The 70,564-nt window shown below is 48.9% G+C and overlaps 1 non-coding gene across 1 annotated transcript; it reads left to right on the forward strand.

Moving 5' to 3' along the window:
• The first annotated feature begins 36,274 nt into the window (after nucleotides 1-36,274).
• On the forward strand, nucleotides 36,275-36,357 carry TRNAL-CAG. The gene has a single exon. It is a non-coding gene; the product is annotated as a tRNA-Leu (tRNA).
• Nucleotides 36,358-70,564: the final 34,207 nt, after the last annotated feature.

Consider the following 70,564-nt stretch of genomic DNA (forward strand, 5'->3'; position numbering starts at 1 on the left):
TTAATGCTGATCTTTAATCACAGTCTGCCTAACACAGAGGCAGGAGTAAATGGAGGCAGGCATGGACATTTTCCAGGATGGTTGTTGAAGTGTCCCGGTCCCCTGGACTTTGGCTCTGGACTGGGGAGAGGAATTTCTTCTTCTCCCTGAGATGCTCTGATTTCTTAATCCAGGTAGCAGAGGTCCAAAGGCTGATTTGACTCTTCCTTTTCAAGACAGAAGTCTGCAGCATACAAACATTTAATTGTAAAGGGATTTCATCCAACAGGAATTTCTTCCATCATCTTGAGCTTTCCACTTGCCACCAGTTTTGTTCTTCTCTCACTCTGGCTTTTAGTCATCCAGAGAAGAAGACATTCACCCTTCACTGCTCAGAGATGAGGAGTTTGGCAGAGGGGCTCTGTAAAAAACCCTGTCAGTCCTCTTGGACAAGTTATTGTTGGGAATTAGCTGATGCTGGGATAAACAAACAGCCTGGATACTTCGGAATGGTGTAAAGAGCAATATGAACATGCCTGTTTCTGTCCCTCTGAAGGAAAAATGAACATTTCTCCTCCTCCATGTGCACACTGGAGCAGATGCCTGATCCTTTGAAGCACTGCAGAAGCCTCAGTGGAGTCACTGCATCACCTCCTGGATGGGATAGTTTGGGAACAGAGAATGGGTGAAGTTTTGCCAGCTCCTTCAATGCCCAGGTTGATTTCAGGCAGTGCCCACACATTTCCACGTGTGTATCCCTGAAAGCAAAGGGAAAACAGCAAATGTGTTTTGATTACTGAATAACTCAGTGGGATGTGCCTTCAAATATGGAATCAAATTATTTTGTTCTGCATTCAGGTTTCAAGCTGAGAGAAAAAAAGCACCTTTTTCGTTCTAAACTGGCTTTTAAGTGCATTGAAATGGAAGCTTAAAGTGTGAACTTTTCCTTCCCTCTCTTTCATACTGCGAAGCAAACTGCTTCTGACACACCCCGTGGCTGCTGCTGATCACTGATGAATGGTACTCAGGCCATCCATTAATTTCAATTCCTTCAGGTTGTACCCTATATCAGAGGGGTCAAGTGATACTGAACATGTGTTAAAATGACTGGCAATACCAGCGTTCAATTCATTATAAACTGATTTTAAAAGGTATTTGGCCTTTCTGATGCCACTGTCAACAGAAGCTGGCATTCAGTGCCAAGCACCAGAAAGGCCAGAAGGGCAGGGAAGACACCAGGAACTGGTTACCTTTTCTCCTGTCACAGCCTTGACTCAGGGAATAGGATTAAACCTGGAAAGGCTCAGGCACGTTACTGACCTCCTGCTGCCTAAGGAAGGAAAGAGAAATACAGATAATTTGTCCATTTTTGTGTTCTCCAGTTCAGAAGAGACACTGAGTCAACCAAGAAGGTTGGGAAGGCTGGAAATACAAGGATTTACAAGGGGAAGCTGGGAGTAGATGTGCCCATCCTCAAGGTGAAGGGAAATCCCGTTGTTGTATGAAACTCCCTAAGGAAAGGATTCCTTAAGGGAAGATGGATCCCACCTCTTGGAGATACTAAAATTTTGACTGGAAATTGGATGACCTGAACTGCTTGGCCCTATTTGGAACAGGTTTTTGGACTGATTACTTCAAAAGAGGCTATCCAACCTAAATTGTTCTGATATTTATGTAAAGGGTTCTGTCTGAGCTGAGTCACCAAAATCTTCCTCCGGAGCTGGTGGATGTGGAATTTTGGGTATAAAATCCAGCAGCTTCACTGAATATTCCTCCGTTTTTTAGAACTTTAAATATTTACTTCAATCAGAAGAAGACAGGCTCCAGAGTAGACACCAAATGTTAAAAAAATCAATAATTCTCTTTTTTCCCTCTTTCTCCAGTCTCCATACTTTTTCTCTACTATCCTTCATTTCCCTAGGAATTTGTCAGTATCCTCTGTCTCCTTTTTCTGTCTGACACACCTTTAAACTTTAAAAACTTTAAACAGCCACGTTTAAAGTCTCCCTGTCCTGGTGTTAACACGTGTCTTGGGTTTAGGTGTCCCAGGACATGCACTCCTGAAGATTACAAATTACTTTGTGCTGTTCCTGCTGTCTCCTGGAATGATTTCACCCCAGCCACAGCTGGAACAGTTCATGTAAAAACATTTATTATCCATTTAACACTGTCACTCTGCTCTTGACATGACTCTTTTCTTCATCTTTACGGATGGAGAAAACGTGTTCTCTCCGAGGGGGAAGAAGGGAATAAAAACTCTGCTCTGGAACTCCATCCAGAATGTGCATATGAGGAGGAAAAAATGCCTTAAATATGTTTTTATCTGTCTGATCTTAGCCAGACCTGGTGTCTTCCCCCAACTAGTCATTTCAATCCATGAAGACATAACAGAGGAATATTGACCTCATTTTCTCTACCGTTGAATATGTTGATATTTTTATTTAGCCTTACAAGATAAGAAAGTGGCATTAATTAAATTCTTCCTGTGGAGAATCTGAGGCACAGGAGAAGACTGGGATTCATCTGCCTAATTTGGGGTGTCTGTAACTTATCTGTCTTAATTTAATTATCTTAACTCTCATTACAATTAAAGACAATCCAATCAACAAACTGAATAGAGTTTAGAGTGTGAATAAGCTGACAAAATGCACCTCTGGTTTAGGATGAGATAAATCACAAAATGGGTTGGGTTGGAAAAAACCCTCAAGATCATCCAGTTCTCTACAGCCTGAGTGTGATTCGGCTGCCTTGGCACTGAATTTATTGAAACTTTAGTCAAATGCAAATCTATGCATTTACATATTGCTGGTCAACAGAAAGAGAGCCAAGAGGAGCCCCATTCCCTCCTACAGCCCGTTAGACACTGTGGGACACCTAAAATAGGTCCAGGAACCAAAGTCCAGGCCAGCATGGTGACTCCACACAGCACTTCTGCAGCTGGGGTGGAGGAACCTGAGACATCACCCAAATCATGCTAAGGTTGGAAAAGTGCTCTAAGTTTATCCAGTCCAGCTGGCAATACCATTAAACCCTGTCCTCATCCAGACCCTCCTTGAACACTTCCAGGGATGGGGACTCCACCGCTTCTCTGGGAAGTCTGTTCCAATGCTTGACAATGTAAATTAAAATTCCCAGATTTTAGTGCCCAGGATAATGTTCCAAGGTTAACTCTGGTGCTAAAAGATACTGAAATCACATCATCCATCACTGGGGGTAACATGCTGTTCACTGTCCCCTGGGATACTTGATGGGGCTCTGGAAAGATGGGAAAACAGCTGGAAAAGGAATTGTCCAGCCCTTGGTCACTCATTGCAGTAATGGCTTGAGGAAGACCTTAAAAAGGAGAAAATGAGACTCAGGGGAGACCCTACTGCTCTCTACAACCACTGAAAGGAGGTTGAGTGAGGTGAGGGTTAGTTCCTTCTCCCAGGAAAGAATAGCACAAGGGGAAAGGGCCTCAAACCATGACACAGCAGGTCCAGGTTGGATATTATGAAAAATTTCTTCACTGAAAGGAGGGTTAAACATTGGAATGGACTGCCCAGAGAAATGGTGGAGATATCATCCCTCAAGTGTTCAAAAATGAGTAGGCATTGCACTTGGTTTGGTGAATGTGGTGGAATTCAGTCAAAAATTGGACCAGATGATCTTGAAGGTCTTTTCCAACCTGAAGGATTCCAGAAAAACAGAACTGCCCCAGAACCTCCAGCTCCCTGGCAGGCTGTGACTCTGTGTGTGGCTGTCTGGGCTGCGAGCACAAGGCGTTGGATGTCTGTTTATTTGTATTATTTATTAAGCAAATTATTTCTGTGCCCAGCATCTGGAAACACGCCATAAATAAAACACAGAAGAGTCTTAAATTTTGCTGCTATTCACAGGCAAATGTCCCTCAGCCCTCCCTGCACTGTCACAAAAAAAACTCTGTAAATAACATCCCCAGCCTGCTGTCAGTGCCAAAAGACATTGCAGAGCAAATCCAGCCTCTGCCATCTTCTGGAGGAGATTTGGCAGGAGTCATCAACAGCAAAAAGGCAGCTCTGCACCTCCAGGAGAAACTGCCTAATGAGATGAGTGGAGCACAGGAAGAACAGATCCTTTTATATTTGGGGGTTGCCACATGACCTCTAATGACAATTCCATCTCCAGCTATCTTCCAAATGGCTTTGAGCAAGGCTCTAAGAGGGATTTTTTTAGATAGGGGAGTTTTACTAGGGAGCAAAAATCTGTCATGACCTGCAGCACAAAACACAAATCCACAGACTGGGTCAGGCTAGGTTCCAGGTTCAGCATAAAGTTCAGACACTTCCACTCTGCACCAGCACTGAAGATGCAATGAGAGATGCCTTTCCGTGAATTAAGGTGCTAAGGAGATCATCTACAAAAGGCAAAACTAGGGATTTTATTTTACAATAAATGTGGGCAGAGAGATTGAAACTGATAGGAGAGTGAGAATGAAAAGGGGGAAAAGCAAAGGTTAGGCTGGGGTGAGGAAGTGATCAAACAGAGAAAAGTCCAAGATGCTTGTCTCCAGCAGGGCCCATTTGTCCTTTGTCACCCTGCACGTCGCTGTGCTGGGGTCCCGGTGGTTCTTGTGGAGGTGAGGATCCCAGGTCTTTCAAATGGGGTGAACAACATTCTCCACTTTCTTTTGAGGGCATCCAGAGAGGCATTTCCACATTGCCCTGTGAAAGGAGGATGAGTTTACCTTCCTTTATCTGCAATGCTGAGGCCCAAGGAACATTTCTGAGCTACTCAACCCCTCTCCCTGGGGGAGGGAGGGGATGCAAACCCACAATGCAGCCCAGGCATCCAGTCAACTTCTGAGGAATTATATAATGGAGCGCTGTCATCCTTCCTCAGCCCGCTCTCTCTGACCAGGCTGCTGCCATGGGCTGAGGGGCTGGAGCTGGCAGCAGGACCTACCTTTGTCAAAAGGTTGCCTTGGCCGCCATCCACCCATCCATCCATCCATCCCGTCTTTTCATCTCCCTGCTGCCATTCTCCCTGGGACCTGCCGCTGCCCCTGGGAGCTGGGCCTCCTCAGGGTGAGCCGGCAACATTGCACATCGTCCTGCTGCTGGCCCCGGGCTCACTCCTCTGGCTGCCCCCTGAGGCAGCTGAAGGAGAAAAGGCGGCGCAGAGCCCGCCGGGTCATCTTGGCCATGGAGCGCCATGGCCGTGGGGCCGGGGGCTGCGGGATGGCTGCGCTGCCAGCGGGGCAAGCAGGAACGCTGCGTGCCAGGGGCTGGGCAGGCACTGGGCAAGCTCCTGCCGGCGACTCATCCCCACAATGCTTTTCCTGGGGAGAGGCGGCCTGGGCACGGCCAGCCTCCATGCCCGCTGCGTCGGTCTCCTCTACGGCATTGGCAGGCGAGGCCCAAACTGCAAACGCCTTTGCCTCTTGGGTCAATGCCGTGGGGAGAGGCTCGCTATACCCCTGGTCACTGAAGTCACTGTCTGGAGAAGAAGGCGCTGGCTCCAATTTTTCATCTCGCAGCAGGATGGACAACAGACTCTCTACCTCCCTGTCCCTCTCTCCTGACACTTCTTCTTGCTCCCACTTCTCCAGGAGCTCATTCAGAAGCCTTTCCAGGGATGCTGAGTCCTCAGAGTCAGACCCCAAGTCTGCCAACAGCTCAGGAGACACAAGCTCTGAGGAGCTTTGTGTCTCTGCTGTGGCGTCTTCGGTCACACTGCAAGAGCTGTGTGGCACCGAGGAGTCTGTAGCGGGCTCCAGGCTGACACTTGATGGAACCCTCAGGTCACAGCTGGACGTCATGGAGCTTTCATCACTGCTCATGGAGGAGAAGATGCCAACAAAGAGCTCTGCATACACTGTCTCTTCCTCCTCCAGCTTCTCCAGCTCCTCTCTCTTTTCCCCCATCATTTCTAGCAAATCATCAGGCCGCATGCACAGCTGCTGCCGGTGAAGTGCAGCATGCTTGGCTGCCCAACGAGTTGCCCTCGCCTCACAGGGGCCTCCAGGCAAAGGAGAAGCTGAGAAGCCTGAGCTTTCCTCAGGCTCTGGTGTGAGGAAGAGCTTGCTGTGGCCCTCGTCCCAGGGATCTCCAGCCAGGGCACAAGCTTCTTCCTTTACCTCATCCGCTTTCAACATGGAAAGCAACATATTCTGCAGGTCTTGGTCCCACTCTCTCACACACTGTGCATCTGGGAGCTCTTCCTCCTCCCAGTTTTCAGCCACCTCCTTTACAGAAGTGTCCCAGAGCTGCAAGTTTACATTGGCAGAGCTCTTCTTCGCCAACTGGGCAGGGCACTGGGGCTCCGAGCACTTTGCTGCATCTTCTGTGGAGCCATTGGTTGAGCTGCAAGCACTGGGCACCTCCTGGTGCTCTACATCCACCTCTTGGTTGGCATTTGACTGCTGGAGGGGGCAGGGAGATACGCTGGACCTGTCTTCTAACAGCTATGGGCCCAGACCTCCATAAGGGTCTATGTAGGTGTTCTCCCCATGCCCTGCCTGCACCTCAATCAGCCCCTCCATCTCGCAGCGTCCCAGGTGCTCCCAGCCTGGCTGGGCCCCTGTGCAGAGCGGCACGCCGCGTGCAGGTGTCACGGGTGGCAGGTGATGGCCCTGCCTTGACACAGACCCCTGCCTGAGCCCTTCCATTTTGCTCTCCAGTGCAGGTGTTCCCTGAGCTCTGCCCGCAGGCAGTGTGCCCCATGGAGGAGGTGGCACACGCTCTGGCTGGCCCCTGGCCATGGGGCCCACAGCCCATGCTATGCCTCTGGAAGATAACCCAGAGGCAGCTGCTGCTGGTGCAGCAGGCAGAGGGGGCAGATTGACACTGTCCCAGGCTGCTCCCACAGCACATACTCTGCCTCTGCAAGAGGATCCAGAGGCTGCTACAGCTCGCAGAGGGGGCAGCTTAACACAGTCTGTGGATGCTCTTGACCTTCCACCACTGAGCTGGCGTGGAGGTGCCAGTGTCAAGTGAGGGCCAGGCAGAGGTGGCAAGTCCAACACGGACAATCTCTGTGGCCCTGTGACACGGCTGTGGGGCACTGAGTGCCCGCCCTCCTGGCTGCCCCTGCGTGTGCAGGACATGGTGGGGCTTCGTGACCGGATAGGGAAGAGAGTGGGCCTGTCCCCAGGGATGGGTGTGATGGTTGTCCAGGTGACCGGAGGTGCCTCCTGTGGCTGCCTGTGGGTCACCTGTGGGAAGCAGGAGGAGGCAAGGGATGGAGGCAGCGCTGTGAGCACAGTGTCCCCCACGTGCCTGCAAGCCCGGGCCTGGCCCCAAGGCAGGTGCTGGCCACAGCAGCCAGGCTGGGCCGGGTTCCCAGCTGGGCTCACTGCCTCTGGGCCATTGCTGTGCCTGGGCCATCCCCGTGCTGGGCCCTCCGCAGAGCATGGCCTGGTGCCAGGCCTGGCTGTCTCTGCCCCAGGGCTTCTCCCACGTCCCACTGCAGGCTGTCCCTCCTTCCTCGGCCCTCACCTGTGGCCGCTGCCGGTACAGCAGTGGCTGCCCCTCACGGGGCAGGCCATGAGCATTCGCCTCCTGCTTTTTCCACATTGTGGCAGTGCTCTGATGTACACTGGCCACAATCACCCAGGTGAGCTGCTGCCTCCAGAGAAGCTGCTGCCTCCTCAGAGAGCTGCTCTCCTGGCAGTGGCCACTGCAGGGTATTTATAGCCCCAAGGCTCATGACATGCACCTGCATCACAATGGCCTCTGGCCATGATGTCACTGTGCCTCACAAAGGCCTGGTGGGCATGGCCATCCTTTCTCCCAGAGGCCCTGGGCATTCCATGCTGATATCCCTGGACACAAAGGCCTCCTCTCTCTCCATGTCCTGCAGTCTCTCTTGTCCCATCTTGTGTCCCTCCCTTAAACATCCCCAAGGAAGCCCTGTGCCAAAGTGCCAAAGTGCTTTTCCCACCCACATCACCCTCTGTGCCAGCCCTCGGCGCCGACCTCAGGTAGAGAGATCATCAGAAAGGCAAAAGCTCCATTTGGACTATATCTAGTCACTACTGTGAAAGATTATAAGCAGTGTATTTTTTTAAAAGAATTCCAACAATACAAAGACAAGGGAAATTTCCATTCTTTACTTACTGTGGGGCGGGGTAGAATTTTCGTCTAGAATATGCCAGTGGCATCCTGCTATTCTGTGTCAGCAATAGTGTGGCCAGATGTACCAGGGCATTTATTATTTTTTGTCCTTCTGTTTTGGGCACTGCTGTGGCTGCACCTCGAGTGCAGTGTGCAGAAATGTGCCCCCATCAAGGTGTGATTAGTTAGAGATGCCTCTGTGTGAATTTAGGTGCTCAGGAGATCATCTACCAAAATCAACAGCAGGGATTTTATTTAACAATTAATGTGGGGTAGAGAGATAGGGGTAGGAAAAAGAAAGTGAGAAGGAAAGAGGGAGAAAAACAGGGATGGGGCAGGGAGAGGAAGAGTGGAGTTGGAGGGCTATGGGGACGAGCAGGGCTGTTGTGGGGAGGTGAAGATGTCTGACAGAGGACAGTCCAAGATGCTGGTTGCAAGCAGTGTCCCGCCAGTCCTTCCCCTCCCTGCGCTTCTCTGCACTGGGGTCCCGGTGCTTCTTGTGGAGTCAAGGACACCCGATCAATCATCTGCAGTTAACACCTTTGTCCAGCCCATGTTGCAGGTAGCCAGGGAGGTGTTTTCCTAGTAGCCATGTGAAAGGAGGATGGGTTTGCCTTTATTTAGCCGCAAAGCTGAGCCCCAAGGAGCATTTCTCAGTTCCAAATTTGGCCTTGGAGCAGGGTGGGCATGCACACCCACAATGCAGCCTGGGCCTGAGCCAGCTACTGTGGCATTATACAATGGAGCGCTGCCATCCTTCCTCAGCCCGCTCTCTCTGACCAGGCTGCCTTACTGCTGCCATGGGCTGGGACCTACCTTTGGCAAGCAGTTTCCATGGCCACCATCCACCCATCCATTGGTGTGCACCCAGGGCTTGTCTCCTGTTGGTGCCATTCTCTCTGGCACCTGCCACTGCCCCTGGGAGCTGGGCATCCTCAGGCTGAGCTGGCAGCATTGGCCATCGTCCTGCTGCTGGCCCCGGGCTCACTCCTCTGGCTGCCCCCTGAGGCAGCTGAAGGAGAAAAGGTGACGCAGAGCCCGCCAGGCCCTCTTGGCCATGGAGCGCCATGGCCGTGGGGCCGGGGGCTGCGGGACGGCTGCGCTGCCAGCGGGGCAAGCAGGAACGCTGCGTGCCAGGGGCTGGGCAGGCACCGGGCAAGCTCCTGCTGGCGGCTCATCCCCGCAGGGCTTTTCCTGGGGAGAGGCGGCCTGGGCACGGCCAGCCTCCATGCCTGCTGCGTCGGCCTCCTCCACGGCATTGGCAGGCGAGGCCCAAACTGCAAACGCCTTTGCCTCTTGGGGCAGTGCCGTGGGGAGAGGCTCGCTGTGGCCCTGCTCGCTGAGGTCGCTGTCTGGAGGACTAGACCCTTGCTCCAATTTTTCATCTCGCAGCAGGATGGACAACAGACTCTCTACCTCCCTGTCCCTCTCTCCTGACGCTTCTTCTTGCTCCCACTTTTCCAGGAGCTCATTCAGAAGCGTTTCCAGGGACGTTGAGTCCTCAGAGTCAGACCCCAAGTCTGCCAACAGCTCAGGAGACACAAGCTCTGAGGAGCTTTGTGTCTCTGCTGTGGCGTCTTCGGTCACACTGCAAGAGCTGTGTGGCACCGAGGAGTCTGCAGCGGGCTCCAAGCTGACACTTGATGGAACCCTGAGATCACAGCTGGACGTCATGGAGCTTTCTTCACTGCTCATGGAGGAGAAGATGCCTCCAAAGAGCTCTGCATACACTGTCTCTTCCTCCTCCAGCTTCTCCAGCTCCTCTCTCTTTTCCCCCATCATTTCTAGCAAATCATCAGGCCCCATGCACAGCTGCTGCTGGTGAAGTGCAGCGTGCTTGGCTGCCCAACGAGTTGCCCTCGCCTCACAGGGGCCTCCAGGCAAAGGAGAAGCTGAGAAGCCTGTGCTTCCCACAGGCTCTGGTGTCAGGAAGAGCTTGCTGTGGCCCTCGTCCCGGGGATCTCCAGCCAGGGCACAAGCTTCTTCCTTTACCTCGTCCTCTTTCAACAAGGAAAGCAACATGTTCTGCAGGTCTTGGTCCCACTCTCTCGCACACTGTGCATCAATGAGCTCATCCTCCTCCCACTTTTCAGCCACCTCCTTTACAGAAGTGTTCCAGACCTTCAAGTTTACAGGGGAAGAGCTCTTCTCCGCCAACTGGGCAGGGCACAGGAGCTCGGAGCATTTTGCTGCCTCTTCTGTGCAGCCATTGGTTGAGCTGCAAGCACTGGGCAGCTCCTGGTGCTCTACATCCACCTCTTGGTTGGCATTTGACTGCTGGAGGTAGCAGGGAGATACGCTGGACCTGTCTTCTAACAGGTATGGGCCCAGACCTCCATAAGGGTCTTGGAAGGTGTTGCCACCATGCCCTGCCTGCACCTCAATCAGCCCCTCCGTTTCGGAGCATCCCAGGTGCTCCCAACCTAGCTGGGACCCAGTGCAGAGCGGCACGCCACGTGCAGGATTCACGGGTGGCAGGTGATGGCCCTGCCTTGACAATGACCCCTGCCTGAGCCCTTCTATGTTGCTCCCCAGGGAAGGTGTTCCCTGAGCTCTGCCCGCAGGCAGTGTGCCCCATGGAGGAGGTGGCACACGCTCTGGCTGGCCCCTGGCCATGGGGCCCACAGCCCATGCTCTGCCTCTGGAAGATAACCCAGAGGCGGCTGCTGCTGGTGCTGCTGGCAGAGGGGGCAGCTTGACACTGTCCCAGGCTGCTCCTGCAGCACGTACTCTGCCTCTGGGAGAGGATCCAGAGGCTGCTGCAGCTGGCAGAGGTGGCAGCTTAACACAGTCAGTGGATGCTCTTGACCTTCCACCACTGAGCTGGCGTGGAGGTGCCATTGTCAAGTGAGGGCCATGCAGAGGCGGCAAGTCCGACACGGACAATCTCTGTGGCCCTGTGACACGGCTGCTGGGCACTGAGTGCCCGCCCTCCCGGCTGCCCCTGCGTGTGCAGGACATGGTGGGGCTCTGTGACCGGATAGGGAAGAAAGTGGGCCTGTCCCCAGGGATGGGTTTGATGCTTGCCCAGGTGACCTGAGGTGCCTCCTGGGACTGCCTGTGGGTCACCTGTGGGAAGCAGGAGGAGGCAAGGGATGGAGGCAGCGCAGTGAGCACAGTGTCCCCCATGTGCCTGCAAGCCCGGGCCTGGCCCCAAGGCAGGTGCTGGCCACAGCAGCCAGGCTGGGCCGGGTTCCCAGCTGGGCTCGCTGCCTCTGGGCCATTGCTGTGCCTGGGCCATCCCAGTGCTGGGCCCTCCGCAGAGCATGGCCTGGTGCCAGGCCTGGCTGTCTCTGCCCAAGGGCTATCCCAGGTCCCACTGCAGGCTGTCCCTCCTTCCTCAGCCCTCACCTGTGGCCGCAGCCGGTACAGCAGTGGCTGCCCCTCACGGGGCAGGCCATGAGCATTCGCCTCCTGCTTTTTCCACATTGTGGCAGTGCTCAGATGAACACTGGCCACAATCTCCCAAGTGAGCTGCTGCCTCCAGAGAAGCTGCTGCCTCCTCAGAGAGCTGCTCTCCTGGCAGTGGCCACTGCAGGATATTTATAGCCCCAAGGCTCATGACATGCACCTGCATCACAATGGCCTCTGGGCATGATGTCACTGTGCATCACAAAGGCCTGGTGGACATGGCTGCCCTTTCTCCCAGAGGCCCTAGGCTTTCCATGCTGATATCCCCGGACACAAAGGCCTCCTCTCTCTCCATGTCCTGCAGTCTCTCTTGTCCCATCTTGTGTCCCTCCCTTAAACATCCCCATGGAAGTCCCATGCCAAAGTGCCAAAGTGCTTTTCCCACCCAGCCCACAACGTGTCCCTTAACCCTCGGCCCTGACCTCTTGTGGAAAGATCATCGGGAAGACAAAAGCTCCATTTGAACTTCATCTGGTGGTTACTGCGAAAGACTATAACAAGTGTGATTTTTTAAAAGATTAATAAGAAAGGAGGGCCAAGGAAAATGTCCACTCAATATTCATAAAGAGGTGCTGGGGATGGTGGAATTCCGGTCAGGGATATGCCAGGGGCATCATGGTATTCTGTGTCAGCCATAGTGTAGCCAGCAGCACCAAGGTGGTGATTATCCCTCTCTGCTGGGCATTGGTGTGCTCACACCTCCAGTGCTGTGTGCACTGGTGTGCCCCTGTTACGATTTGATTAGTGAGAGATTTCTGCCTGAATTAAGGTGCCAAGGAGATCATCTACCTAAGTCAACAACAGGGATTTTATTTTACAATAAATGTGGGGTAAAGAGATTGAAATGGATAGGAAACAGGAGAGTGAGAAGGAAATTGGGGAAAAAGAGTGTGTGGGGTGGGGCTGTTGTGGGGAAGAGATCAAACAGAGGACAGTCCAGGATGCTTGTCTCCAGCAGTGTCCCATTGGTCCTTCTTCATCCTCCGATTGTCTGTACAGGTGTACCGATGGTTCTTGTGGAGGTGAAGATGTCTGGCTCGTTCATCTGGAGATAACGCCCTTCCAAACTCTATTTAAAGGGTATCCAGGGTATCCAGGGAGGCATTTCCACGTTGTCCTGTGAAAGGAGGATGGGTTTTCCTTTATTTAGCTGCAATGCTGAGCCCCAAGGAGCATTTCTCAACTCCAAATATGGCCTTGGAGCAGGGTGGGGATGCACCTCCACAACGCAGCCTGGACCTGAGTCAACTTCTGTGGCATTATACAATGGAGCGCTGTCATCCTTCCTCAGCCAGCTCTCCCTGACCAGGCTGCCTTGCTGCTGCCATGGGCTGAGGGGATGGGACTTACCTCTGGCAAGTGGTTGACTTGGCCACCATCCACCCATCCATCCATCCATCCATCCATCCATCCATCCATCCATCCATCCAGTCTTTTCATCTCCCTGCTGCTGTTCCCTCTGGGACCTGCCACTGCCCCTGAGAGCTGGGCCTCCTCAGGGTGAGCCGACAGCTTTGCACATCGTCCTGCTGCTGACCCCATGCTCACTCCTCTGGCTGCCCCCTGAGGCAGCTGAAGGAGAAAAGGCGGCGCAGAGCCCGCCGGGCCCTCTTGGCCATGGAGCGCCATGGCCGTGGTGCTGAGGGCTGCGGGACGGCTGCGCTACCAGCGGGGCAAGCAGGAACGCTGCATGCCAGGGGCTGGGCAGGCACCGGGCAAGCTCCTGCCGGCGGCTCATCCCCGCAGGGCTTTTCCTGGGGAGAGGCGGCCTGGGCACAGCCAGCCTCCATGCCTGCTGCTTTGGCCTCTTCCTCGGCATTGGCAGGCAAGGCCCAAACTGCAAACGCCTTTGCTTCTTGGGGCAGTGCCGTGGGGAGAGGCTCGCTGTGGCCCTGCTCGCTGAGGTCGCTGTCTGGAGGATCAGGCACGATGGCTCGAATCCCTCATCCAGTTGCAGGATGGACAACAGACTCTCTACCTCCCTGTCCCTCTCTCCTGACGCTTTTTCTTGCTCCCACTTCTACAGGAGCTCATTCAGAAGGCTTTCAAGGCACGTTGAGTCCTCAGAGTCAGCCCCCAAGTCTGCAAACAGCTCAGGAGACACAAGCTCTGAGGAGCTTTGTGTCTCTGCTGTGGTGTTTTTGGTCATGCTGCAAGCACCGAGTGGTAGCGAGGGGTCTACAGCGGGCTCCAGGCTGACACTTGATAGATCCCTGAGGTCACAGCTGGATGTCATGGAGCTTTCTTCACTGCTCATGGAGGAGAAGATGTCCACAAAGAGCTCTGCATACACTGTCTCTTCCTCCTCCAGCTTCTCCAGCTCCTCTCTCTTCTCCCCCATCATTTCCAGCAAATCATCAGGCCCCATGCACAGCTGCTGCTGGTGAAGTGCAGCGTGCTTGGCTGCCCAACGAGTTGACCTCGCCTCACAGGGGCCTCCAGGCAAAGGAGAAGCTGAGAAGCCTGAGCTTTCCGCAGGCTCTGATGTCAGGAAAAGCTTGCTGTGGCCCTCGTCCCAGGGATCTCCAGCCAGGGCACAAGCTTCTTCCTCTACCTCGTCCTCTTTCAACATGGAAAGCAACATGTTCTGCAGGTCTTGATCCCACTCTCCTGCAGCCCACGTTTCTGCGAGCTCTTCCTCCTCCCGCTTTTCCTCCGGCTCCTTTACAGAATTGTCCCTGGGATCTGAGTTTCTAGAGGCAGGGCTCTGTTCTGCCACCTGGGCAGGGGACATGACTTCAGAGCACTTTGCGGTCCCTTCTGTGCAGCCATTGCTTGAGCTGCAAGCACTGGGCAGCTCCTGGTGCTCTACATCCACCTCTTGGTTGGCATTTTACTGCTGGAGGTGGCAGGGAGATACGCTGGACCTGTCTTCTAACAGGTATGGGCCCAGACCTCCATAAGGGTCTTGGAATATGTTCTCACCATGCCCTGCCTGCACCTCAGTCAGCCCCTCCATCTCGCAGCGTCCCAGGTGCTCCCAACCTAGCTGGGCCCCAGTGCAGAGTGGCACGCTGTGTGCAGGATTCACAGGTGGCAGGTGATGGCCTGGCCTTGACACTGACCCCTGCCTGAGCCCTTCCATTTTGCTCCCTAGGGAAGGTGCTTCCTCGGTTTTGCCCGCAGCCAGCATGCCCCATGGAGGAGGTGATACACGCTCTGGCTGGCCCCTGGCCATGGGGCCCACAGCATGTGCTGTGTCTCTGGAAGATGACCCAGAGGTGGCTGCTGCTGGTGCTGCTGGCAGAGGTTATAGCTTGACATTGTCCAATGCTTCTCCCACAGCACATGCTCTGCCTCTGGGAGAGGATCCAGAGGCTGCTGCTGCTGGCGTTGCTGGCAGAGACGGCAGCTTGACAGTATCTGAGGCTGCTCCTGCAGCATGTGCTCTGCCTCTGGGAGAGGATCCACAGGCTGCTACTGCTGGCAGAGGGGGCATCTTCATGCAGTCAGTGGAACCTCTTGACCTTTCAGCACTGAGCTGGTGTGGAGGTGCCAGTGTCAAGTGAGGGCCATGCAGAGGCGGCAAGTCCGACACGGACAATCTCTGTGGCCCTGTGACACGGCTGCTGGGCACTGAGTGCCCGCCCTCCTGGCTGCCCCTGCGTGTGCAGGACATGGTGGGGCTCCGTGACCGGATGGGGAACAGGGAGGGCTTGTCCCCAGGGATGGGTGTGATGGTTGTCCAGGTGACCTGAGGTGCCTCCCGTGGCTGCATGTGGGTCTGGGAAGCCGGAGGAGGCAAGGGATGGAGGCAGCGCTGTGAGCACAGTGTCCCCCACGTGCCTGCAAGCCCGGGCCTGGCCCCAAGGCAGGTGCTGGGCAGCTGCTGTCTCCAGAGAAGCTGCTGCCTCCTCAGAGAGCTGCTCTCCTGGGAGTGGCCACTGCAGGGTATTTATAGCCCCAAGGCTCATGACATGCACCTGCGTCACAATGGCCTCTGGCCATGATGCCACTGTGCATCACAAAGGCCTGGTGGGCATGGCCATCCTTTCTCCCACAGGCCTGGCTCTTTCTATACTTATGCCCCTGGAGGCAAAGGCCTTTCTAAAGCCTTTTCCCCTCAACTTTTTCTATGCTTGTTCCTTTCCCAGCGACCTGCAGCTCTCTCTTGTTCCACTTTGTGCTCCTCCCCTAAACATGCCCAAGGAAGCCCTGTGCCAAAGTGCCAAAGTGCTTTTCCCACCCACATCAGCATCTGGGCCAGCCCTCGGCGCCGACCTCAGGTAGAGAGATCATCAGAAAGGCAAAAGCTCCATTTGGACTATATCTAGTCACTACTGTGAAAGATTAGAAGCAGTGTATTTTTTGAAAAGAATTCCAACGATACAAAGACAAGGGAAATTTCCATTCTTTACTTACTTTGGGTTGGGTAGAATTTTCATCTAGAATATGCCAGTGGCATCCTGCTATTCTGTGTCAGCAATAGTGTGGCCAGATGTACCAGGGCATTTATTATTTTTTGTCTTTTGTGTTGGGCACTGCTGTGGCTGCACCTCGAGTGCAGTGTGCAGAAGTGTGCCCCCATCAAGGTGTGATTAGTCAGAGATGCCTCTGTGTGAATTTAGGTGCTCAGGAGAGTATCTACCAAAATCAACAGCAGGGATTTTATTTAACAATTAATGTGGGGTAGAGAGATAGGGGTAGGAAAAAGAAAGTGAGAAGGAAAGAGGGAGAAAAACAGGGATGGGGCAGGGAGAGGAAGAGTGGAGTTGGAGGGCTATGGGGACGAGCAGGGCTGTTGTGGGGAGGTGAAGATGTCTGACAGAGGACAGTCCAAGATGCTGGTTGCAAGCAGTGTCCCGCCAGTCCTTCCCCTCCCTGCGCTTCTCTGCACAGGGGTCCCGGCGCTTCTTGTGGAGTCAAGGACACCCGATCAATCATCTGCAGTTAACACCTTTGTCCAGCCCATGTTGCAGGTAGCCAGGGAGGTGTTTTCCTAGTAGCCATGTGAAAGGAGGATGGGTTTGCCTTTATTTAGCCGCAAAGCTGAGCCCCAAGGAGCATTTCTCAGTTCCAAATTTGGCCTTGGAGCAGGGTGGGCATGCACACCCACAATGCAGCCTGGGCCTGAGCCAGCTACTGTGGCATTATACAATGGAGCGCTGTCATCCTTCCTCAGCCCGCTCTCTCTGACCAGGCTGCCTTGCTGCTGCCATGGGCTGGGACCTACCCTTGGCAAGCAGTTGCCATGGCCACCATCCACCCATCCATTGGTGTGCACCCAGGGCTTGTCTCCTCTTGGTGCCATTCTCTCTGGCACCTGCCACTGCCCCTGGGAGCTGGGCATCCTCAGGCTGAGCCGGCAGCTTTGCCCATCGTCCTGCTGCTGGCCCCGGGCTCACTCCTCTGGCTGCCCCCTGAGGCAGCTGAAGGAGAAAAGGTGACGCAGAGCCCGCCGGGCCCTCTTGGCCATGGAGCGCCATGGCCGTGGGGCCGGGGGCTGCGGGACGGCTGCGCTGCCAGTGGGGCAAGCAGGAACGCTGCGTGCCAGGGGCTAGGCAGGCACCGGGCAAGCTCCTGCTGGCGGCTCATCCCCACAGGGCTTTTCCTGGGGAGAGGCGGCCTGGGCACGGCCAGCCTCCATGCCTGCTGCGTCGGCCTCTTCCTAGGCATTGGCAGGCAAGGCCCAAACTGCAAACCCCTTTGCTTCGTGGGGCAGTACCATGGGGAGAGGCTCGCTGTGCCCCTGCTCGCTGAGGTCGCTGTCTGGAGGACTAGGCGCTGGCTCCAATTTTTCATCTCGCAGCAGGACGGATAACAGACTCTCTACCTCCCTGTCCCTCTCTCCTGACGCTTCTTCTTGCTCCCACTTTTCCAGGAGCTCATTCAGAAGCGTTTCCAGGGATGCTGATTCCTCAGAGTCAGACCCCAAGTCTGCCAACAGCTCAGGAGACACAAGCTCTGAGGAGCTTTGTGTCTCTGCTGTGGCGTCTTCGGTCACACTGCAAGAGCTGTGTGGCACCGAGGAGTCTGCAGCGGGCTCCAGGCTGACACTTGATGGAACCCTCAGGTCACAGCTGGACGTCATGGAGCTTTCATCACTGCTCATGGAGGAGAAGATGCCTCCAAAGAGCTCTGCATACACTGTCTCTTCCTCCTCCAGCTTATCCAGCTCCTCTCTCTTTTCCCCCACCATTTCTAGTAAATCATCAGGCCTCCAGGCACAGCTGCTGCCGGTGAAGTGCAGCATGCTTGGCTGCCCAACGAGTTGCCCTCTCCTCACAGTGGCCTCCAGGCAAAGGAGAAGCTGAGAAGCCTGAGCTTTCCACAAGCTCTGGTGTGAGGAAGAGCTTGCTGTGGCCCTCGTCCCAGGGATCTCCAGCCAGGGCACAAGCTTCTTCCTTTACCTCGTCCTCTTTCAACAAGGAAAGCAACATGTTCTGCAGGTCTTAGTCCCACTCTCTCGCACACTGTGCATCAATGAGCTCTTCCTCCTCCCGCTTTTCCTCTGGCTCCTTTACAGAAGTGTCCCAGACCTTCAAGTTTACAGGGGAAGAGCTCTTCTCCGCCAACTGGGCAGGGCACAGGAGCTCAGACCATTTTGCTGCCCCTTCTGTGGAGCCATTGGTTGAGCTGCAAGCACTGGGCAGCTCCTGGTGCTCTACATCCACCTCTTGGTTGGCATTTGACTGCTGGAGGTGGCAGGGAGATACGATGGACCTGTCTTCTAACAGGTATGGGCCCAGACCTCCATAAGGGTCGATGAAGGTGTTGCCAGCATGCCCTGCCTGCACCTCAATCAGCCCCTCCATCTCGCAGCGTCCCAGGTGCTCCCAGCCTGGCTGGGCCCCTGTGCAGAGCAGCACACTGCGTGCAGGTGTCACGGGTGGCAGGTGATGGCACTGCCTTTACAATGACCCCTGCCTGAGCCCTTCCATTTTGCTCCCCAGGGAAGGTGTTCCCTGAGCTCTGCCCGCAGGCAGTGTGCCCCATGGAGGAGGTTGCACTCGCTGTGGCTGGCCCCTGGCTATGGGGCCCACAGCCCATGCTGTGCCTCTGGAAGATAACCCAGAGGCGGCTGCTGCTGCTGGCAGAGGGGGCAGCTTGACACTGTCCCAGGCTGCTCCTGCAGCACGTGCTCTGCCTCTGGGAGAGGATGCAGAGGCTGCTACTGCTGGAAGAGAGGGCAGCTTGATGCAGTCAGTGGATCCTCTTGATCTCTCAGCACTGAGCTCGTGTGGAGGTGCCAGTGTCAAGTGAGGGCCAGGCAGAGGCAGCAAGTCCGACACGGACAATCTCTGTGGCCCTGTGACACGGCTGCTGGGCACTGAGTGCCCGCCCTCCTGGCTGCCCCTGCGTGTGCAGGACATGGTGGGGCTCCGTGACCGGATGGGCAACAGGGAGGGCTTGTCCCTAGGGATGGCTCTGATGGTTGTCCAGGTGACCTGAGGTGCCTCCCGTGGCTGCATGTGGGTCACCTTTGGGAAGCAGGAGGAGGCAAGGGATGGAGGCAGCGCTGTGAGCACAGTGTCCCCCACGTGCCTGCAAGCCCGGGCCTGGCCCCAAGGCAGGTGCTGGGCAGCTGCTGTCTCCAGAGAAGCTGCTGCCTCCTCAGAGAGCTGCTCTCCTGGGAGTGGCCACTGCAGGGTATTTATAGCCCCAAGGCTCATGACATGCACCTGCGTCACAATGGCCTCTGGGCATGATGTCACTGTGCATCACAAAGGCCTGGTGGGCATGGCCATCCTTTCTCCCACAGGCCTGGCTCTTTTCATACTTATGCCCCTGGAGGCAAAGGCCTTTCTAAAGCCTTTTCCCCTCAACTTTTTCTATGCTTGTTCCTTTCCCAGCGACCTGCAGCTCTCTCTTGTTCCACTTTGTGCTCCTCCCCTAAACATGCCCAAGGAAGCCCTGTGCCAAAGTGCCAAAGTGCTTTTCCCACCCACATCAGAATCTGTGCCAGCCCTCGGTGCCGACCTCAGGTAGAGAGATCATCAGAAAGGCAAAAGCTCCATTTGAACTACATCTAGTCACTACTGTGAAAGATTAGAAACAGTGTGTTTTTTGAAAAGAATTCCAACGATACAAAGACAAGGGAAATTTCCATTCTTTACTTACTGTGGGGCTGGGTAGAATTTTCGTCTAGAATATGCCAGTGGCATCCTGCTATTCTGTGTCAGCAATAGTGTGGCCAGATGTACCAGGGCATTTATTGTCCTTCTGTGTTGGGCACTGCTGTGGCCGCACCTCGAGTGCAGTGTGCAGAAATGTGCCCCTATCAAGGTGTGATTAGTCAGAGATGCCTCTGTGTGAATTTAGGTGCTCAGGAGATCATCTACCAAAATAACAGCGGGGATTTTATTTAACAATTAATGTGGGGTAGAGAGATAGGGGTAGGAAAAAGAAAGTGAGAAGGAAAGAGGGAGAAAAACAGGGATGACGCAGGGAGAGGAAGAGTGGAGTTGGAGGGCTATGGGGACGAGCAGGGCTGTTGTGGGGAGGTGAAGATGTCTGACAGAGGACAGTCCAAGATGCTGGTTGCAAGCAGTGTCCCGCCAGTCCTTCCCCTCCCTGCGCTTCTCTGACCTGGGGTCCCGGTGCTTCTTGTGGAGTCAAGTACACCCGATCAATCATCTGCAGTTAACACCTTTGTCCAGCCCATGTTGCAGGTAGCCAGGGAGGTGTTTTCCTAGTAGCCATGTGAAAGGAGGATGGGTTTGCCTTTATTTAGCTACAATGCTGAGCCCCAAGGAGCATTTCTCAGTTCCAAATTTGGCCTTGGAGCAGGGTGGGCATGCACACCCACAATGCAGCCTGGGCCTGAGCCAGCTACTGTGGCATTATACAATGGAGCGCTGTCATCCTTCCTCAGCCAGCTCTCTCTGACCAGGCTGCCTTGCTGCTGCCATAGGCTGGGACCTACCCTTGGCAACCAGTTGCCATGGCCACCATCCACCCATCCATTGGTGTGCACCCAGGGCTTGTCTCCTCTTGGTGCCATTCTCTCTGGGACCTGCCACTGCCCCTGGGAGCTGGGCATCCTCAGGCTGAGCCGGCAGCATTGGCCATCGTCCTGCTGCTGGCCCCGGGCTCACTCCTATGGCTGCCCCCTGAGGCAGCTGAAGGAGAAAAGGCGGCGCAGAGCCCGCCGGGCCCTCTTGGCCATGGAGCGCCATGGCCGTGGTGCCGTGAGCTGCGGGACGGCTGCGCTGCCAGTGGGGCTAGCAGGAACGCTGCGTGCCAGGGGCTGGGCAGGCACCGGGCAAGCTTCTGCTGGCGGCTCATCCCCGCAGGGCTTTTCCTGGGGAGAGGCGGCCTGGGCACGGCCAGCCTCCATCCCGCTGCGTCGGCCTCCTCCACGGCATTACCAGGCGAGGCCCAAACTGCAAACCCCTTTGCCTCTTGGGGCAGTGCCGTGGGGAGAGGCTCGCTGTGGCCCTGCTCGCTAAGGTCGCTGTCTGGAGGACTAGGCGCTGGCTCCAATTTTTCATCTCGCAGCAGGATGGACAACAGACTCTCTACCTCCCTGTCCCTCTCTTCTGACACTTCTTCTTGCTCCCACTTTTGCAGGAGCTCATTCAGAAGCGTTTCCAGGGATGCTGAGTCCTCAGAGTCAGACCCCAAGTCTGCCAAAAGCTCAGGAGACACAAGCTCTGAGGAGCTTTGTGTCTCTGCTGTGGCGTCTTCGGTCACACTGCAAGAGCTGTGTGGCACCGAGGAGTCTGCAGCGGGCTCCAGGCTGACACTTGATGGAACCCTCAGGTCACAGCTGGACGTCATGGAGCTTTCTTCACTGCTCATGGAGGAGAAGATGCCTCCAAAGAGCTCTGCATACACTGTCTCTTCCTCCTCCAGCTTCTCCAGCTCCTCTCTCTTCTTCCCTGTAATTTCTAGCAAATCATCAGGCCCCATGCACAGCTGCTGCCGGTGAAGTGCAGCATGCTTGGCTGCCCAACGAGTTGCCCTCTCCTCACAGTGGCCTCCAGGCAAAGGAGAAGCTGAGAAGCCTGAGCTTTCCACAAGCTCTGGTGTGAGGAAGAGCTTGCTGTGGCCCTTGTCCCAGGGATCTCCAGCCAGGGCACAAGCTTCTTCCTTTACCTCGTCCTCTTTCAACAAGGAAAGCAACATGTTCTGCAGGTCTTAGTCCCACTCTCTTGCACACTGTGCATCGGGGAGCTCTTCCTCGTCCCGCTTTTCCTCCGGCTCCTTTACAGAAGTGTCCCAGACCTTCAAGTTTACAGGGGAAGAGCTCTTCTCCGCCAACTGGGCAGGGCACAGGAGCTCAGACCATTTTGCTGCCCCTTCTGTGGAGCCATTGGTTGAGCTGCAAGCACTGGGCAGCTCCTGGTGCTCTACATCCACCTCTTGGTTGGCATTTGACTGCTGGAGGTGGCAGGGAGATACGCTGGACCTGTCTTTTAACAGGTACGGGCCCAGACCACCATAAGGGTCGTTGAAGGTGTTGCCAGCATGCCCTGCCTGCACCTCAATCAGCCCTTCCATCTCGCAGCGTCCCAGGTGCTCCCAGCCTGGCTGGGCCCCAGTGCAGAGCAGCACACTGCGTGCAGGTGTCACGGGTGGCAGGTGATGGCCCTGCCTTGACACTGACCCCTGCCTGAGCCCTTCCATTTTGCTCCCCAGGGAAGGTGTTCCCTGAGCTCTGCCCGTAGGCAGTGTGCCCCATGGAGGAGGTTGCACTCGCTCTGGCTGGCCCCTGGCTATGGGGCCCACAGTCCATGCTGTGCCTCTGGAAGATAACCCAGAGGCGGCTGCTGCTGCTGGCAGAGGGGGCAGCTTGACACTGTCTCAGGCTGCTCATGCAGCACGTACTCTGCCTCTGGGAGAGGATGCAGAGGCTGCTACTGCTGGAAGAGAGGGCAGCTTGATGCAGTCAGTGGATCCTCTTGACCTCTCAGCACTGAGCTGGTGTGGAGGTGCCAGTGTCAAGTGAGGGCCATGCAGAGGCGGCAAGTCCGACACGGACAATCTCTGTGGCCCTGTGACACAGCTGCTGGGCACTGAGTGCCCGCCCTCCTGGCTGCCCCTGCGTGTGCAGGACATGGTGGGGCTCCGTGACCGGATGGGGAACAGGGAGGGCTTGTCCCCAGGGATGGGTGTGATGGTTGTCCAGGTGACCTGAGGTGCCTCCCGTGGCTGCATGTGGGTCACCTTTGGGAAGCAGGAGGAGGCAAGGGATGGAGGCAGCGCTGTGAGCACAGTGTCCCCCACGTGCCTGCAAGCCCGGGCCTGGCCCCAAGGCAGGTGCTGGGCAGCTGCTGCCTCCAGAGAAGCTGCTGCCTCCTCAGAGAGCTGCTCTCCTGGGAGTGGCCACTGCAGGGTATTTATAGCCCCAAGGCTCATGACATGCACCTGCATCACTATGGCCTCTGGCCATGATGTCACTGTGCATCACAAAGGCCTGGTGGGCATGGCCATCCTTTCTCCCACAGGCCTGGTTCTTTCTATACTTATGCCCCTGGAGGCAAAGGCCTTTCTAAAGCCTTTTCCTCTCAACTTTTTCTATGCTTCTTCCTTTCCCAGAGACCTGCAGCTCTCTCTTGTTCCACTTTGTGCTCCTCCCCTAAACATGCCCAAGGAAGCCCTGTGCCAAAGTGCCAAAGTGCTTTTCCCACCCACATCACCGTCTGTGCCAGGCCTCGGCGCCGACCTCAGGTAGAGAGATCATCAGAAAGGCAAAAGCTCCATTTCAACTACATCTAGTCACTACTGTGAAAGATTAGAAACAGTGTGTTTTTTGAAAAGAATTCCAAGGATACAAAGACAAGGGAAATTTCCATTCTTTACTTACTGTGGGGCTGGGTAGAATTTTCGTCTAGAATATGCCAGTGGCATCCTGCTATTCTGTGTCAGCAATAGTGTGGCCAGATGTACCAGGGCATTTATTATTTTTTGTCCTTCTGTTTTGGGGACTGCTGTGGCTGCACCTCGAGTGCAGTGTGCAGAAATGTGTCCCCATCAAGGTGTGATTAGTTAGAGATGCCTCTGTGTGAATTTAGGTGCTCAGGAGATCATCTACCAAAATCAACAGCAGGGATTTTATTTAACAATTAATGTGGGGTAGAGAGATAGGGGTAGGAAAAAGAAAGTGAGAAGGAAAGAGGGAGAAAAACAGGGATGGGGCAGGGAGAGGAAGAGTGGAGTTGGAGGGCTATGGGGACGAGCAGGGCTGTTGTGGGGAGGTGAAGATGTCTGACAGAGGACAGTCCAAGATGCTGGTTGCAAGCAGTGTCCCGCCAGTCCTTCCCCTCCCTGCGCTTCTCTGCACTGGGGTCCCGGTGCTTCTTGTGGAGTCAAGGACACCCGACCAATCATCTGCAGTTAACACCTTTGTCCAGCCGATGTTGCAGGTAGCCAGGGAGGTGTTTTCCTAGTAGCCATGTGAAAGGAGGATGGGTTTGCCTTTATTTAGCCGCAAAGCTGAGCCCCAAGGAGCATTTCTCAGTTCCAAATTTGGCCTTGGAGCAGGGTGGGCATGCACACCCACAATGCAGCCTGGGCCTGAGCCAGCTACTGTGGCATTATACAATGGAGCGCTGTCATCCTTCCTCAGCCCGCTCTCTCTGACCAGGCTGCCTTGCTGCTGCCATGGGCTGGGACCTACCCTTGGCAACCAGTTTCCATGGCCACCATCCACGCATCCATTGGTGTTCACCCAGGGCTTGTCTCCTCTTGGTGCCATTCTCTCTGGGACCTGCCACTGCCCCTGGGAGCTGGGCATCCTCAGGCTGAGCCGGCAGCATTGGCCATCGTCCTGCTGCTGGCCCCGGGCTCACTCCTCTGGCTGTCCCCTGAGGCAGCTGAAGGAGAAAAGGCGGCGCAGAGCCCGCCGGGCCCTCTTGGCCATGGAGCGCCATGGCCGTGGGGCCGGGGGCTGCGGGACGGCTGCGCTGCCAGCGGGGCAAGCTGGAACGCTGGGTGCCAAGGGCGGGGCAGGCACCGGGCAAGCTTCTGCCAGCGGCTCATCCCCGTAGGGCTTTTCCTGGGGAGAGGCGGCCTGGGCACGGCCAGCCTCCATGCCCGCTGCGTTGGTCTCCTCCACGGCATCGGCAGGGGAGGCCCAAACTGCAAACCCCTTTGCCTCTTGGGGCAGTGCTTGGGGGAGAGGCTCGCTGTGGCCCTGCTCGCTGAGGTCGCTGTCTGGAGGACTAGGCGCTGGCTCCAATTTTTCATCTCGCAGCAGGATGGACAACAGACTCTCTACCTCCCTGTCCCTCTCTCCTGACGCTTCTTCTTGCTCCCACTTTTGCAGGAGCTCATTCAGAAGCCTTTCCAGGGATGCTGAGTCCTCAGAGTCAGACCCCAAGTCTGCCAAAAGCTCTGGAGACACAAGCTCTGAGGAGCTTTGTGTCTCTGCTGTGGCGTCTTCGGTCACACTGCAAGAGCTGTGTGGCACCGAGGAGTCTGCAGCGGGCTCCAGGCTGACACTTGATGGAACCCTCAGGTCACAGCTGGACGTCATGGAGCTTTCTTCACTGCTCATGGAGGAGAAGATGCCTCCAAAGAGCTCTGCATACACTTTCTCCTCCTCCAGCTTCTCCAGCTCCTCTCTCTTTTCCCCCATCATTTCTAGCAAATCATCAGGCCCCATGCACAGCTGCTGCTGGTGAAGTGCAGCGTGCTTGGCTGCCCAACGAGTTGTCCTTGCCTCACAGTGGCCTCCAGGCAAAGGAGAAGCTGAGAAGCCTGAGCTTTCCACAGGCTCTGGTATCAGGAAGAGCTTGCTGTGGCCCTCGTCCCAGGGATCTCCAGCCAGGGCACAAGCTTCTTCCTTTACCTCATCCTCTTTCAACAAGGAAAGCAACATGTTCTGCAGGTCTTGGTCCCACTCTCTCGCACACTGTGCATCGGGGAGCTTGTCCTCCTCCCACTTTTCAGCCACCTCCTTTACAGAAGTGTCCCAGAGCTGCAAGTTTACATTGGCAGAGCTCTTCTCCGCCAACTGGGCAGGGCACAGGAGATCAGAGCATTTTGCTGCCCCTTCTGTGGAGCTATTGCTTGAGCTGCAAGCACTGGGCAGCTCCTGGTGCTCTGCATCCACCTCTTGGTTGGCATTTGACTGCTGGAGATGGCAGGGAGATACGCTGGACCTGTCTTTTAACAGGTATGGGCCCAGACCTCCATAAGGGTCTTGGAATATATTCTCACCATGCCCTGCCTGCACCTCAATCAGCCCCTCCATCTCGCAGCGTCCCAGGTGCTCCCAGCCTGGCTGGGCCCCAGTGCAGAGAGGCACACCGCGTGCAGGTGTCACGGGTGGCAGGTGATGGCCCTGCCTTGACACTGACCCCTGCCTGAGCCCTTCCATTTTGCTCCCCAGGGAAGGTGTTCCCTGAGCTCTGCCCGCAGGCAGTGTGCCCCATGGAGGAGGTTGCACTCGCTCTGGCTGGCCCCTGGCCATGGGGCCCACAGCCCGTGCTGTGCCTCTGGAAGATGACACAGAGGCAGCTGCTGCCGGTGCTGCTGGCAGAGGGGGCAGCTTGAAACTGTCCCAGGCTGCTCCTGCAGCACGTACTCTGCCTCTGGGAGAGGATCCAGAGGCTGCTACAGCTGGCAGAGGGGGCAGCTTAGCACAGTCAGTGGATCCTCTTGACCTTCCACCACTGAGCTGGCGTGGAGGTGCCAGTGTCAAGTGAGGGCCATGCAGAGGCGGCAAGTCCGACACGGACAATCTCTGTGGCCCTGTGACACGGCTGTGGAGCACTGAGTGCCCGCCCTCCTGGCTGCCCCTGCGTGTGCAGGACATGGTGGGGCTCCGTGACCGGATAGGGAAGAGAGTGGGCCTGTCCCCAGGGATGGGTTTGATGGTTGTCCAGGTGACCTGAGGTGCCTCCTGGGACTGCCTGTGGGTCACCTGTGGGAAGCAGGAGGAGGCAAGGGATGGAGGCATCGCTGTGTGAGCACAGTGTCCCCCACGTGCCTGCAAGCCCGGGCCTGGCCCCAAGGCAGGTGCTGGCCACAGCAGCCAGGCTGGGCCGGGTTCCCAGCTGGGCTCGCTGCCTCTGCGCCATTGCTGTGCCTGGGCCATCCCAGTGCTGGGCCCTCCGCAGAGCATGGCCTGGTGCCAGGCCTGGCTCTCTCTGCCCCAGGGCTTCCCCCAGGTCCCACTGCAGGCTGTCCCTCCTTCCTCGGCCCTCACATGTGGCCGCTGCCGGTACAGCAGTGGCTGCCCCTCACGGGGCAGGCCATGAGCATTCGCCTCCTGCTTTTTCCACATTGTGGCAGTGCTCTGATGAACACTGGCCACAATCTCCCAAGTGAGCTGCTGCCTCCAGAGAAGCTGCTGCCTCCTCAGAGAGCTGCTCTCCTGGGAGTGGCCACTGCAGGGTATTTATAGCCCCAAGGCTCATGACATGCACCTGCGTCACAATGGCCTCTGGGCATGATGTCACTGCAGGTCACAAAGGCCTGGTGGGCATGGCCGCCCTTTCTCCCAGAAGCCTGGTGGTTTTCATGCTGATATCCCTGGACACTAAGGCCGTTTTAAAACTTTTTCCCCTCAACTTTGCCTACGCTTGTTCATCTCTCAATGTTCTGCAACTCTCTCTGGTGTTTCACCTTCTTTTCCTCCCCTAAGGAAGCCCTGTGCCAAAGTGCCAAAGTGCTTTGCCCTCCCAGCCCACCATGTGTCCCAGCCCTCGGCCCTGACCTCCTGTAGAATGATCAGGGAAGCAAAAGTTTGATTTGAACTTCATCTGCTTGCTACTGTCAAAGACTATAAAAATGTAGTTTTAAAAAATGAATAATAAGAAAGGATGGCCAGAGAAAATGTCCCTTCTTTCTTTTGGGGGTGGGGGTGCGTGGAATTCTGCTCAGGAATATGCCAGGGGCATCCTGGTATTCTGTGTCAGCCATAGTGTGGCCAGCAGGACCAAGGCTGTGATTATTCTCTGGGCTGGGCACTGGTGTGGCCGCACCTTAAGTGCTGTGTGCAGAAGTGTGCCCCTGTTAATGTGTGATTAGTGAGAGACACCTCTGCATTAATTGAGGCTTTTTCTTAATCCCACTTTGGTGCTGGGGTCTCATCAGTTTTGGCAGAGCCAAAAGGAGATCCTGGCTTGAGTCCTGGATCTAGTGACTCCAGGATTTGTGGGATGGGAAGTCTTGGTCAGAGTTAGGGCATTTCAGTCTCAGAATTATAAAATGGTTTGGCTTGGAAGGGTTTGAAAAAGCGTCTTGTTGCAATCCCCATGGTAAGGGCAGGGATGCCTTCCACTATCCCAGGTTGCTCCAAGCCCTGTCCAACCTGGCCTTGGACACTTCCAGGGATGTGGCATCCACAGCTTTTCTGGCTGACCTGTACTTTTGCCTCACCACTCAATAAATTCCAACAATCCAGGACAAGGAGGAAATATTTTCAAATTGAGAGGGCACCTTTAGTTTAGCTATTAGGAAAAAGTTCTTTACTGTGAGGATGGTGAGGCCCTGGAACAAGTTGTCTAGAGAAGTTGTGGATCTGGAATTCAGATTGTGGAACCTAATCCAGTAGAACTGGATTAGGTTCCATGGCAGGTGGCTGGAACTGGATGATTTTTAAGGTCTCTTCCAACCCAAACCATTCCATGGTTCTGTGACTCTGCGACACTCGTTCTGTCCTTCTGACAGTCACACCTTCTCCTAAACTGGGATTGCTGTGGCTTGTCCCCTTCCCACTGCCTGTCCTCTCCTTCCAGCCCAGCCCCCAGGGAGACACAGCTCATCCCTGAGCTCGTTATCTTCAGGTATAGCTCAATAATTAATGACCCTTGCAGGAACCAGGGCTGCAGTCACACTGAGGCTTCCAGTCAGTGCAGGAGGGCTTGAAGTAAAAGGACTTGTAATTAATGTCCTCTACAATATGCAAATGAGACTTCCTTGTCCTTAGACCAAAGGCAACTAAATTAGTCAAACCAAAAGGGAAGAAGAACAGGAGACAATGTTTAAATTAGAGAACAGAGGGAGGGTGATGCTTTTATTCCACAGTAATTTAGATTACAAATCCACTCTCCCCTGGACCAGTGAGCATTTCTATTTGCTCAGTTGCCTAATTTGTGTTTCACTCAAAGGAAGAAGTTATTTTGTTTATTTTTTTTCTTTTCCTCTACAACTCAAAAAACCAGGAATAGAAACAGCTCTGGGAAGGAAGAGCCAGGAAAGCAAAGCAAGTCAGCACAGCAGCAATTATTGAGGTAATCACTGAAAGCAAACAGGAGCTCCTGGGATTCTCCCAGATAGAAGGTATGGGGAAAATCTTGGGGCAAGGGCAAAAAAACCCACATTTTGCAACTTGAATAAATTCTCTTTGCTCCTTACGAGGAGCTCCTTAGGAGGATGGAGAATGGGGTGAGTGATTCTCTCAGTAGGAAAGGAAAAGGGTGGATGTGTACTAGAGCCACTGGAAAGGGAGGGAAAGTGTTTAGAGACCCACAGGAATTAAAAAAGACAGAAAATAGAAAGACTGGGATGTGATGAACACACAGTGGGGTCCTTAAATAATGAAACTGGTCCTGTCTGGCTTCATGGCATTACCTCATCTCTGATTTCATCCTCCGTGGCTTCAGAAGCCTCTCTGGCAGCTTCAGGGTTAATCTGTACCTTCAGACTCAACTGCAAAACACTGGAAAACCACAGACCTGCAAATCCATCTTGCATTCACCCATTTTTTTTTTCCATCCATTGAGTTCCAGCATAACCCTGCGCTAAAACTTGCAAAATCATGGGCAGGTAGGTGAAGATGCTCTGGTCCATTGAGATGGGTTTCATCTGGTCAGATGTTGACAGATTCCTCCAAATAAATGGCTGGAGGTGAGTTATTTTAAGGAAATTGAGGGAATTTTGGATTTTTATGAAATTGGGCACCTCGTCATAATGATACTAGGGATGATAATACTAGGGAAGATGAATCTAAAATGGTTTAAAAACTGAATGGGCAGGTGATTTCAGTGTGTTGCAGTCTGTCTCTAAAGCACAAAGGGAGAACACAGAAACAAGGGATCACAGGATTATTTATGTTGGAAGATACCTTGAAGGTCATCAGGTCCAACCCTTAACTCAGCACTGCTAAGGCCACCATGAAACAATGTCCCCAAGTGCCACATACATCTACACATCTTTTAAACACCTCCAGGGACAGTGACTCCACCACGTCCATGGGTAGCCTATTCCAGGGCTGGATCAGCCTTTCAGCGAAGAATTTGTTCCTGATGTCCAATTTCAACCTCTCCTGATGGAACCTGAAGCCATTTCCCCTCGTCCTGTCACTTGTCACCCAGGAGGAGACCAACACTCACCTGCCAGCACTCTCCTGTCAAAGACTTGTGCAAAGCTAGAAGGTCCCTCCTGAGCCTCCTTTTCTCCAGGCTGAGCCCTCCCCAGCTCCCTCAGCTGCTCCTGGTGCTCCAGACCCTTCCCCAGCTGCAGACCCTTCTCTGGACACGCTCCAGTTCCTCAATATATTCCCTGCCATGAGGATTCCACATCCCACACTTGGGTGATGTGTCCCAGTGTCACATTTCACCTATGAGATCACACTCCTGGTTTCTCCCTCTGATTTTGTAATATAGATCCACAAGTTTATCTCAGGAAATGTTCTGCTTTCTTTGGCACTTTCTGGGTGATGTCCCTGTTCAGAGAGGTCCATTTTCCTTCCAACTAGGAGACAAGACATACTGAGCCTGTGGAGGGCCTGGGGTTGAATATAATTGCCTTTATTGAGCAACCCTGATGTTTGCTCTTTCTCAAATCACTTGCCCTCTCCATAATTCTGTTTTTCTTCCCTGTCTCCCCCTGGAGTTACTGCTGAGGTTGTAACTCTTTCAAGGGAGGAAATCAGCTCTCTTTGTTTTCCTATTTCATTCCATACATGCATTTCTCCAGGGCCAATTTATTTGTTGTTTTTTTCCGAGGCTTTCTCTCCACACAAGTCACTGTGCCTGCCTTGCCCACTAGATGTCATGAAATGCTGTGGATGCTCTCAGAGCTGTGGGCGAAGGGGACTTTTAGCTGCTTGGTAGCAACTTGCTGGAGTTCCTCCCTGGCCATCTGCTTTTTTGGAGGTAGCCCACTCAGCTGGGAACTGTGAGCAAAAGCATCAGCTGCCGCCAGCACCATCCTATTTTCAGCTCCAAGGAATCACGACTGTTGGCTGCACTGCCAGGAACAGCAGCTCCTGGCATTTGCTGGGGGTTGGTGAGTACAGGAGAAAACCTAGAAGGAGAAGGGTTTGGCTTCAGCTGACCCACAGTTAGCTATGGACAGCTCTGCAGCTCTTGCAAGTCTTCCTGTCTGCTGCAGCAAGAAATTTCTTCTCTTCATTTCTGAGCGGCTGGAAGGAGTAGTTGTGCTGGGAGAAGTTGTGCTTGGGATTGGTGGAGACACCTTTCTGGAAAGGCACTTGGAAAGGAGAAATATTAAGTTTATTGGCTGGATATGTGACTCATCCAGAGATGCAGGCTCTCCACAGCTTCATATACCAAGGTCTTCAGGGTCTAAGCATTCCTTAATAGATTTTGGAAGCTTTCCATATTTTTTAGAAATTTCTTTTCATTTTTCAGAGCTTTCTGTTAATTTTTCTTTCATTCTTCATGTGATTAGTTACCATTTATCTCTTCTATTTTAAAGAACTCTCTTCTTTTAGGACTGGCCTGCAGTCAGCAGGGTTCAAGTGGGGGTGGGGGACATATTTTTAGTTCATTGCTTGACTGGAGAAAAAGCGATGGTTAATGGAAGTGGTTGCTTATTTCCCAATGTTTGATTTCTTTCCCGGTGAAGGAAAAGAGAGGGAGAGGATTTCAGCTGAGGGGTTTCCAAGATGGAATTAATCAAGTTGCCCCCAACAGAGGCAACATTTGCTGAGCCAATTTTGTGAATATTTAGACATGATCCCACAAAATTCAGGGACAGATTGCTGAGGGACATCCTGTCACCACAACAGGACACTTTTGTCCCTCTCTCTCACACACAGCACTGCTCCAGGTAACCTTGTTCCCATGCAAAATGTTGGGATGATCCTCTTTCTTCCTGAAGCTCCACATGAAGGTGCCACGTGAGTAAGAAATCTGAGCACATCTTTCCAGAAACTTGTGTTAACAGTTCAGCAAATGTCGAATTTTTCTGAGCCAACACCTTGTCAGACCCAAATAAGACTTCCACATTTGCAACATTGGAAGCAAAACTCTCAGGATGTTTTGCAAAGGTCTTTTTTTCCTGCCAACCTCTCCCTGTTGGTGTTCTGGCCTAGTTTGTAAGTTTGATCAGGCCAGACAAGTCCCACAAGGTGCCAGGGATATGAATCCCTGGTTTAAGGGTGGAAAGGAGGCCGAGACTTTGTCCATATGGACCAAATCCCTTTTAAAACACTTTGATTCTGAGATTAAGAACATGTGCCAGCTCTTTTATTTGGTGTTCCAGACCTGGGCCTGCAGCTGTAGAGATTCAGCAGCAGCAAAGCAAAGAGAGAAGAACAGAAGATGGCAACAGAGATGATGAAGGGACTGGAGCATCTTTGTTACGAGACCAGGGTGAGAGAATTGAACATGTTCAGTCTCAAAGAAAGTGACCGAGAGGGAACCTCATCAATGCCCAGCGATATCTGCAAGGAGGGGTCAGAGGATGGACCAGGTTCTGCTCCATGGGACCCAGCAATAGGAGAGGAAGAACAGGCAGAAAATAATGCCCAGGGAGTTCTACCTGAACATGAGGAAAAACTTCTCTCCTGTGCAGTGACCAAGCCCTGAACAGATAGAGTGGAGTCTCCCTCACTGGACACATTCCGGAACCACCTGGACACAATCCTGTGCCGGGTGCTCTGGGATGGCCCTTGTTGAGCAGAGAGGTGGCACCAGATGACCCCACTATGGTCACTTCCAGCCTGACCCATTCTGTGATTCTCTGAGAAGAGATACCCATTCTAGGCAGTGGCTGCTGGGAGAAGAAAGGCTCCAAGTCCCTTGCTGGGTTCTGGGGAAATCACAACAAAGCCCCACTGCTTGACAGGTGAGAAAAACTTTGAGCAAATATATGGAAGGTCAAAGAAGGTCTGAGCTTCAGGGGAAACACTTGAAAACCCTGTTCCCCAACTTGAAAGTAGCTTTGTAGTCCTCTACAGAGAGATCCTGCCTTGCCTTGTCCAGAGAAGCTGTGGCTGCCCCATCCCTGGAAGTTTCCAAGGCCAGGTTGGATGGGGCTTGGAACAACCTGGAATAATGGAAGGTGTCCCTGCCCCTGGCAAAAGGAATGAGATGATCTTTAAGGTCCTTCCAACCCAAATCATTTCATGGTTCTCTGATCCCTGCAGAGTGACAAAACCACCAGGAAGACAGAGCTGGCCAGCAGGGCCCTGGTGGCTGGGATTATTTGGGGTGACATCTGCCAGCAGCGTGGATGAGCCTATTTGCCCCAAAAGCAGCAGCAATCTGCGCAGGTCCCACCTGTCCCGCATCCATCCCTGTGCTCCCTGCCATCCTCCTACTTCCCGAGCCGATTTCCCTGGTTTTGTGTGCTGTGGAGCCAGGAGAGGGCAGCAATGCTCATGGACAGACACAGAGTGCCGCTGCTGTCCCCAGTCCTCCCCGAGAGTCTGGCAGTGACATCCCAGCGCCCTGGTCACGTTCGGATGGACAGCACTCTATGCAGGTGCCTCTGACACTTCAGCTCTGGTAAATCCATGTACAAAACTTTTTTTTTTTTTTTTTTTTTAATTGCGAAAGGAAATGTCTCCTCTGCAGCTTGGTTTGCACAGGCTGTGATTTAAAATCCTGTCCAACATCCCAAGATGTGGCCAAGCAGCTTCTCCCTTTCTTCTCATGCAGATGAGACTCTGGATGCTTTTAAGCAAGTGGTTTTGACTTAATTGCACTTTTTGATGAGCACTTAAAGCCCTCCAAATTAAATTTCAAGAAAATTCAAGAAATGAACACCCTTTCTCCACCCAGCCTCAAGTAATAAATGAAAATAAGAGATTTCTGAAATAGTTTCCCTTAATAAACATTGATTAGAGTCACAAATCTCTGCCAAGCAGTGGGAGCCTGCATCCAATGTGGACACGTCAAAAAGGTTTCATCTCAAGATAAGAAATATTTTATTTATATTTTTTTACAGCGAGAACAATCAAACACTGGAACAACCAGACCAGGGATGTGGTGGAGTCCCCAGTCCTGAGGGGTTTCAAGCCTCATCCCTGGAAGTGTCCAAAGGCCAGGCTGGAAGGGGTTCTGAGCAACCCGGTCCAGTGGAAGGTGTCCCTGCCCATGGCGGGGGGTGGAACCAGATAATCTTGAAGGTCCCTTCTGAACCAAACCATTCCATGAATCCATGAAGATGAAACTGGACAAAATGTTAGACAATCTCATCAAGGATTCCTTCTCACATAGGAAATGAGAGCTATGGCATCTTCTGCTTAAAGATTCTACTTGGACATGGCATGGGGACATAAAATCCCAGAGATGTCCCCCTGGATGAGTGACCTTTAGTGAAGGAGTTCTCCTCAAGGTGTCTGACCCTGGAATGAGGCTCAGCCCTTGTTCTTAGCAGGTGGTGGCTGCCCCAACCCTCCAAAATCTCCTTCTGAGTCCACGACTCATCTGCCATGATGAGCAAACGAGACTTTCCTTCTTCCCCTTCTCCTTTCCCAAGCCAGAATGAGCCAAAGCATCGTTTGTTTTAACAATAGATAGAGCAAGAGAGATCCACAGGCATCAAACCTGAGCTGTGGAGCTGTGCCAATCCAAAGGCAGGCAAGGTGCGAGGGAAATGGCAAATGCCTCATTGATTTCAAAACTGCTACACGATCCTGCCTGGGAGTCTGTGAAGCTGTTAAAAAAAAAGCCTTAAAAGGACGCGGTGTTGATGGAGAGTTGGCAGCTTCCTTTGTGCCGGCTGTTTATTCTTATACAAAGCAATCCAAATGCGGAATGTTTACCCAATGGAAACCCCTCGGCATTGTGCTTCCCCCTCGAGCCTCCACAGCTCATTCCTCGCCAGCTGGAGCTCTGCAAAACACCTCTCTTACTCACCCATGGCCACCCACACCCAGATGCCACCCACACCAGGCCTGAAGGAGCTCGAGGGACAGGGGTGGACCAGGACGTCCTTTAAGCCAACACAGAAGTCCCTGACTTGCCCTCCTGCCCTTTTTCTCCATTTTTGCCTTCAAATTTATAAAAGACACGAGGTGCATTGCTTTGATGGCAGGTTGATACTCGATTCCCAGCAGTTTGATTCCCTTCTCTGCCTCTGATGCCTCCTAGGGCAAAGGGTCGTTGTCATTAAGGCCACGTCCCTGTGATGGGCAGTGGCGACACATGGCTCTGTATCCATCAAAGGCATCGAGACTGCGAATTTGTAGTGCCAAAATCTCGTGTCTCTCTAACATGGCCCATTAGCCAGGGCTCAAGACTAACGACTTCCCATCAGCCAGGAATGTGGGCAGAAGCAGCTGATAATTATAGGCATCCTGCAGCTCCTCCCTTACAAGCTCAGGAAATCCTTCAGCAGGATAAAGTTAAATGGGATGCTGAAGTTTTCATCTGTAAGGGTACAGTTATAAGAGTTCCATGTAAAATCCTCTAAATATTTTAGAGTTTTAGGGGTTTTATAGAGAATCATAGGATGGTTTGAGCTGGAAGGGACTTTGAATGCTCTGAGCCCTCTCCCCCTCTGCTTCTGTAAATATCACATCTCTTCTCCTGTGAAGACCCTCATGAAGACCCTCACCCTTGTCCAGGGCCATGGATAGTTACCACCCAACCTCCTTAAAATATTACAGAATATAAAAATAAATATTACAGAATCCAGACTGGTTTGGGTTGGAAGAAGCCTTAAAGATCCAGTTCCAACCCCCCCAGTATCTGTTGCATAAAGGGTGAAATTTATTTTGCATGGCTGGAAGATTTGTTGCTTACCTCAATTTCCCTTTCTCTTGGAATAAAATCTCTCTTTTCAATTGAAACTGAATTTCCTCAGCCCTGTTTCTGGACCCGGCAAAGTCCTGCTGTTCCCCTGTTTCCACCTTCAAAGGGAAGAGATGACCTTGCTCAGATCCTCTCTGGGGAGTTGCACTGAGCTTTGGAGGACGGGAAAACCTCGTTGCTGCAGCAGCCATCAGCTCATGCATATGCCACTGTCAATTCATCTGAAGTCTGTTGGACAAATTCCAGCACTTTGCAGGGAAAGAAAAAAATAAAACAAAGAGAAAGAAAAAAAAAAAAAAAAAAAGGAGCTGGCAGAGATAATAGGATATGCCAGAAATTATTGTATCTGGTTTTTTATTCTGATTCTCAGGGTTCTTTGGGGTTTTTATATCCTTCATTTAAGCTGGTGTTTGGTATTTGCACTGGTTAGGCCCACCCTAAGCTAACTGTCAACCTCTTAACTAATTGTCAACTTAGTTCTAAGTGAAGATAGAGAGAACTCCAAGCCTTTTTGTGGAATTACTAAATTTGGATAAGACCTCTGAGATCACCGAGACCCATCACTAACCCAGCACTGTGTTCACCACCACACCATATCCCTGAGCCACATCCACACACCTCGGAACACTTCCAGGGACTGGTGACTCCAGCACTTCCCTAGACAGCTCATTCCCATGCTTGACCACCTTTTCACTAAAGAAATTTGTCTTAATATCCCATCTGAACCATTCCTGGTGCAATTTTAGGCCATTTCTTCTTCTCCAATCTCTTTTTTACTTGGGAAAAGAGACTGACTCCTACCTGGCTGCACTCTCCTGTCAATTCCAGAGTTCAGGCTGTTCTTTGCTTCCCAGAGGAGAATCCTGGATGCCCAAGGAAATGCTCCACACACTAAAAGGACAAACTCGATGGAAAACAATTTCCCAGGAATTTCAGGGTGCAGGGGAGGATATTACAGGGGTCAGGATGGCCGAGCGGTCTAAGGCGCTGCGTTCAGGTCGCAGTCTCCTCTGGAGGCGTGGGTTCGAATCCCACTCCTGACAACTCCTTTGCTGACCAGAGCCATTCCACAGGGAATTCTACTGCCTCTCTTTGCAAGAGACTTCCTGGGAGTCTCCCTGGTCTGGTCCCACCCAGCTCGGGGATTGACTCCTGCTATTGGCTGTTCATACTGGCAGCGATGAGTGTCCCTCCCACTAATCAACACTTGCCTTGGGCAGTGTTTTACTTTTCCATGGGATCAACCTGGCTCAGGTGCAATTTTGGCTTTTCTGATGTTTTACAGGCACTGAGGCTGCTGGTGAAAAGTGGGTCTCACCTATCTCAGGGGGGAAAGGAGTTTTAAGCCATGAGTTTGGGGGCTGATTGAGGGCTTTAAACGAGGTTTGAAGGGGAAGGGGATAAACCCAGGCTCCCTGCGTGAGCCCAGGGGCACCATGCCAGTGTTGGGATTGAAATCCATCTGCTTGTGGTATGGAAGGCTCTACAGAGGGGCCTGGACAGGCTGGATCAATGGGCTAAGTTCAAAAAGTGAATAAATGTGTCACGTTGTGACATGATTCAGTGGCCATGGTGGCATTCGGTCCAAGACTGGATATGATGATCTTGGAGGTCTTTGCCAAACCTATCAATTCTGTGGTTCTTAAACTCAGAAATCCTCTTCAAACCTAAATGAGACAACAAGGAAAAGAAAAATAAAAAGCAGCAGCTGCAGCAGTTAAACCCAGAACAATCTTTTTACTGCACCATTTTTTCCCTAATGCATGTGAGGCTTCATAACATTTATGCTGCAAATTCCTTGAGATGATGTCTTTTATTGAGTGTTTTATCCAGCCCTGCAGTGTGAGTACTGCTGGTGGTAGAAATATCCTCATCTGTCAGAGCAGGAACTCTCAGCAATAACTGCTCCACTCTTCTTTTGCAAGAATTTTTTGGTCATAGCTTATCTCCATTGCAATCAAATCCTAGACCCTGGATTTCTTCCATAATTCATTTTCAAAACCAGTAGCAAATCCTTAAGATCCTTGCGTGCCTCCCAGGCAGACAGGGGAGTCCAGCAAGCAAAGGTGGATAAAAAGAGCAGGAAAACTGGTTTGTCTTGAAAGGCAAAGAAATTGGACCAAATGAATCATCCCATCTTTACTTTCTTAGTAAGAACAATGCAGCAGCACTTTCTGCAGCCTCAGGTGTGCACCTTCCTTTAAATATCATTGCCAAAGTACCTTTCCTGCTATGGGGAAGGGGAAAAAAAGGTGCAGACCTGATGTCAGGGCAGTGATGAATGAATTTCAAGTTTTAAGTTAAAAAAAATAAACTCTTCCTTTGAGACAGACATTGTGGAAGGAAATATTTGGCTGCTGCAAGAGCCCAAGTCTGACTGAGAACATAAAACCTTAGAAGGTTTTTGTCATGGTCAGAGTTGGCGACTTCACTGCCCTGGGCAGCCTGTTTTGATGTTTGACCACTCCTCCAGTGAATATTTTTTTTCTGATATCCAACCTGAACCTCCCCTGGTGCAACTTGAGGCCATCTCCCCTTGTCCTGTCATTATTTGTGTGGGAGAAGACGCCAAGCCTTGTCTCTAATTAGAATATCCGCGTGCAACAGTTTTCTCAAAATCAGATGTTCTGGTGCAATCAGCAATGAGATGCTTCCCCCAAAACTGCTGCTGAACAGAGAGGATTGAGTGTTTTGGGATCAGCTGACTCCCACTGTGGAATGGTGCTGGTTCAGCACATCAAAATACCAAGCAAGTGTTGGTAAACTGCTGAGGACGGTGGAGAACAACTTTGAGTATTTCAGAAGTCAGGAGGGAGATGAGATTAAAAGGAAACAATGTGTGCAATTTGTCTAATCCCTGACTAAGGGGAGCAGAACTGTCCACAGGCATTTGCAGAATGTAAAACCAACAAAGAATGAAAAAGATCGAGTTAGAGAGGAACAAATAATGCTATTAGGAGCAGTGGGAAATGAAAGAAAATACAGCCTGAACTGCTTGGAATTTAATGCATTCTTCTGTAGACATTCCTGTTATGTAACATTTGTGTTAAAAACTTCATCTTTCCAAAAATGTCAGGGGTTTTACAGAATAACTGATGATAATTCATCATCTTTTGTTGGTATTGTTGTTTGTAAATAGAAACAACCGAAAAAATAATTCTAGCTTTCAGTGATGGACTTGAAAAGAAACACCATCTGTAGACTAATTTTTAATAAACAGGATTATGTAATAAAAGACAGTTGGTTGGAATTTACTCTGATTCCTGGGTTCTTGGAAAGGCAGGAAGACACCAAAATCTCCTCTGGACACACCAAGTCCAATTTAGAGACACCTCAGAAACAAGACCATGTAGGAGAAACACTGGAATTTGATGGTAGAGAAGAAAATTGGTTGAATTCCCCGGGAAAACATTCACTGCAGGAGAAAGACATGTCCCCAGAAATTTCTCCAGTGCCTTCTAGACTTCATGTATATTTATATATACATATCTGTGTGTGTATGTTCATCTACACAGATGCACATACATATATTTATATACACACATAAATATGTATTCACACATATATATATAGGGAACCAGTGCTTTTCACATGTAATTTTATAGGAAATTAATATCCTACTCCCCAAATCTGACTTGCAGAAGCCCGATGGTAGGGGAGATATTTCCTTTCTCACTCTGTGAGGTGTAAGATCCTCCCCATGAAATGGTGCAGCCCAGAAGGAACTTTGAAGCTTTTGAGGAAAATTAGCTGCATAATAGGCAGGTGGGTGAATAAACAGAGAGACAGGAACATGGTATTTTCTTGTTCCAGCTACTTTTAAGTGGACACCAACTTGGAAAAAGTTGCTCCTTTTCTGATGAGCTTTAGCATTCAAATTCACAGGAATTTTGTGGTTTTCCTGAAGTCAGAATAACCTCAGCAGCTGATCCTTGCAACACTTTGATTGGCATCCAAATATTCTGGAGCAGGGATCTGCTCTTGGCTAGGGACTTCAGGACAGCCTGGTGACAAGTGAAGTTCAGTTAATGGCATGGTTTTCTCCTTTAAAATGACCCAGCAGAATGTGGAAAGAACATGTTTAGGTTCAAAACATTGGACATTGGGTTACTACTGGAAAATGTCTTTACTTTAGAATACTTTAGAATGTCATTCTAATATTTCAGAATGTCTTTCCCAAGGTGAATATCCTGAGCTGGGAGGGATCCACAAGGAACACCCAGTCCAACTTCTGGTCCTGGACATCCCAACAATCCCACCCGTGCCTCAGAACCTTGTCCAAACCCGTCTTGAGCAGCTTTGGGGCTGTAACCACTCCCTGGGGAGCTGTTCCAGTGTCCAACCAGCTCTGAGTGAAAAACTCCTCCTGATTTCCAACTTGAACCTCCCCTGGCACAACTTCAGACCATTCCCTTGGGTCCTACTGTTGGAAATGATACCAAGTTCAAAATTTTTTATAGAATTTTAGTCAGGGGTTTTTGTTCACCTTTGTCCCATGGGAAGGGAACTGGAGTTTCTTTGCAGAAGGTTGTTTTACCAGGCGAGGTCTGACGAGCTGAACATCTCAGCAGATTTGGAATAGCACAGAAAATACACAAAAGATAACAACTATTAACTCCAACCATCACCCATCACCATGGTCCAAAACACCTGGTCTGGGAAAAGAGTGATAAAAGAAAGGAGAATGGGAACCTAATTAACATCAGAGGCAAAGAAATCCATATCCAACAGGAACCCACCTACTAAGAACTGCACTGCCTGGGACCAATGAACATACAACCAATTGATTTCTACAGGTTTTGATTGTATCAAATATATGAAAAAAATCTAGTAAAGTTTTTGTGTGATGGAATGGTTTTTTCTCCTCAACCTGGGCAATGCGTGGATGAAATAATTTCTGTTGCAATCCCATCCTCTGATCTGATGTAATCTCATAGCACGGCCAGAAGTGATCCTCCTTTGTCCCTGGAAATTGCCTGTTTTCCAAATGGGCCACAATGGTTCCATGTTTGAGAAGGAAGGATTTGGGGAGAGGGAGAAAGACACCCCAAATTCCAGGTGTTTGCAGTGAACCAATTGTCCAGGCAATTACGGGGAATTCCCAAGGGCTGCTCCAGCTTGGGGCCTTACGAGGCTCTGTGGTGGTATCCAGACAAATCACCTCCCACACACCCTGACTAATTACTGTTCTTTGCCCAATTAACGCATACCAATCTTCCAAGCGAAAGCAAAACATCTGCACCCACTGAAAGGAAGGCCCTGAGCTGAATCCAGAATGTGTCTCCTCCTTCCAGCAGGAAATCTGTGCTGGTTGGGGCTATTCTTCCTTGCTTGAGCACAAAATCAAACCAGAGCTGATAATAAACACACAAAAATTGTGATTCAGCTCCTGCAGCACCCTGAAACACAGGGAGGAGCTGACAGAGGAAAGTCAAAGGGGTTCCAGTCCCAAGGTTTATTCCCTGCCCTTCTTAATTGCTTATGATCTACATGGGAAAAGCAATAATTTCTCTTTTCTTTCTCAGTCGCACTCCAGTATTAAGAATCCAACTGCATTTTCCCCCTTTCAATCATCGGGCCCAAACATTATTTTGACAGGGCTTTTTTCAGTCTGAGTTTGCTATTACTGCAGAGTGGATGGTTTATATTGCTAATTAGCATCTATTAAGGCTGTTATCCCATTCAAGCCTTGATGAATGGAGATGGAAAGGAATAAAGCATCAGAATAAATCAGAGCAGGAGAAACTGAGTTCTCCTGTGGGAAATCTCTCCAAGTTGAAAGTGTCTGGATGTGTGCAGTGGAATTTTATATATGTACCTTGTATCATTGATGTTATTATGGCTTTCAAACCTGTTATCCATGGTCTGGATACTTTAAAACAGAAGAGTTGGCATCCTGGGTGTTCTGGGAACAGCTTCCTGTCTCCAGGATCCAATGAGAAACTGGACATAACCAGGAGAAATATAAGAACTGGGAAAAAAAACATATGAGTAACATAAAATCAGTGTTCAAAAATCTGAAATTCAGTGGTTTCCCAAACTTGAGGTGTTAATGGTCCTTGACAAAAGTTATTCTGGGCAATGATATCCTGGGAAAATAGAAAATTTACAACCTGTGGAAATGGGAGAGGCAAAGGGAAAACCCTTTTGCCTCCTCGTGGTGCTGGGGAGCTGAATTTTGGAAAGAGTAAAGGTCACTGATTCTGAAATGAAGATTATGACAGAGAAAAGAGGAAGGCAAGTGATATCACTGCTGAAGGGAATGTGGTTTCCAGGAATAACGCATCAGGTGAACTCTGAGAAGCTCCGGACAGAGCCCAAGTCTCTGACTGAGCCTTGCAGTCCTGATACAGAAATCTTTCCCCATGAAAAAAATAGGAATCAGAGCTTCTTTTTAACAAGACGTTTCAAAAGAAAACCAAAGGAAATATCCTGCCCCTTCAGCTTCCCAGCCTTTCCTCTTCCTGAAACCCCCATTTTTGGGATGTAGGGTGGCACAGGCATCTTCCTTGTTCCATTTGAGCTGGCAGAAACCCCAGCAGGTTTTTACATGAACATTCACACAGAAGAAACCATTCCAGGCATTCCATCCCATAGTGAAAAATCAATTCCAGCCCTTATCCTGTGTCTTTCCTTTTTTTCTGTGACTTTTTTTGTGGGATGCATCAAAACCAAGTCTGCCTCCAAGCCCCATGCAGTGAGATTTCCCTGCCTTTATTTGGACAAAACATTTCCATGTTTTCCCATGGAAGAAAACTCCATATGTGGTGTAAGCTGGCCAAGCTGCAAAAATCCTGGCGAGATGAACCAAAAAATATGGGCTCTGGAGCTGGGATTGTGTTCCCTGTCTTGTAGATCTCCACGTAATTCCATCTGCAGAAAAAAAAAATCAATAAAAAGGAGTTGATGGATACGACTGGAGGAGGGAATCAAAGCCCATCTGGAATTGAATCTGGTGAGGGACATGAAGGGCAGTAAGTTTTCTGGAGGAATATGAGCAGCAAAAGGAAGAGTGAGGAAAATGTGGAGCTGCTGCTCAGTAGGGTGGGAATTCTGGTGGCAAAGAACATGGAAATTGCCCAAGTACTCCTCATTTAAGTCTTTGCTGGTAAAATCAGCCTTCAGAAATCCCGGTTTCTTGGACCAGAGCAAGGAAGATTTAGCCTCAGGGAAGGAGGATCAAGTCAGGGAACTCTAAGACAAAATAGACTTATGGAATGCACGGAGGAGGGCAGGATGGATCCATGGGATCTGATGTCTTTGCTAAGTCACTCTCACTTATCTTTGAAAGGTCATGGTGGCCTTGGAAGTTCCCAGGAGCAGAAGGAGGCAAATTCCACTCCTGTCTTCAAGAAGCACAGAAAGGGAACTCAGGACAGGGAGTTCCTTGGGAAGCTGATGGAGCAGCTAATCTTGGGAATTGGTTTGGAACACACATCCAGTTCTTTGAATTTCAGTGAGGGAACTTAATGGTCATTATGGGAAATGCCTGTGGAAAACTGGAACTGGTGGTGTGCTGAGATCCCTGGGTTTGGAGTCTCTGCTTGTCTGAGTCTCTTCACACTGTTTGCAAACTGCTCCGAGCAGGAACAATCTGTTCCTTCAGTCCTTAACTGCTGTGGGATTTGCTCTGGGCCTGGATCCTACCACAGCTAAAATGTTAAATATTCCAAACCAGAATCATTTGGATGGATTGTTGACACCAAGGGCTGGAAGAACTGAATTTAAAAGGGTGGAATGATTCACTGGAGACGCCCTTTTGATGAGGATCTTGGACAGCCCCACGTAAACCTTCAACAATGTTCTCAGGAACATGGTGATTCTTGGAGTTGTCCTGTGCAGGACCAAGAGCTGGACTCAATATTCCTTGTGGTCCCCTTCCAACTCAGGATATTTCATGATCTGGTGATCCTGTGAATTCTGAAGTCATTGCTGTCTGTACTGGCAGGTCTCCAGCTGGCTCATGGATGAGGACATCAGGACAGAGGTGTTTGGATCTGGACCCAAATCCCTCCAGTCTCATATTCCCACATTTCCCTCTCAAGGATTGCAAGCCACAGCCCAAGAATCCTGGTGGGAGACAGGCAGGCAGAGCAGGAGGTAGTTTTCTGCCCCAGAGATGTTCTTCCAGCCCATTCCTGAGGGTCTGATCTATCCCAAAGTGTTTTTGAGCTGGATTTGGATGTGATGACCTGGCTGTCCTGTGTGTGTGGCTGTTGCCTTTTCTGTGTGTTTTCCTTGCAGTTTTTTAATTCATCTGAATCAAAACCCCTCTGGCAAAAGAGCAGAGATCTCAAAGGTTCTCAAGGGTTATATTTCCACAAGATTCAAAACCAGCAAGACACAAGTCTGAAGGGAAATAAACTTCATTAACTCAGATACTCATGGTGCCATTGTTTTACTCTCTTTATTAACTCACAGAAAGGTGAACAAGTTCATTTTCCTCTTCAAATTAGGAAAACAAATATTTTTTTACATGCTGCCAGGCAAAGGATAGAAGAGAAAATCTCTGCCCACTAATGCTGCTCTATTCAATGCACGACTAAAATCGTATTTGCTTTGATAGAAAATCTTTATCCTGAGATAAAGACAAGTCTCTGGTCTCTCTTTGGAAGTCCTTGTAGGAACATAACTTATATTGAGGATGATGCACAGGTTATGGATGTAATAATGGATAGTTGGAAAGTCTGGATGTTTGGAAAATCAGCATTGACCAGCCTGTGGTGTGTCAAGCATGAGGTATTCTGCAAAAACATGAAAGAAACCTATCAATGAAGAAAGGAATGACCCAAAATTCTGCTGGACAGTGAATCAGCCAAAATACAAACCAGTAAATGATTAGTTATTAAAAAGTTATGCTTATTTTATGCTTAAAAATTATGCTCATTTTTAGGTGTCTAAAACCCAAAAGCCACTGCAGCAACACCACAAAAACAACAGCAAAAATGGTACTTGAAAAATAGTTGGAGTTAAGTTAAAAAAGGCTATGATTCCCTGGTGTGAAAATGCAATTCTTGTGTTCCTTTTTTTTTCATGGTGTTTATGTTTCTTAGGAAGTTTTGGGCAGAGAAGTTGGAAGAAAAGCAATTTGTTTGAGTAATTTTCTGCTGAACACTCTGACAAGGGAACTTTCCACTTCCAACTGTGCATTGGAGACAGAGATAAAACAGGGGGGACATGGCCAGGTGGGAAAGTCAAGAATAAGCAGAAATGAGGAAACTACCAGCAAATGTGTGAGAAAGCCTCATGAAATATAGAAGAGAAGAGGCTTTTCCCTAGGGATCCCAAAAATTCAGTTTTGTTGCAATCCAGAAAATACTGGAAGCTAATGATGGGAGAAATGGATCTGTTTAACAAGACAATATCAAAAGACATCTTTGGTTTCAAATCAATTTTTTTCCCCCTCATTTTCTCCAGCAGATCCAAAGACCTTTCTTTAAACAACACATTCATCAAGCTGGAGTTCAGCAATGCAAACCTTTAGAGAAACAAAGACAACTCAATGAGGATTTTTGTGCTCACTTAATTCAAAATTCGGGAAAATCCACTTCAAAGGTCTCTCTGACTCCAGGACCCATCACCTTGGCACTGAATGGTGTCTCCAAACCCTTCCAGACATCTTGTCACCAGTTCCATGCTCAGCTGGAATCTCATCCTCTAAGATATTATCAGGATGAGTGATTTCTGTTTATTCCTATTTAAACCAAATGTGTCAAGTCTGTTCTTTCTAACTGTGAGCCAAGGGGCAAAAGAGGAGCTGTTTAAGGCTTTTATTAAGTGGAAGGATAAGAACCCAATTTTTGTATCCCAGTAATAATTCTTAGAATTATGGAGTGGGGAAGACTGAGGAATAGATGGGAAAACCTTCAGGGAGAGTGTTGATAGACATTCTGAAAGTTCATAGAACAGTTTGTGTGGGAAGGGACCTGAAAGATCTTCTCATTACAGCCCCAGGGCCACTTTCCATTAAACCTTTTTCCTCAACAGAAAAAGTATCGGTGAGTTTATTTATATAAATATCCCCATGGATCCCCACCATTTGGATAACTTGGTACATTTGTGTTCACTCTTAATTGGTAGATTTTGTGAGCTTTGCTTTTTTCTTATTTTAGTTGCTTTTGTGTTGCAGTAGGGGCTCAGCTGTTCCATGCTCCAGCCCCTGTGAGACACCAGGAGGTGAAATCTGCCCTTTGATCTCACACAAAAATAATGATTCACTGGAGAAATTGCTTTGGTTCCTGCAGTATTTCAGCAGCAGACTTGGATTTCATCCATCTTCCTTCCTTCCTTCCTTCCTTCCTTCCTTCCTTCCTTCCTTCCTTCCTTCCTTCCTTCCTTCCTTCCTTCCTTCCTTCCTTCCTTCCTTCCTTCCTTCCTTCCTTCCTTCCTTCCTTCCTTCCTTCCTTCCTTCCTTCCTTCCTTCCTTCCTTCCTTCCTTCCTTCCTTCCTTCCTTCCTTCCTTCCTTCCTTCCGCCACTTCCTTCCTTCCTTCCTTCCGCCACTTCCTTCCGCCCTTCCTTCCGCCACTTCCTTCCGCCACTTCCTTCCGCCACTTCCTTCCGCCACTTCCTTCCGCCACTCTTCCGCCACTTCCTTCCTCCACTTCCTTCCTTCCTTCCTTCCTTCCTTCCTTCCTTCCTTTCCTTCCTTCCTTCCTTCCTTCCTTCCTTCCTCCTCCTCCTCCCTCCCTCCCTCCCTCCCTCCCTCCCTCCATTCCTTCCTTCCTTCCTTCCTTCCTTCCTTCCTTCCTTCCTTCCTTCCTTCCTTCCTTCCTTCCTTCCTTCCTTCCTTCCTTCCTTCCTTCCTCCCTCCCTTCCTCCCTCCCTTCCTCCCTCCCTTCCTCCCTCCCTTCCTTCCTCCCTTCCTTCCTCCCTTCCTTCCTCCCTTCCCCCCTTCCCCCCTTCCTCCCTCCCTTCTTCCCTCCCTCTCCTCCTTTCTCTCTTCCTCTCTTCTTCCCACACTGAGATTTTTGAAAGCTTTGGCAAGTTCTAAACACTATTTTTGCTGATTTCTGGTTCTAAACACTGGTTTTGCTTCTCAGCTTCTCACACATTTTAAATCTCCAAAATGCAAATCTTTAAAAAGCAGCATCTGGCTGGACAGGGGACTTCAAGACCAAACTTTCCAAGACCCAACAGCCCAACAGCCTGGAGGTGACTGAGCTGTGTCTCTTTATTTTGGAAATCTGCCCCTTGGAGAATCTGTTGGCTTGGAGAAGTCTCCCCTGAATCCTCAGTATCCCATGTTCAAAAAAACTTGGCAAACAAGCAAAAGTCAGAGCTTGTTTAAGGGCTGTGAGAATTGAAAAAGAGCCTTGAGAAGGGCTAAGAACAGAGAATTTATTTATGTTGAAAGGGACCTTAAAGATCATTGCATTGCAACACCCTGCTGTGGGCTGGGATGTCTTTCAGCACCTTTCCCAACATTCAGGTTGCTCCAAACTCCATCCACCTTGACCTTGGACACTTCCAGGGATGGGACATCCAGAACTTCTCTGGGCAACCTGTTCCTAGGCCTCACCTGCCACTTTCTGTGGAAATTGGTCTCAATGAGGGCTTCTTTCTGAAGCCAAACCACCTTATTTTGACAGTCAAAGACCATTTCCAAGAACAATTCCCACAAGAGATAACAGGATTTAGCATAGCCAAAGAAGGAGCTGTTTCTTGAGCTCTCATCTTTCTGTATCTCTCTAAACATGCCTAATGTCAAAACAAACAGCAGCGTTCCTATTCCGGTTTATTTTTACTCAAAGCAAACATCAAACCAAACAAAAATATCCCCCTGGTTGCTTCGCACAGAAGATCAAGAGGGATGGCACCTTCAGAGCCTTGCTCTGTCCTTCCTACAAAGGAAATAAATCTGGAATTTATGGCAGGAGAGCTCTATTTTTAGTGATCCCAATTCTGTTTCCCCTTCTTTGTGTGTCATTGGCCCTGCTGGGGTGCTGTCACTGAGTGACACTTTTGGCTGCCAGCCCAGCATCTTCAAACATGACCATGACAACTGTTGCACCCCAAAATATCTTGGTTTACCAACTCTGCATCATTTTGATGCTTTCACATTGCACCCAAAAATCCACACACGAGGGTGACTTTTTGCAGAAAACGAAGTTCTCTATTTCTCTTAGAGCCTTGATGCTTTATGAGCTTTATTTTGTGCCAGTGAATCGAAGCAGAATGTGCTGAATTAAATATAGACAGCCTATGAATGCTGCCAGCTAATAAACACTCCAGGAAACAGGGAATCCCACCTGCTTGCAGGTGTCTCTCATTTTATGGGATGAGACCAAAGGGCTTAGCAATGTTAACCTATTCTAAGTCATTTCAAGGAACTCCCAGAGCAGGAAATTGCCATGGTGCAAGGAATGTTGGCACAGATACCCCCCAGCAGAGTCCAAAGTAGAACAGAAGGATATGAACAGAGGAGCATCCAAACTGAGGACTTCATGTTAAATTGTTCTTTGGAATAAAATCAGTGTACAAGGAATTATAGTCCCTGAGTGATTTTTTTTCACTCTTGATTAAAAAAAGAACCCCAAACCATAAAAGAGTTTATTCTTAAATCTTTGAGGACAATATAGAGAGAATGTTGCTTCCCCAGCTGCCAGATTTTAAGAAAATGAGAAACGCAAAATTGTTGTTGTTTGGGAACCTGACCCTTGGTTTTTGTTGCCTCTACTTACCTCTAATTTTCCAGATATCATGGAATTACAGAAGCTTGGGCAGCCATAGGCAGGGACACCTTCCACTATCCCAGGTTGTTCCATGCCCCTTCCAAGCTGGCCTTGGACACTTCCAGGGATGGAAATTCTTCTCTGGGTAACCTGTGCCAGGGCCTCACCACCCTCACAGGAAAGATTTTCTGCTGTCTAAATAACAGATAAAATAACCCTGATAAAACTGAAAACATGGTCCAAACCAGAGCATTTCAGAGTATTAACCACAGCACCTCGAAGGGAACCCTTGCAGAAAGCAAAGCTGCATTTTCAGGATATGGAAGGAGACAATTAAAGGGTGAAAACAAACTAAATTAAGGACTAAGTTCAGTTAACTGATCTTTGAAAAGAAAAGGGGCAAATGTTATTAGGGAAAATGATTAGAGAAAAGGATTTTGCTGGTCAAGCAGGTGCTCTGGTGGTTCCTGGAATGACAGTTTGTGCTTATTGTCGATTATTCGCTTTCTACCAGCTGTTTCTTCCTTAATTTTTCTCTTTTTGGCCTGTTAGTTATTGAATACATTTTTAATCCATCCAGAAAACTCCTGCTCACTCTTCGGTTTCAGGGCAAGGATTCATTTTCCATTGTGATTTTGAGACACTGGCCATTAATATCCCATAATAACTCTCTCCAGAAAGGGAGGCTCTTAAATTGCCATGTACATAAGTGACATTTCAACGTGTCTGCTCTTCATTAACCCAGAGAGATTTTAATTTGAGAGATTTCTCAAATCCTAATTAAGGCCGAGAAGAGGAATCCGTTCTTGTCCTTTCAAGACCTCCCTTCCCCCAGAACTTCTGCTGTAATTTTTAAATACCTTTTCCTCTGCCTTTGCATCCCACACAAGTGCACCAGGACAGCTTTCCTGAAGATCCTTTGCATTTTCGGAGCTTATGGGGCATGGAGAAAATTCTGGAATGATACTGTAACCATCTGGAAAATGGGTCTTTCCTGGGATGAGAAAAGAGGATAATGTCCTTTTTTGTGTGTTCTTGGCCAGCAAAGCTGGGTTAACTCCACTCTGGACACAAGGGAAAGAGAGGAACTGCAGCTCCTCTCAACTACAGACTCGTGATAAACATCATGTAGAAACAGGGAATTATAGAATTATAGAAGGGTTGGAAAGGACCTTAAAAATCATCCAATTCCACTAAATCAGGCTGCTCAAAGGCCTATCCAGAAATTATGGGATTTCTCCTGGGTGCCAGGTGAGTCAGTGAACCTCCAGTGGCTCAGGCAGGTCTTGGATTCACAGTTCAACCCCAGTTTCCAACTGATCTCAGTCTCGATTCCAGACAAAAAAAGCTTTTTTGTCTGGTTTCAAAGGAGTGGTATTTCCATGAGAAATGTCTTCTTTCAGGGGATTTGTCTTTTTTTAAATGAACAACCCAAATATCTCCTCCTTCCCCTTCATTCCAATCCCAAACCATCACTTGACATTTTTCACCCTTCCACCAAGTCCCTCAAAGTTTTATATTTCATCTGGAAAAAGTGTCAGCACCAAAAAGTTTAGTGAGAAAAAGAAAACCTTTGGCTGTGTAGTGGTTTTGGTTTGTTAATTTAAGATTTTTTTTAATTTTGAGATTTTTTTAAATTAATGTGTCAATTAGTGTGGTGGGCTTCACTGCTGGTTAATTACCTATGTATTTACTTCTGTTGTGAGATAGGATTAGGAGAAAGGTAAAGTCAGTTTAAAATTTTAAAAGGATTTAAAGAAAATTTTATTAATAGTAACTAAAAGAAAAGTAGTAAGAATAAAATAAAATTTTTTAGAATATTTTTCTTCTGTCCACAATTTTTTCTTTTCTACTGATAATGTAAAGAAATAAAATTTTTAGTTAGTTTACTATTTTCATACAAAACCATGACAGGCTGTTTTCCACGTGGTCTTGCTTGTCCTGTGGGCTCTGTCTCAATCAAATCCATGAGTTTTTCTTGGAGCTGACTCTAGGGAATTTTGATTCTGTGGCCATCATGAGCCCAATCCAGAGAATCCCAGAACCACTGAGGTTGGAAAAGACCTCCAAGATCATCAAGCCCAATGTGACCAATCTTTGTCACCAGCCCAGAGCTCTTAGTGCCTCATCCAGACATTCCGTGAACAACTCCAGAGATGGGGACTCCAGCACCTCCCCGGGCAGCCCCTTCCAGTGCTTGACCACCCTTTCCATGCAGAAATTCTTCCCAAATTCCCCACTCCAGTTGGATGAACAGTTCCCTGGGTAGCAGCACCAGTGTTTCAATATAGTTCCTCACTTGTACCACAAAAGGAAGAATCAACTCTTGGGTTTTGTGCGTCCTGAAAAGGCATCGAGCTCTGAATTCAACTCCCGTCCATAAAATTGGTGGAATTAGCAATTGATACGTGGGAAAATCACAGAATGGTTTGGGTTGGAAGGGACCTTCAAGATCATCTTGTTCCATACCTCTGCCACAGGCAGGGACATCTTCCAGGTTGATCCAAGATTCATCCAACCGGGCCTTAGACACTTCCAGGGATGCGGGATCATGATTTGGCTGTCAGAGCACATTCCTTATAGAAACATTAATCACTGCTGTCATGCTTTTCATGCCATAATTAATATTTTAATCTGTAAAAGAAAAGGATTTTGGAAAATCTGGTGTCCTGGCAATTCGTTTTGTTTCTATTTCTGCTGTATTTTAACATTTGTTGTGCTGTCACCACATTAAAGGTGAATTCCAGGTCAGGCTGGTTTTGCTTAGCACGGATATTTTACCATGGAGATCTTTCTTTGTGCATATGCCGGGTGATATCTAAATTTTCCTTTATGTTTGCTGCCCTGAACTTACATTTACAGCAAATGATTTCAGATTTCTGTTCCATGTCCCAGGGATTTATTTATAGAGGGTGGAAAGAACATTGGTTCATTTTCTTTACTAATTTGTCACTTTTAATGCTTGTCAGCCAGATTTCACTTTTGAAAACACACAAAAGAGGGAATATGTAAATCCAGTTTATATTTCTGTAGGTTTCCACATATCAAAAGGATTCAGAATTAAAAGGGAAAAAAAAAATAAACGCTGAATTAATCTTATTTGGAAAGAACTAAATCCTTCTTTAGTATTTCTTTACATATGATTCCTGGCTTTCCATCAAAAAACCCTCCTTCCACAACACTTTACATTTTTCACCCAGAATATCTTCAGATGTTGGAAAAACAAAATCGTTTTTTTGATAAATCTGCTAAAAAATAAAAACTTCTCACCTTTAAAGCATGAAAATTCTCTAGCTTAAAAATCTTTCAAATCCAATTCTAAGGCTTTCCTAGTTTTAATTAAAACTTGAAGACTTCTGACAAATACAAACTCTTTGCATGAAAACCTGGATGAAAAAAGGCCTTTTCCATCCCTGAAAAAATTATTATTTCTTACAGCTTGTTTGGAGCCATAGCTAAGATCCCTTTTCCTCGGTAGTGTACAAAAGCAAACACTTTTTTTGGGAGTTTCATCAAGTTGTTACTCCTTGTTTGCAAGTAGGGAATATTGTGTGACTTCCTGCAGGCTGTATGAGAACAAAAGGCTCCTCACATTCAATATTTTACTTAGTTATTCATCCAGCCCCAAGTGGAAACCTGAAATAGAGCAGGCAAAGCCTCCCTTTGCCTTCCTCCTTCCCCTGCTTCATGATGATGAACACCAAGCTCTGGGCAGTGAAAAATCCCCATCCATAACTGGGATTTTTTCCCCTCAGTAAATAACAAATAGATACAGGGATGTAAATTTTCATCTCCCCACAAACACATTTTTGAGTAACAGTGGTGGATGGGATCTTTGCACAGGAGACAATGACAACTCAAGTTTGTCACACAGGGAGTGACTCTTTTTCCTCCTTTTTTTTAATTCAGATTTTACTTTTTCAGCTTTTGCGTTGTCTTAACCAACCAAACCTCTGCAGATGTACTGAGAGATTTAGGGCTGCTCAGCCTGGAGAAGGGAAAGTTCCTGGGAGACTTCAGAGCTCCAGGAGAGCTGGAGAGGAACTTGGGATGAGGGATGGAGTGACAGGAAAAGGGACAATGGTTTTGAACAGCAAAAGTCTGGGTTTAGATGTTAGGAAGGAATTCTTGGCTGTGTGGATGCTGAGGCCCTGGCACAGGTTGCTCAGAGAAGCTGTGGCTGCCCCAGGTTGGATGGGGCTTGGAGCAACTAGGGATAGTGGAAGCTGTCCCTGCCCTTGGCAGGACGTGGAATGAGATGATTTTTAAGGTCCCTTCTAACCTAAATCATTCCAAGATTTTGTGTTTGCAAAAGACTTTGTTTCTTCCTATAACCACCATGGTTGGAAAGCCAATTTACCAAAGGACAGGGCAGTGAATGAACCATCTCCAGCTTCCCCAGACTGGAATTTTGTTCCTGGGGGTACCCTCCAGCCTGCAGTCAAATTAAATGAGAGGCACTTTCACTGTTATCTTCCTTGGAAAAACTTTAAAACCGTTCAGTTTGCAGAATTTAAGGGGTTTTTTTGTGACATTAGTGATTATGCTGAGACTTATTTGGATGCTTCCCAGAGAGACAAACCCACAGTGCTCCTGAGCACAATGAAAATGTTTACCCAGGCCTCGGACAAATGAAAGGTTTTTATGGCTGCCATAGTTAATAGCATCCTTCAAAATTATAAATGCAATTTAGATTAAATTAAATTAAAAAAAAAAAAAGCAGCATTATAAAAACCCTAATCAAATACAGTGGAAACACTGTTGGGATATTTGTCTCCTGTAAACATGTTAAAGTTGTGAGTGGGGAATTTGTGTCCTCTAAATTATAGAACCATGAAGGCTGGAAAAGACCTCCAAGATCATCAAGTCCAGCCTTCCATCCAATACCACCACATTCACTAAACCATACCCACAAATGCCACATCTGCTCATTTTTAAACACTTCCAGGGATGGTGACTCCACGCCTATCCCTTGGGAATCTGTTCCAATGCTCAACCACTCTTTGAGTGAATGCTCATATATTTGAAGTAAATATTGGTTTTATTTTCATATCTTCAGGATATTTTTCAATGGAAAATCCTTAATTTTCACATGGACCCACACATGAAAATGGAGGCAGCTCTGGGGATGGATTCATGTCCTTGTGGAACAAGACCAGATAGCAAGAATGACACAAGAGAGTATTCCCAAATCCTTGAGGATTCCTCCAGGACGTTTACAGCATGATTTGACTTAGATACCTGATTGGTTTGGATTGAAAGGAAGCTTCAAGATCATCCAGTTCCAAACCCTCTGCCATGAACAGGGGCAACTTTCACCAGACCAGGCTGCTGCAAGCCTGGCCATGAACACTTCCAGGGATGACGCAGCCACAGCTTCTCTGGGCCACCTGTGCCAGGGCCTCAGCACCCTCACAGGGAGGAATTTCTTCCTAATATCCAATCCAAACCTCTCCTCTTTTAGTTTTAGTTGCCAATTTCTCAGACTGATGTATGACTTGACAGAGATTTCTGCTCCTTGAGCTCCATGGTTTTTCTGTAGTCCTGCTCACACGTGGATCTCAAACCTATCCCAAACATGGTGGGCGTTTGGGAGGCTGTTCCAAAACCTTCTTTGCCTTTCATGCTTAGAAATATTTTCCTTTCCAGCCAACATTCATTTGAGACGAGTTTTTAGCTCTTTGTCCTGGTGCCAGCTTCATCCTGCAGCTAAAATAATTCTTCCTCCTTCCTGCTGCTTGTCTGGAGGCAGAGTCTGCAGACCAGGCCCACTCCTACTCAGCTTCCAGCTCCAGCCAAGCTCTTCCAGTCTTTTCTATTAAAAGAAACTCTTCTTTAGCTCTGACAGTCCTTGCAGGTTTTCTTTTCCTCCTGCATGGATTTCATGTTGCATCACTGTGCCTGAGTGAGGGTGAGTGGACCGGTTTGTGATATTCCCAATAAACTCCCAGGTTGTGTAAACATGGAAACTTTGCTCTCACTACAGCATTCTCTGCTTTGCAGTGGTGCAGCATCACAGTCCCCTTTTTCACACCTTCAGTGGTCAAAACTGGCCTGTGTTTCATTTGTAAATTCAACTTATTTTTATTTATCTTTCCAACGTGTAAATCCCAGAAATAAGGCAAGGAAGGAACCAGAGGTGCTGCTTCAGCTGCATAAATTAAGTCAGTGTCTCACAGGCCAACTCCTGATTTCTCTGAAAAGCTTGAATTTTGTTTTGAAGCCAACCCAAAATGTCATGTGTTACTCTTGCCCTTCACAGGTGGTCACTGGTTCGCATCCCAGTTTTTAGCCCAAGCTTTTCCTGAAATTCTCCATTCACAGAATCTCTTCTCCATCACTGTCGGAGTGTCTTACAAGGTGTTTCCCCTCATCTTCCTCACTTCAGCTGAGGCTCATGGACCCTCATCCCATCTCAGGGGTCTTGCACCAGGTTTGTGCATTCCCATGGCACACTCTGGATATCACAGGGATGGCTGTGAGATGTGTTCATGGCAATGCCATTTACTACGAATTTTGCTTGTCAGGCCAGCCCAACAAATGATAAAATTATGGTCTGAAAATGGAGAGAGAAACAATAGAAAGCTTCTCACCCAAGAGATGCTCCTTCCTGTAGCCCTGTTTTGGGATCATTCCTCTTATGGAAATATTTCTTTCTGTGTTTGCACGTTTGTGTTCATACACCTCTATATTTTGGACTGACAAACACCAAGCATTTCTTAAATCTCCACTTAAAAGAACTAAGAAATGCTGGTGGGTATTGCAGAATGCTTTCGGAGAATCATGGAATGGTTTGAGTTGGAAGGGACCTCCAAGATCACCTTGTTCCAACTACTGCCATGGACAGGGACACCTTCCACTATCCCAGGGTGCTCCAAGCCTTGTCCAGCCTGGCCTTGAACACTTTCAGGGATGGGGGAGCCACAGCTTCTCTGGAAAAACCAGTGCCAGGCCTTACCACCCTCCCAGGGAAGAATTCCTTCCCAATATCGCATCTAACCCTTCCCACTTTCAGCTCAAAGCCATTGTCTCTTGTCCTGTCTCTCCAGCCCCTTGTCCCAAGTCCCTCTCCAGCTCTCCTGGAGTCCCTTCAGGCACTGGAAGGGGCTCTAAGCTCTTCCTGGAAGTTTCTCTTCTCCAGGCTGAACATTCCCAGCTCTCCCAGCCTGGCTCCAGAGCAGAGGGGCTCCAGCCCTGGCATCAACTTGGTGGTATCCCCTGCACTCACTCCAGCAGCTCCACATCCTTATTCTGGGGACCCTGGGGCTGTCACAGTGCTCCAGGCAGGTCTCACAGGAGCAGAGTAGAAGGGTGGAATCACCTCCTTCAACCTGCTGGTGCTTCTCTTGAGGTTTCTTGGGGCATTCTTGGTTTTCTGGGATGCAAATATTCATTGCCAATAATGTTGAGTTTCTTAGGATCTTTTTTATTGAGGATATCAGGATCCTGGGGTCATCTCACCCAGGGCCCAGCCTCCCACATTATCCACCTGCACCTGCCAGCTCCCAAGTCCTCCCAGCTCCCTGCTGATGGCACAATTCCAATTAATTCCTACCACAAACCATCACACACCCTCCAACCTCTTGTGCATGGATATCCCTGGGCAGTGGCCAGGAAAACACATGGAAAATGAGAAAGGGAAGTGTTGCTAGCAGACTGGTGTGGGTCAGACACCCCAACAAATCCCAGAGACCTCTTCCCAATGTTTCTGGCTTGGCACCAGGGCACTGGGACAATCTGTTCCTAAACTGCTGAACTCCTGTCTCTAACTCATTTGAAACCCCCCTTTTTAATTACTCATTTTACAGAGATATTTTGGTTCCTGTGTGCATTAGCTGAGTTAGGTTATAATTTTTTAATGCCACAAGAGGGAAAAGAAACCTTTCACTCAGAACTGACTTTTAATTTTTTTTTTGTCTTTTGCAACCAAGATAAACAAAACCAGCATTCCAGTCTGAGACTAAAGTTTGTTGTTTTGAACTCTCAGCCTCTAGAGCTGAGCCTGGAAAAGATTTTTCTTCCCTCTGAAAAGTTCAATATCTGTGAAAACAAAAGGTCTGTTTACATCTTTTATCAGCTGGTCACAGGAGATTTCACTGTGCAGGCACTGCTGTTCCTCTGTGCCACCCCTTGGAAGCTCAAATACTTCACAAAACTCAAATTTATCAGCAAAAGACCATTTATTCTGGGTCTCATCTAATGTGGGTGGTGCTTTCACTTCTCAATAGCTCAGAATTTGGTGAATAATGAACTGCAGACACCAAAACCTCAGTACTAAGATATTTCAAGCTCATAAATAAGTCAAGCAAGACTCTTATAAAATATTCTTGAATATAAATATCTAAATTCTGCTTACTTGGCTTTTTAGGCAAACACGTATTATTTTTTTAGGCGGATACCTATTACTTTTTTTACCTTCTTCTTTAACTCATCCGTGCCTGTTTCCTGTCAAGATACATGAGGATAAATAAGGCCATCACTTCAAAGGAGGAAAGGGGGAAAAGGATACTTTGGCCTTCCCAAAATGCTTGGAAAGTCACAGAGAGAAAAGTTATCCATTCTCCAAGACTTTTCACGATCAAAAAAAGCTTCTCCTAAGCTCAGGTCTTTGTGATTCTTCAGCCATGGAGAATAAACCTTCTGCTGTTAAGCACAGTCTAAAGGCTTAGACTCTGCATCAGGTTAAAGATGATGCAGAAAAGAAAGGCAAGTCTGGACATCAGCACTGAACAGAAACTCAGTGGTTTTGTCTTCTTTCCAGGAAAAGTTGAGGCCAAAATACAGAGCTCATTCCTTCTGCCCATCAGTGCCACCACAGGGAGCAAAGAGCAAGTGCAATGCCAAGCAAAGTGGGAAGGCAAAGCAGGATGCATGCCTAAGGTGGGAAAAGTCATAGGAGTCATGGAGATTCAGAAAATCATAAAATCATGGAATGCTTTGGGTTGGAAGGGACCTGAAAGATCATCTCATTCCAAAACTCTACCACGGGCAGGGGCGCCTTCCACCACCTCAGGCTGCTCCAACTCCCCCAGCCTGGCCTTGAACGCTTTCAGGGATGGGATGTCAAAAATTTGTCTGTGCCAGGGCCTCATCACCCTCACAGAGAAAAATTTCTTGCTAATATCCAACTTAAATCTACTTTCTTTCACCTTAAAGCCATTCCCCCTTGTCCTAAGTTCCCAGTTGAGCATTCTACCTTCCAGTAAGAAATAAACATTGTTTGTTGATAAACAAAACTGTGATGGGGAAAATCTTACCCCAATTCCCTCTTCCCAGGCTCTCATTGGAGATGTGCAGGAAATACCCATGACTTTATAATGGAGGGAAGAGAGGAAGTGAGATCTGAGTGAATCTGCCAGCAGGGAGAAACCTGAAATGGGTCTAAATTTGCATTTAGATTTGCTTTTTTGGCAGCAATGTTTTCTACTGGGTGCCAAGAGACCCCTCTGGGCTTGAATTATTTCTCAGGGAAAAAGAATCAGCAGCAGCTATTTCATAACCAGAGATACTCTGAGGGAGGGCTGTAAAGACTGGAAGGGGCTGTAAATACTGGGGAAACAAGCCAGGGCTGGGGGATGATTCACAAGCTGCATCTTTTGCTGGGGGAGGAGGAGGAAAGGTTTGAATGGGCGTAAGCCGGGAAAAGCCTGCGGGAGACAGAACCTGCCCTCAGCATCATGGCAGCCATGGGACATGGTTTAGGTGTCATTCTTTTGCCTCTGAGCAAGTCAGAAATGTAGCACAGAGCCACAAAATCAGCTGGGTTGGAAGAGAACTCTGAGATCATCAGTTCCAACCTTAGGCTAAACACCACCAAGCACTGGGTGCAATTCCAGCTTTTCCTTAAACACCTCCGGAGATGGCGACTCCATCACCTGTCTGAGCAGTCCATTCCAATGCTTGATGACCCTTTCCATGAAGAGATTCCTCCTGATGTCTGACCTGAACCTCCCCTGGTGTAGTTTGAGCCTGGGAGAAGTGGCCAACCCCTTTGGCTGCACCCTCCCATCCAGGAGCTGTGCAGAGCCAGAAGGTCCCCCCGAGCCTCCTTTCCTCCAGGCTGAGCCCCTTTCCCAGCTCCCTCAGCTGTTCCTGGTGCTCCAGATCCTTTCCCAGCTCTGCTCCCTTCTCTGGACACACTCCAGCCCCTAAATGTCTTTCTTGAAGTGAGTGGCCCAAAACTGGACACAGCACTCAAGATGTGACCACAACCTGATTATAAAATAATCCACTGTAATTATATCAGGCTTATAAATTAGGTACTACAATGGCAATATTCAGACACTTTATTAGCAATAGATCTATTTTTAATCATCCACAAAATCCCTGTCTCCTATTTGTGGCATGGAACCTCCTCCCATCTCTGTCACTCAGAGTGAGGCAAGGCTGGAAGGCTTGGTGAGACCAAGGACACTTCCATCTGGCAGCGGGTAAATCTTACATGAAATACAGATCAGATCTTTAGCAGCAAAAGGAGATCAAGGGTAGTTCTGAACCGCTGAAGTGAGGGCAGACAGCTTTGTGTGAATGTCTTGACTCTGCTTGTTTACTAGAAAATTCAAAATTAAATCATTCTGGACCAGACTGACATGATGATACAGAAATGCATCCAAAAAAAAAAAAAAAAAAAAAAAAAAAAAAAAAAAAAAAAAAGAGAAAGGATCCATAAAAGAGCAAAAAATCCAAGACAAGAAACCTGAAATATCACGTGCCCCTATTTGCCTCTTCATCATTACAATCAGTAGTAGGGCCGTGCCATCCAAGGCAGTGCTGAATTGCTGGCACGGCTGGTTTTGGGTAGTTCAATTCACTTGAAACAGCTCAAAAAGGGTTTAAACTCTTCTATTTTACTTTCTCCCTGGGTCTGACTCAGAGAAGTGTCAAATTTCGTCTGTGACATCCAAAGCCTGATGGCCTGTGGTCAAACCAGGCATTACCTCATTCCTTTCACTCACTGTGATGACTCATTCCCAGTCCTTGCTGGGAAAAACACTTTAGGCTCAGTCCTTTGCGAAGGGGTGTAAATCACTCAGAGATGAGAGGTTTATCTCTGTCCATGATCAAACCTGGGCTAAAGCAGTGAATTTAGAGTGAGACTGACCTCGGGGCTTCTCTCCATGCTGTGAATTCTGCTCCAGCATACTCAGCTTTGCAGTCCACACCTTCTGATCCAATGGTCCCTGCCAGAATCCAATTCAATTTATATTTAAGACCATTCGCAGACAGCTTGCTGTAGGATCTTTACTCAGCCAGCACAGGTGGGCACCCCGCAGCAAACTTAGTCCAGTTCTCATGGTGCAGAGAAGAGAATCCAAGTTTTCCAGAGCTTTCCTGATGAGCATTTCCAGATTTTGAAGCTCTGTTTCATTAAAAGATATTTTTTACTGAAGCCAAAATGCTTGTCATACACATATTTTGGATAGGAGGGTGTTTAAGGAGATTGTTTGATTAGAATCAGAATATCCTGAGCCAGAAAGGCAATTCCAGCTCCTGGCCTTGCACAGGGCACCCCAAAAATCACTCACGTGACTGAGGGTGTTGTCCAAACACTGTGACCACTTCCCTGGGGAGCCTATTCCAGTTCCTGACGGCCCACTGGGTAAACAATCAGGTCAACCACAAACACCTGAATCAAAAATCCAGTTACAGAAGATAGAGGAGGTTTTTGGAGGCCTAAAATTCTCCTGATTGTGATGCCAGAGGTAGCAACCAATCGTTGGAGCAGGAGAGCAGAGGAGAGCTGGCAGGACAGAGGTGTGCCCCATGCCAAAGGCAGCCACCAGCTTGGTGTTTCTGGCTTTTTCATTTAATCATTACATCACAGAGTGGTTTGGGCTGGAAGGGACCTTCAAGATCATCTCATTCGTGTTGGAAGGGACCTTGATTATCACCGAATTCCACCCCCCTGCTGTGGGTAGGATCACCTTGCATTAGACCATTTTGCTCCAAGACCTTAATCTGAAGAAAGAGAGGGAAGATCCTGCTCCTTCTCTCACAGAAAATGAATAAACAAACCCAGCTGGAGTGCAACAAGTGATTTGGTTGAGAATAAGATGACAGAGTAGAGGTGAAGCTCTTCAAGTCTCAGTCCAGAAATGCAAGTTCTGCCATCCTTCCCTTGAATCCGAAGCTGATTTCCAGTTGGATAGCTGGTCTTCATCCCGTGACACTCAAAGCAGCTGATGTAGCACATCCATGTCCTTCCCTAGAATGCGATTTCCCAGGGATTAATAACAATTTCCCGAGCCACCAAGGGTTGGGATTGAGGCCTTGCTGCAAATCCTCCAGGGTTAAGAATTAAAAAAAAAAAAAAAAAAAAAAAATCAATATTGCTTACATTTGTTTTCAGATCTTATCATTTGCAGGTGTAGGGAGACAGCATTTATTGATGACTAACTGAGCCCAGCAGTGCCTCAGTCAATTCTTATCACTCCATTTCACTGCAGGCAGCTGCCCCATCCCTGGCTGCACTCTTTATATTTTCGCTGTACTACTGCTGTGATGTTTAGCATGCAACAGGCAGCGTTGCTTTTGTGAGGGGAGCAATATCAAGCCTGAAATATTGTTGCTGGCAATAAGTGAATGCCCTCTTCACGCCTGAAAAATCAGGAATGCCCTAATCCGTGAGTGAGGGTTGTTCTGACAACACATCTCTGGGTGTAATTATAGCTGAAGGCTGGGATCTGTCTCGGCAGCAGCTGCTGACTGGCACTGTCGCCTTCCCTTATAGCTCCTGAGGAGTGGCTTGGATCATGAATATTCATGAGCAGAGTGTTGGGAGCACTGATAACAGCTTCAGAAAGATTCATTAAATAAAGTCCAGGCTGCAGATCCACCAGCCCGAGTCAGTGGGGCTGATCTCCAGTGAAAGAATCACCATGGGGGTGTGTGGGGTAGAGGGAGAGCTAAAGGGAAATAACTTGGCACAGGGAACAATGCAGCGAAAGAATGGATTGTTCCATGCCAGGAAAGGAATCCCGGAGCACAGCAGAGAGGAAATGGCAGTGCTGCAGTTAAACAGAACAGCTGATTGTAAATAAACAGGAGTTCAAGGCTTCAAAGGCACCAGAAAGCAAAAAAGAGGGGGATTGGCTCAGTTCAAGGAGCAAGCTCACATGGGAAGAAAAGGGTACTGGCTTTAGGCTGGGGGAGGGTTGGGTTAGATGGGATACTGGGAAGAAATTCTTTCCTGGGAGAGTGGTGAGGCCCTGGCACAGGTTTCCAAAAAAAGCTGTGGCTGCCCCATCCCTGGAAGTGTCCAAGGCCAGGTTGGGTGGAGCTTGCAGCAACCTGGTCTAATTAAAAGTGTTCCTGCCCATGGCAGGGGGTTGGAATGAGATGATCTTTCAGGTCCCTTCCAACCCAAACCATTCCAGGATTATAAGATACAAGAAATGTCCATGTCTCCACCTCCTGTGGAGGAAGAGTTGTGCTCACACAGTGGTACCTGGCCGTACCTGTTGGTACAGCCTTGGCACAAATGCTGGTCCAGGGATGCTCTTCACAGTGATGTCCTGCAGGTGTGGCCCCACAGAGAGATCCACCCCACTGAGTCAGTGCAAAGAGTCAGGGCAGAGCCATCAAAAAGTTCTTAATCATCTAAAACCGAGGGGGAAAAGAGGCCCACTCCTAATGAATTTGGGTTCTTGGCAGCAGTGAGCAGCGAGTCCTGTTTGTTGTAAGGAGTAAGACCCTTAAATCCACAAACATGATGTCTGCTATGGATAAGAACATTTGGAGTGAGAGTTTGGTGGTGCCCACCTGCCCTGGAGAAGTCTTGCAAAGCCCCAAAGAACTTCCTCACAGCGGGCCTTAAACAATGAATTTAAGGAATATAAAGGAACCAGAGTGACCATGGGAGGGCCATGAGGATGGTGAAGGGTCTGGAGGGGAAGCCATAGGAGGAGCTGCTGAGGCCACTTGGTTTGTTCAGCTGAGGAAGAGGAGGCTGAAGTGAGACCTCTTTAGGGTCTGCAGCTTCCTCATGAAGGAAAGAGGAGGGGCAGGCACTGATCTCTCTGGCGACCAGCGCAGGACTCAAGGGAATAGCCTGAAGTTGTGTCAGAGGAGATTTAGCTTGGATACCAGGAAAAAATTCTTCACCCAGAGGGTGGTTGGTCACTGGAACAGGTTCCCCAGGGAAATGGTCACAGCACCAAGCCTGACAGAGCCCAAAAAAGCATCTGGACAACACTCAGCAACAGGATGGGGTTCTTGGGGATGTCCTGGGCAGGGCCAGGAGATGGCCTTGAGGGTCCTTGTGGATCCCTCCCAACTCAGGATGTTCAGTGATTCTGTAATTTTGTGTGCAGACCACCTTTCATCTTATCCCAGGCTTTTCATGAGGGCTGCTTTGGAGATACACAGTGGGAATGCAAACAGGAGCAGCCACAGGACTGAGAAATCATTTTAGCTCCCAGAGAAGCCAAGGCACCGCTTGTATCCAGAAGCAACTCCCTTTATTGTTGTAGAAATTATTACAGATTTTACAGCAGATATTGTAGATATCATTACAGATTTTTGGCTCTGGCTGGACCCTGTTGTGTCTCTGTACACATGCAATGAGATTCCTCAAATGGAGCCATCTGTGACAGCCACCCTGAACTTTCTTTGCACTTCCAGAGGGTAATTCCTCTCATCCTAAAGCAACCAGTTAATGCTGAGAGATGAATCATGTTTGGAAATGCCTGGGTTTGCCCCTGTTTAGGGGTCCAGCTGAGCAATAGAGTCCTACAACACCTGTTTGTACATGGATCAGGGCTGAATCACAGGGTTTGCCCCTGTTTAGGGGTCCAGCTGAGCAATAGAGTCCTACAACACCTTTTTGTACATGGATCAGGGCTGAATCACAAATTCATCATTCACAGGGGCTGAACTCGGGGATGACAGCATTTGCTGTATGACACTGGTTTTCTCCCTATTCCCAAGTAGTTCCATTCATCCAAGGCTGCTTCCTTTCTTCCCAAGACATATTTTACAGTCAGACAACTCAAAGCAATCTGCAAACATGAAAAAAAGGATGCCCAGTTCCTGTCTGTATCCACCTGGTGCAGACCCACTAGGAGATTTTAGCTCTGTCCAAACCCGAAGACAGAAATTGTAATTTCCTAGAGTCCGTCTCACCATGTTAGCATTAAAAAAAAAAGCAAATGTGAGTGTGGGTGTCCTGCAGCCTCAGATACCTAAAAAGATTTGAGATCCTGACATGCTGGTGAGTCAACAATGCAGCTGGAGGCAGGAGAATATCTTGGAGGTCAGGAATCTAGGCGTGGTGTCCTTCAAAGCAAAAACAGAGAAACAGCTCTGAGCCTTGTCTTCTGAATAGGAAAATCAGGAATAACAAGCAAAATCCTGGGCTTGGGCAGGATGGCTGGGAGAGAGAGTTGCAAAATGCCCGCTGGAGATTTAAACAGGGTTTGGTGTGGGCATTGAGTGCAGCTGACACCCGGGAAGCCCCTCGGCCTTGCCGGAGGGGTTGAGGGACCCTTTAATTGCATTCAAGAGGCTCATTTTAATGAGAAGGAGCAGCGTTAATTGCTTGGGTTGTTCCTGGCTAATAAAACCCTTTCAAAGCTGTTGGTAAATGGGTCCCTTTTCAGGCCACAGGGACACTTTAAAATGGCCCCCGACAGTCATTAGCTGCCTAAGAACAAATCCTCTACCCCAGCCTCGGGCTAAAAAAAAGGCTACAAACCCTCCAACTCCTTCATCCCTACAACCCTGAGCCCAATTGCCCAGCAAACAATCCCAGAAGGATCTAAAATAGTGCAAGGAAATCCCAACTGGGAACCCATCTTTGTCCAAGGACCCAGTGGGATGGCATGACCCCAATGAATTAAAGAGTAAGAACTTCAATTTTTTCCGTGTTTTTATTGGCTTGGCCTCATTAGCCTGGTTCGTCCTGGATCCTTGTCTCTCCAGAGCAGGAGAGGTTTCCTTGAAACCTTCCGGTGTGCAAGTTTAAAGAATTATCCACAAGAACTCTTAGATTTTATAAACATATAATTTCCTCTTTCTTTGTCACTTTTTAAAAGTCACACTAGAACTTTGGACTCAAGCTTGGCTACAACTGGAAAAACTTCCTCCACAAGCAGCTGTGGGCTCCCAGTCAGAATCACAGGATCATGGAATGCTTTAGAATGGAAGAGGCCTTCAAGATCATCTCATTCCAGCTCCTGCCATGGGACACCTCCCACTATCCCAGGTTGCTCCAAACCCCATCCAAACTGGCCTTGGACACTTCCAGGATGGGGCAGCCACAGCTTCTCTGGGAAACTTGTGCCAGGGCCTCACTACCCTCACAGGGAAGGATTTTTTTCCTAATATCTCATCTAAACCTACCTTCCATCAAAATTTTACATCTTTCTCCTGGCACTCCAGACCCTTTCCTAAATTCCCTCTCCAGCTCTCCTGGAACCCCTTCAGGCACTGGAAAGGGCTCTAAGCTCTCCCTGGAGCCTTCCCATCTCCAGGCTGGACATTCCCAGCTCTCCCAGTCCGTATACAGAGCAGAGGGGCTCCAGATCCTGGAGAATCTCCATGGCCTCCTCTGGACTCACTCCAGCATCTCCAAATCCTTCTGATGGGGATCCCAGAACTGGACACAGTGCTCCAGGTGGGCTCTTATGAGCAGAGTAGAGTGAGGAGTCAGCTCCTGTTTCTTGCTGCCTCTTTAAAAGATAAACTTTCAGTCTGGAAAGTCCAGAGGAACATCAGAGCCTGGTGCTAACCCACAATTGATTAACAATTTGCTTTCATCTCCATTTCAGAGCCCGTGGAAGGAGCTGTGCTGTGCTTAGAGTCTGGGACTCACTGTTCCAATGGGGAAAAAAAAATATAAAGCACGATTCCATCAAAGCTGTCATTCCTTTTGGCAAGCAAACCTATTAGAGATGCATGAGGTGTGCTCTGAAGTCTCTCCCCATTTACTCCTCTGTCGTCCGCCCGCTGCGGATTTCTCCAGTGCTCATTCCTAATGAATCCTGCTGTTCCATGGAAATGACCCGTGTTGGGCTGCACTGGGATGGCTGTGCCTGCATGGATTACCTTTGGGAAGGTGTTAATGAGAGGTGGCAGGGCTGGTACAAAGGGGAGCAGCTCTGGGGAAGAGCCGCGATTCAGCTGAGCACACCCGAGCTCACAGAGATCACACGAAGCAATTAAAAAGCAAAGTTCGGGTGGAGTCAGGCTCTGCAGGGCTTGGGCTGTGGAGCATCCAGGAGAGGCTCCTTCACATCCCATTTACTGAGGGAGGGATCCAGCTCAGGAGTGACATCCCACCTGCATTATCCCATTAGAAACTGGAGGCACAAACTACTGCCAAAGTGACCAGAGAGATGGAGCAGCTCTGCTGTGAGGAAAAAATGAGAGCATTTGGATTGTGCAGCCTGGAGAAGAGAAGGCTTTTGGGGTGACCTAATTGTGGCTTTCCAGTGCCTGAACAGACCCTGTAAGGAAGATGGAGAGATTTATTCACAGGAGCCTGGAGTGACAAAGAGGAATGGCTTCAAATTGACAGGGAATAATTTTAGATTGGATATAAGAAAGGTCCCTTTCCACTTCAAAGTGGAGCTGGGACATGGGACAATTATCTATCATTTAATGCTAAACTGAATAGGATGGAATGGCCTCAAGTTATGCCAGGGAGATTTAGGCTGGATGTTAGGAAAAATTCCTTCATCAAGAAGTTTGCCAGACACTGGAACAGGTTGCCTGTCCTGGGTTGTAAGATATGGTTTGGGGGTATTCTATTTCCCATCTGTTAGAGGTGGGGCAGTTACCTTCTGTTCATTGGGCACTTTTCTTTATCTCTTCCACAACCAATCTTCCCTCCAGAAGGTATCTGCTGTTCATGGGCCACTGAGTGTCACTGCACGGCTGATAAAATTCCATCATCCCATTGGGAGATGCTCCACCCAGGGGGAGGAGCCAAGCATTCCTACCTGGATATAATCTGATGTTTTGGAACACCACAGCAGCCTTTTCCCACTGCATTCCCAGAGGAGCATCTTTCTTCTCCACTGGACTCCCAGCAGAAGACCAGGCCCATCTACAGCACCCATGGACCTTCCGAGGAAAACTCCACCCTTCTCCAGGATCCCTGCTCCAGCAGAACCACAGCTGGCACTGCAGGAGGGCTGCAGCCACCATGGAATGGCCCTGCTGCCACCACCCTGACCCACAGGGTGTCAGCTCCTACTCTGACTCTGTCAGCATTTTTTTTTTTTAATTTGTACTATTGCATTTGTATTTTTAATTTTCCTAGTAAAGAACTGCTATTCCTAGTCCCATATCCTTGCCCAAGAGCCTCTTAATTTCAAAATTATAACAATTTGGAGGAAGGGGGTTCACATTTTCCATTTCAAGGGAGGCTCCTGCCTTCCTTAGCAGACACCTGTCTTTTCAGACCAAGACACCGTCCAGGGAAGTGTGGAGTCACCACCCCCAGAGGGTTTTAGAAGACCGGGGGATGTGGCACTTGGGGACATGGCTTAGTGGTTGGACTCAATGATCTTAGAGGTCTTTTCCAACCTAAATGATTTTGTGAGCCTATAACTTGAATAAAATCCATGAGGAGCAGAGGATCTAGAACAGCTCAGTGGTTCGGGTGATTTTTCATTTGTTGCATGAAGTCAGATCCAAATCCAGGGCCTGGAAGCCAAGCATAAATATTATCAAACTAAAAATCCAGTACAAACTTGGGTTATTAGGACAAATAACCATGGGAATAGATTCCCTTTTCTATCAGCTAGATCTTTCTGAAAAGGCTGGGAGTATGTCAAAAGAGAATTATTGCAGAAGCTCTGGCTGTTGGGCAGATACAGGAACTGCTGGGAGAATTTAATAACCTGTCTCGTGAAGTAGGTCCAGCCACAATTTGCAGAAGTCAGGAGAGGCTGGTATGAAGTTGGAAAGTCTTTTCCAGCTTTTCACCATCCTGGAGATGGAAAAAACCAGTTCGTATATGGAGCCCATGATCTGTAAAAGACTTTTGGATGAATCTCTTCAAACTGACCTTGCACTTCAACAAGACCCCTGTTAGAGCAGATGAAATAAATCCACTCTTTGTTTCCAAAATGAAAACCAAAACCACCTCACCTTATGGTTTTTTTTGTGCTTTGAGTTTGCTTATTTTGGTGTTGTGGTTGTTCATGTGGGATTTTTCATGTTATGCCAACACCCTGATTCAGCCCTGATTCAGGGTAGGAATTTACCTTTATTGAATGATAGGTTTCAGGTGAGCTTTGGTTGTTTATTTTCATAAATATTCTTTTAAAGTCAGTGGGGAACAGCAGCTGATTCAGGTGTCAAATGCCATTTAAAATACTCAGCATATCGGGCTGCCCTTCATCTACCAGTCAGGAAGGTGGTAACACCTGATTCTCTGGAATCAGCACAGAACATTTTTCTGGGAAAACCAGAGTTCAGGAACTCTTTTGTGTAATTGCCAGCTGAGCTCAGGCTCATTCTTCACCTTGGAGTGAAAAATGTTACGTGAAGTGCTAGTGACAATGACCAAATCACCAAATCTAAAATCAAATCCAGTTTTAGAGCTGGATTTCTGGAAAACTCAGTGGTTTAAAATGGCCAAAATGATGGAGTTTACATGGCAGGGAAAAACAATCAAACCATTTTTTTTAGGGAGGAAAAATCTAAAATTCAGGTTGGAAATAGACTGAACATTGTTTAAATTCCTTTTTTTCTTCTGATATATGACAAATTTAAGGTGGCTATAATAAATTATTGTTATTGTCACTATTATTTTTTCTTTCTTTTTTTTTTTTTTTTAACTAACTTTCCTTCTCCAAGTAATCCCTATCCCTCCCTATGTACAAGATCCCAGCTGGAACTCTGTGCTGGATACTGACACACAAATTATTAGCACAAAATGTATTTTTCTCTCCTCGAGAATGTCTCTCTCCTGCCTGGAACAGCCTGTACAATTCCTGTCCTTATTTATCTCATTAATGCATTTACACGTTGACTGTTCTTCCTCCTCAAGAAAAACATGCAGTGGAAAACTCCGGGGTCAGATTCCCACTCTTTTCTCTCCTTGACTACAAACCTTACCCTTAAGCAGATTTTTTTTTTTTTGTGTACAATTTGCAAAAATCAAAATAGGTGGGGATATCAACTGTCTCCAAAACATTTGGATACAAGGTTAAGTGCCTTTTCACTCTGCTCTGTGAATGACTTTCCTGAAAGGAGGAGGCAGAGAATAAGTATAAAAAAATTGCATAAAATTCGGAGTGACACTTGGAAAGCACCAGCGAGACTCAGTTTTCATTTAGGATTCAGCCAAAAATAATATTCTGGATTATAACAGATGAATTTGCGCCTTCTGGTTGCTGCTTGATTTCATGGCCTTCCTTTTACCAGCTTGAGATTGAAATTCCATTTGAAAAACAGGATCCTTTTGATGTCATTTTAGCCATGCTGGACCTGGCTGCTTAACTAGGTTTTATTACCTATAAACTGCATCCTGATTTAATCCAGATCTGCAGGCAGAACCAGGTACATTTGTGCTGCAATTTTTATTTTTCTCCAGAGGGGATGAATAAGAAAAGGAGACAATACAGGAGAATCTTCCTAACTTTCTTGTCTTCTCCATTAAAATCACCTTAAAACCAATGGAAACATGGAATGGTTTGGGTTGGAAGGGACCTTAAAGATCTTCCAATCCCACCCCTGCCATGGCCAGGGACACCTTCCACTATCCCAGGTTGCTCCAAGCCCCATCCAACCTGGCCTTGGACACTTCCAGGGATGGGGCAGCCGCAGCTGGGAATTCCATTCCAGGCTCTCCTCACCTTCACAGGGAAGAATTCTTCCCAATTTCCCATCTAAACCTGTTCTCTATTGCAGACTGAGCTCTGGTTTCTGCGGGCTCGTGGGCTGGCAACACTGGAGCGATTCCAGAGGAGGACCACGAAAATTATTTGAGGCCTGGAGCACCTCTCCTGTGAGAAAAGCTTGAGAAAGCTGGGCCTGTCCAGCCCGGAGAAGAGAAGGCTCCAAGGAGACCTTGGACCTTCCAGTGCCTAAAGGGGCTCCAGGAAAGCTGGAGAAGGACTTTGGACAAGGGATGGAGGGACAGAACAAGGGGGAATGGCTTTGAAGTGTCAGAGAGCAGGGTTAGATGGGATATTGGGAAGAAGTTCCTCCCACTTCTGGATGGGATCAGCTTCTCTTGATGTTCCAGGACCATCCCATGGTCCAGAAGACAACTGAGGCTCTGTAGGATCAGGAGTTGAGCAATGAAAGGAGCCTCTTCTTCCTACAGAACCCATGCAGACCAGGCCAGGGGAGGAACTGGAGACCCAGGCAACAAGGGGATTCCTGAGGGAACCCCTTCAGGCTGTTCCCTCAGCTCCTGCTGCAGTGGCCCATCTGTGTCCTCGTGCCTGTTCCCTCTGGAACTCCATCTGCTCCCACACTGCTCTTTCTCCTGCCCACTCGAGGAGCAGGCAGAGCTGGGAGACAAAACAGAGATGCTGGGTCTGGATCTTGGCCTGGTGGTGGCCAAGGCTGTCAGATGGCATCAATCATCAGCTGTTGTTGCTGCTCTGAGGCTTTTTGCTGGGGAATGTTCAACTTCAGGCCATCCATAGGGCTCTCCCTGCCTGGTTTTGGCTTTGTCCTTTTTGGTGAGTGGCTCTGAGGGGACAAAAACCATATTTAGAGTTTTTATGACTATGGCAAGGTCTCTTTTTCCCCCTGAGGAAGAATCCTGGTGTCTTTACCCCTTCCCTCTCCTGCTGTCCCTGTTTCACATTCTCATTCCCAATTACATCCAGAGATGTTTTCCATTAGCAGAGCTGAACTAATGCTGCCTCTTTTCCCTTTGTCATTTTGATAAGCTCCATCTGTCCCAGGAGAAGGGAGAGTTTCAGAATATAATGATGGACCTCTGGAGCCATCTAAAAAAGAAAAGCAGAAAAAGGCAACACACAAAAGAAGGAAAAAAGAAAACTGGGAGGGCTCAGCTATGGTGCTGATACAGATTGTGGATAGCTCATCTGTCTTTCCATGAGGTCGTTAATCATATTTTTTTGCCTTTTTTATTTTTTTTTTAAATTTTTAATTTTTTTTTCTTTTTAATACTGCAGTAAACAGGCAGGAGATGTGAGGGAAAGTATTCAAGCTTCACATATGTGAGGCTGAGAGCAAGCTGGGAACAGGCAGCAGACGGGGAGTTTCAAAGGAGCAGACAAGATAAAAGCCCCTGCAGCAAAGAAAACCTTGGAGACAGAACAGGAAGCTCCAGCCTGGGATGATATTCAGGAAGGTTTTATTAGGAGTCTGTAAAACTCCAAGCAGGAGAGTTGAGCTGGTTTGTTTTAAAGGGATGGGGGAAAGAGCTTTAGATTATCCCAGACAATTCTTAATCCCTGCCAGAAGTAAGTGTTTGTTATGCTGCAGCCACATTTCGGCTGGGGTTGTGTGGCAAGGAAAACATCCCCTCTCCTGCAGAGCCAGGCTTGGAAACCTGGGAATGCCCAGTCTGGAGAAGAGGAGGCCCCAGGGAGAGCATAGAGCCCCCTCCAGTGCCTGAAGGGACTCCAGGAGAGCTGGAG

This window comes from Motacilla alba, chromosome 2 (assembly GCF_015832195.1).
Source record: "Motacilla alba alba isolate MOTALB_02 chromosome 2, Motacilla_alba_V1.0_pri, whole genome shotgun sequence".
Lineage (NCBI taxonomy): Eukaryota > Metazoa > Chordata > Aves > Passeriformes > Motacillidae > Motacilla > Motacilla alba.